Source organism: Uloborus diversus, chromosome 2 (assembly GCF_026930045.1).
Source record: "Uloborus diversus isolate 005 chromosome 2, Udiv.v.3.1, whole genome shotgun sequence".
In the NCBI taxonomy this organism is placed as follows: domain Eukaryota; kingdom Metazoa; phylum Arthropoda; class Arachnida; order Araneae; family Uloboridae; genus Uloborus; species Uloborus diversus.
The window spans coordinates 46,292,404-46,364,492 of record NC_072732.1 but is presented as its reverse complement, the minus strand read 5'-3'; the positions used below and the strand labels follow the sequence as shown (position 1 = coordinate 46,364,492).

Here is a 72,089-nt window from a genome sequence, read left to right as displayed (position 1 = left end):
TAACAGTAAAGAATTTTTGAGCTAGCGCGAATTCTTCGCCCGCAATATGAAAATTTTTGAAAGGGAACCGCGGTGTGTAAGTTTTTTTCGCGAATGGACCTTCATCCCTTTAGCATCGCTGAGAGCTGAAGTACCGACACCGTACTAGTCTTTTATCGCTTATACAAATAACTACTTCTCATTTTCCATTAATTTTTTTCATTCTAAATGCGAAAGTTAACGAAATATAACGACACCTAAGAGCGCTGTTTCACCTAAAGTTGGTGAAGATAGAAAGAAGAAGAGAACGTTTCTGACACTTAAATAAAAGGTAAAGCTTCTCGAAAAGCTGAAGCTGAACCAAAAAATGCTTCGAAGAGCAGCACAGCAATTAGGTATGACTGTATAAGTGAATCTTCCATACGTACAATTAAAAGTCAAGAAAAAGAAATCCATAAAAGTTTACCGAGTAATAGTATCCAAGCAAAATGCAAAAACTGAAAATGGAAGCTGCTCTTAATTGTAAATTAAAGAAACCAGGAAGAGGGGTAATGCCATAGATGGAAACTTTATAAAATAACTAAAGAAGCAACTGTATTTAAAAATATATTAGAATAACGGTTTGATCACGCAGCATAAATCATCATCATTTTCTTTCTTTTTTTTTAAGTTACAAATATCATTACTGAATCAACTGTGCAGTACAACTATAGGGCATTTGTTTTCCTTACTACATGCTATACTTACGGTACTGGTTTATTTTATGTCTTTCTTTCCCATTGATCATTGTTTTTGTGCATCATTGCAGTATTTTATGTTGAATAAAACGGCTTATTTTTAAAAAATACAAATAAAAATTCAGTTTTTTATGTACGAAACAGTAATGTATAGTTAAGAAAAGGTTTTTAACTGTTTAAGGTGGTGTTTACAATGGACAAAAATGATTAGTTGTGTTTATGAAAGTTTTTACACATACCCTTTTCCACAACGCGAAATTTCGACTTACGCGAGGGCTCTTGGAACGCATGCCTCGCGTAAGTCGGGACTCGACTGTAGTTCCAATTCATATTCGAATTTATCATAACTACTATTGTTTTGATAACCACACCATCAGTCTTAATTTAGGGAATTAGTTCCAGCCGTCATTTTCCTCGGCAATCAAATCGCCATTCCTGATGAGGCTAACTTAAATCCTCGACTTGGATTGGATGATTCAGAACTACATTTGAATAACTTACATGTAGCTCAGCATAAGATACATGGGAAGAATCATATTCGACGTATATCTTCGCATACGCAATGCCTATGCTTTAAATGCACATAAAGGCAGAAATTGAGGGATGCGAACCAGGTCACAAATTTATTACACAAAGATGAAGCTGCATAACATTTTAGAAGAAAGACTTGAAGTGGTTGTTTGAAGTTGCCACCTGTATCTATAATATATATATCCTAAGGACAACACAACGATCGAAGAAAACTTTGCAGAAGAGCACCAAATTCCGACGGTGCGTACTCATCGCGACGCATGTATTCAGCTGCATGCCACAAATTTCAACAACCGTTCTAATCCTTTCTTGAAGATTAAATGTTGTGCAAGATCATCTTAGTAGAGTAATTTACCATTATATTGGCTATTTGTTTCTCAACTTTCAGTTTCTGACTTAGTGTGTTTGTAGCGCACCATCATTTTGCCATATCGTCCCCTCAAAGCAACTGTAAGTTCTCTTATGACAGTAACAGTAAGACATTTGCTCATACCCTATTCTGTTGTCATCGTATGCCTGACCAAATGTGAACATTATTGAACAATACACTGAATCACCTTGTATTCGTCCTACACTTTTCTGAACATGCGAAAATTAGATTCTAATAAGAAGTTCAAAATATATCTTTACTAATAATAAAGCTGAAAGTCTCTCTGTCTGGATGTCCGGAGAATGTCTGGATGTCTGTAGGATGTCTGGATCTCTGTGACGCGCATAACGCCTAGACCGTTCGGGCGATTTTCATAAAATTTGGAACAAAGTTAATTTGTAGCATGGGGGTGTGCACCTCGAAGCGATTTTTCGAAAATTCGATGTGGTTCTTTTTCTATTCCAATTTTAAGAACAAAATTATCATAAGATGGACGAGTAAATTACGAAATTATCATAACGTGGAACCGTAACATGGGCACAAGTCAATTGGCGAGATACGAAACTATCATAACGTGGAACTGTAACATGGGTACAAGCCAATTGGCGATAAAATTCACCATACATTATTTGTAAATATACAGGCGAACCAAAAGACCTTTTGATTTTTCTATTACGGGCAAAGCCGTGCGGGTATCACTAGTAAAACATAAAGTAGCACAAAAAATAATCAAAATCTAGTTTATCTTCTTATTTCCAGTTATTGGCGGAAAAAGTATCAAAGCTTTTCTCTGTTAACGTAGAAACACAAACATGACGCTTTATCAGCGTAGGTAGTAAGTATTTCACACAATTTCGTTTTTCATCTCCTGTACAGCTTATGACTTCTCAACATTTCTCTCAATGATGGATGTTTGTGTTTTCCTTTAAGAAACTGAATCATCTTAGTCTAAGCAAACATAACTAAAAAATTAGGTATAAAAGAAAACAACATGCTTGGAAAAAAAAATGTGTAGTGAAGTGTGTGTGAGTTTATTTCAAGGCATTGTTACGGCTTGTGTATGTAGTACTTCTTAAAAGATATTTGTCTTCATGCTGATCGAACTAATGTGTTATCTTTGTATTTCACCGACAGTGAATGCTTTCTGAGGCACCCATTTCAGAGAAGTCTTATGTAAATATTTGAGGTACTGTAGCTGTTCTAAGTTTACTGCTATTTGATTGCGTCACTAGATATTTCAAAGTAAAATTGCAGTTTATTTTGAAAGTTTTAAGTTATTAAAGACGTGTTTATACTTGTTATATTGTTTACAATTTCAAAAAATTAGTGAAAAAAACTTGCATTTATTTTTCAGGCTAAGCATGTTTATTTTAAAAATCCATGGGCAGGAGTTTTGAAAGTAGATCTATGCGGTTCATATTCTATGTATTATTAAATAAATAAATCTGTCGAATCATATCACCTTTCGCTGACCAGACATTCTAACGAGAAGATAACGCACGGTAAGAATAAATACAAAACGTAGTTTTTCTTCAGTCGGTTTAAATTGATACTAGAAAGTACAGACAAAGGGGAATATTCAAGAACAAAGTTCTATCTAATCGAATGCGATAATTTTATATACCAATAGAGCGGTCAGAACCTCTTAAATACCGAAATTGTGTTTAATGATCCATCACATATAATATTAATGAGGAAAAAGCTATGCTAAAAATATTGAAAACAAAAAGGTTTGTGGCAAAAACATTGAATAAAAAGGATAATTAAAAAATCGTCAGTCACTCTCAAAAAATACATAAAAAAATTTAAAAAATACATAAAAATCAAGATGCTTTAGTCACAACATCAACCAATGACGATATACGCGTCACCGTCCGCGAGATAATATCACTTAATTAAAAAATGATGTCGGTTTTTTAATTCTTACACTTTATTATTTAGGTGACTGTTTCCAGGTAGCCTGTCCCGTTTTACATGTAGATTAATTCTGGATGCAGAAGTATTCCGTTTTGTTAAGTTACCGAATGGATCCGAATGAAAAAATAATTAAAAAGTGGGAAAAATCAGATCTTCCGATTACAGGAGAGGCTTCAATGCAAAAATAAGAATTTTATTGGTTCACACTCAAGAAAAAAATGGCAACAGATCTTTCTTCCGCTAATTATCACGGGACACGGGAGCGTCCCGGCCGCCAAGAAAACCAAATGCCTACCACCAAGGAAACCAAACGTCAGCAGCCAACAAAAACAAATCCACCGCCAAGAAAGACGAAAGAAAACTTAGTCGCGTTTATAAACGCGACTAAGTACCGTTTATACGACAGAACCAGTTGGGGTTTTCTGGGATTTTCACCCCTCTGTATCTCAGCCCCATGAAGACCCTCGGAGGTAATTTTTGGTATACTCAATCTCTAGTGGCCCCTGAAAACGTAAACCAAAATACAATCCCCTGGACCATCATGGAGAGGAGGATTGTAAGTTAAAAAATCGCTGTTAAAAAAAGTTTTCGCTTTCTTTGACAGGGCCCCAACCTAGACGAAAAGACGAATCAGGCTGAAATTTCGCACACGCATTCCTGGTGCCCTACTGATGTGCCTTTTGTACCATTTGACAACCCTCTCTCACCCCCCTCGTTTTTACCCCCCAAATTGTACCTTCCCGGGGTTCTGTCACAGCCCTCCGGGGGCTATGGTAATGGTTTTTTGTATACATATTTTTGGGGGGCCATTGAGTACATATACAAAAATTCAACCTCCAGGGACATCATGGGCAGAAGTACTTAAATTTTGAAAATCACTAATTCCCCCCAAATTCTTATGTACTTACCCTCAGCTCATAGGGTTTGTTAATCTCTGACTGCAATTGCAAGGTTAAAACAGATCTAACAGTTATTCAAAAGTTGTCTTAAGAAATTAAATTCAATCAAGACTAAAACAGATCCAACAGTTGCAACTAGACGTTAAATCGCGGATATTTCAAATTTGCCACAGCGAATGCGGGTGCGCGCGACTTTGCTCATTGGGCTTTCTGTTTTAAGATTCAATATTGTTTGTTTATATTTAAGCAGAGAAACAAATTAATGAATAAGATTAGATTGCTACCCCCCCCCCCCCTTTATGTTTTGCCGATACGAAATTTCCTTTCCCCTGTTTTTCAGTTTTGATATATTTAAGAGGGGAAGAAATTTTAAATGTCGGTGCGAAACTGGGGTTAAACCATTAGAGTATTTTGCGTGACATGTTTTATGAAACTATACGCATATGAGTATGATACATCTAACTTTATAAATGAAAGCGAAATATAGTACTTTTTTATTGGTTTATTTATTTTCTAAATTAATGCATTTTTCACAAACATGAAACATTATGAATTGAAAATATATGAAATACGTGTGTGGATATCCGTATTTTGCAGTAATTTGTTAAAAGACAAAATTTTTACTATTAATTTAAGCAAGACTTTTAATAAGCTAAGTCCGCGCTCATCATGCGCAGTCGTTGTGGCAAACTTGGTATATCCACGATTTGACCTCGAGTACAGTTGTATAGATAGATCTTCTGACACATTCAAATTTAAAATATTTAATGTTTTTTTTTTCTTTTGCTTGGTGATAACATGCGTTATTTCTTCTTTTTAATGAACTTTTAAACAAAACTAGGTATTAAACAAGATAAAGACTTCCATCGAAAGAAATATAAATCACCAAACAATTAAAATTATCCCATAAAATATAAAATAATATACGATTTAAGAAAAAAAGTACTTAATAAAACAGTAAAAAGCTATATTAAAAAAGCCCGCAAGCTGTAAAACATTTTTTTAAAAAACTTCATGAAAATGTTGAATAATCCGACAAATAAAGAAACTAACAGAATTTATTGGGAAGTTGTAAAATACTCGAAAACAATGTAATTTAAAATATAGTATTTTATTATCCAAGAAGTTTTCTTTGCAACAGAGAGGATAAAAGGATTGCAATAAAATGTAAACGACCCAATTCATGCAAAACGAACACAGAATCTTATTCTTAATGGTCAGAAAATAACTTGACGTAAAATTTGGCTTGCCATTATTGTTCCTTGAAAGCATAAAACAGTGTTGTTTCACTTGAAAACTTTCTGACTTGAAGTTCTCAATTCTAAAAATACAGACAAAGTAATAACACCAATGCAAAAGGATGTGATATCTCATCAAAAACAACCCTGTTGTAAAAATCCCCCCCCCCTTCAAGAAAACCTTCAACTTTTTCGCACAAGAAAGAAGACCTTCACACATCCTAAACTCAAAAACCCTTAGCCTTAAAAAGTTATGATATCTAGTTTGCCCGCCAAGTATCTGCCAAACTATCATCCTCCCTCTTCTCCTCTTTCATCACACCTACTTCCATTAGAACCTCCTAACACCTTCAACTCCTCAAAAATATGGATAGATCCTTTAAATTGTTTATCTTGTTTGGCGGGAAGCATTTTGCTCATCAAACAACCACTTCACTCTGAAAAGCTTCCTGCCGAACAGGATAGGCAATTTAAAGGATTTATAAATATTTCTGAGGTTTTTGGGTTTATATATAGGATATGTGAAGGTCTTCTTTTTTGTGCGGAAAAGTTAAAGGTTTTCTTGGCGGGGAAATTTTTACATTAGGGTTGTTTTTGATGAAATTTCATTCGGGCGAATTATTTCAAAATGGCAACAGATCGTTCTTTTTGCGAATCATTTCATTCCCGCACGTGGCAGGCTATAAATTAATAATAGTTCTCAAAATTATAATTTAAGAACTACACAAATATATTTTTTAGGCAGAAATGTATTTAGCTCAATGAGATACGAAAGGTTATTTTGCAGTTTAAGCAATTACTAAAACAGTTACACACTGTGCGCTGCAATGGAGACACTACATAAAAAATCGTGTCAAAAGGGAATTTTAAATTCGTCTAACTGAGTAATGAATAAAACATGTTCTGTAAAGTCTGGAGTTTTTGGCGGGGGAAATGGGTATTTGAATAAACATTTGCTATCAGTTAAACTTGGTTCTCCCTCGGAACTCACTATAAAATATATACGCTTAAAATTTGAACGTTATTTGCGCTTCTCATAGAAAAGATTTTCAAACTAGTTTAAAAAGCTCCAAGCAGGGGACTGAAGTGTAAAACCAGTGCGTATTGAAAAACCGGAAAAACTATGTGTTTACAAAAAAAAAGACTGCTTAATTTCATTTGTTGTCATTCTAATAATTGGAAGCAATTTCTTTGTATTTCTTCTCCTTGCCCTTTCTAAAACCAAGAAAAAAATCACTCAGCAGTTTTTATAGGAGATTGTTGTCTCATCCGTTTTGAAACTTTTTGAAGTGACTTGAAAACATTACTGTAATTTTACATGGCGTATTTTATATATATATATATATATATATATATTTTTTTTTCATTTTAAAACCAGTTTTTAAAATCAAGTAAATTGTGCAACACAATTTAAGAATAAGAAAAAAAAAATAATAATAATAATAGTATTTGTGTCACTCGCAGTCTCGCTTTTTGCTTCATTTTTTAAGGCAGTCTTAAAAGTAAACTAACACTTAAGCTCAATCTCATTTTCAGAAATTCATTAATTATGTCATTGAAAACTTGTTTTGGTACACAACATTTTGGATTATTAAAAACTTTTTTTTTTTTTTTGTAATTGCGAGGTTTTTGTAGCTAAACCAGTTTCGTAATTTTTGAAGTCAAAAACGTATTCAACCTTTGGCTGAAGAAAAAAAACTGGCAAGCTTGGACCATTGAAAATTTGATCATCCTTCAAGTAGTTTCTTTGGGACTCCCCGCACTTTTCCAGGCGGTGCTGCTATTGTTGGAAACATTCCCAGAAAGCCTGTTTTAGAATGGAGTATAGCTGGGCTCTAGTTCGAATCATAATGACCTTTTTCGAGTCATAGCCTACCTTTTAGTCTTTTCTGCAGCTTGGAGAACAGCCAGAAGTCGCAATCGGCATATCAGGGAGAGTAATTAGCCTTTTGGACCACAGATGTCTGGTTTTTCACCAAACACGTCGAAAGCAAATGTTGAAAATTCGTCACCAAAAGTCGTCTTCATCTTTCAATTTTAATGTTTCACATGATTATTGCCTCATTTCTGGCAAAATGTAAAACAACTGCGCCGCTCAAACCGCTTCCGTTATTTTTCTTGAAATTGAAAAAGCCAAGGAGAGCCCTATACACTAACTCAGTCAAACCCTGTTTGCTAGCAGACGGGAAACCATTCATGCTTGCGCACAATAGTTCAAGTTCAGTTCATGCACGCTTAATTCATATCCTTCTGTTTTTCACAAAACAGGAGAGACTGATAATTTTCTAACAGCTCTAATTTTAACAAGACCGGAGAGAACATTTATGATTTTGCATTAGGTTTTCTGTGTATATGAGAAAAGGCCCACTACACCAGGAAAGGCACCATTCACCCAGATTACTAGAACAACATATTTATTCTGGTGTTCTCCTTTTGTACGGAAGAAAGTCACTTTTGATAACGAATGAAAGTAAAAACTTTTGAAAACTTAACTTTTAAAATAAATTATGAACTTTAGCAGTAAGTTACAGACCCTAAGCCAGGGATAACTCACTTTAATCAAATGACATCTTTCTTCAGTTCTGTTATTTATTAATCCAAACGGATGAGTTCTAAGAAGAACGATACTGCAATCCCTGGATGTGATGACCGGGTTATCTGGTATATTGCATGTAATTCTGGGGGCCTTAGCCCTGGTTTAAGGGTGGTAACGTACTGCTAAATGCCTAAGCTTGCCATCCAATCACGAGTCGAACCAGACCTTGCTGTGGACACTTGCTGGTGAGAAAAATTTACTTTATCTACCAGTTTGTTGACAATCTTAACTTCAATGAGATGACATCCTTCTCCAGTTCGGCTATTCTGACTCCAGACTGATGAGTTCTAATCAGAACGAAACTGCAGTCTCTAGCTGCGTAGTACTATATTGCTTGTAAATTATGAACAACTCATCCACTATTTTTCTACACCATTTGAAAAAGGTAAGTAATTAACAAAGTCTGGTGAATTTTTAAATCCAAACTAAAACAATATTCATTGTTAAAATTCCTCTAAGGATACCCACCCGTTCAAATTTCGACAAGTAGCAAAAATAATTGCAAATACTTGCTTCGGAACTGCATGAAAAATATTTGTCAATGCAAACTAATATAATAACAGTAATATTAATGAGCTTATGGGTGAAAATGTGTCCTATCTATTTCTAAAGTAGTTAAGGCAAGTAAAGTTTTAAGTATTGTAAAATGTGTATATGCATAGAAGTCTTTATTACTGCTAGAAATCGTTGTGGAATGCAGAACGTGTGAAAATACAAAATTCAAATGTTTTGCCATAATTCACTAGAAAAAGTCATTGTAAAAGATGGAAGAATTATAAGGACTTTTTTGCTTACTAAACCAGAAAAAAAAAGAAAAAACCTTCATGCACAAAAACATTTCAAAATTCAAAATGTAAATATTTTTTCTTAATTAACGAGAAAATGTAAAAACTGAACAAAATTATAAAGGCTTAATACATCAGGAAAAATATCCTGCATGCACAAGTTATATTACTTTCCTATTGTTTTAATTTTGTTCGGAAGTATGTTATGTTCTCCTTCGAGAGCTTTCTAATTAAATGACAGACAAAAGTTCCGATAGTAGCCCTATTGGAAATTTATACCCAGAATATAATATTAAGTAGATGCATTCCAACAGAATGAATAAAATAATATATGTTTCTCAGACGATACGTTTCTCTAATTTCTATGCTTAATATACGTGCATTTCAAACTGCTTTTCTTTAAGTTAGTTTTTCCAGAGACTGTTTACAGAGAAGAACTTTCTCGCAAGAATGCCATTTATAGGATATTTTTTAGAGTTAACTAATTTCTTAACATGAAATTTGAAATTAGTGAATCATGCATATTTTAAATGTTCTCTTACTAATCAGTATTGAAATATCATTGGTAGAGAAACGTTAAAGAATTATTCTAAAAAGAAAGGTGATTTAGGATTTAAAAAATAAATGAAAAAAACCTGAAGATGTAGAAGGAAGAGTTATTTCAGAGACAGTAATTAAAAAGCGATACTTGGGTGAAGGACAAGTTTTACTATTAATTACTTATTTTGTTCTTTAGTAACCCATTGTTAACTTTAGAAATCTAGCATTCAAAGTATGGGGCAAAACTTTCTACAGTGTTAAGCCATCTTTTAGCCAGTTCTTCGATACCACAGAGTTAATAACATTTTTTTTTATAATAATTTTAATAATCATAGTCAACATAACAATTAGCATTAATGTTAATAATAAGCATCGTTTTTCACCTCAGTTGCAGCTCATGAGTGTTCCTCAGCTGCATTATGCACTTACTTGAACACAAAAAATTCTCTAATCAAGCTAGTTTAGCTATCACTTTTAATATGTCCTCTTCAAATCCCTCGTATCGGAATTTAGTGATATTGCTTGATAAGCAGGCCTGAATTCCGACTTTCTATCGGTTACCTTCTATAGTTTAGGCATATTTATACACGTTAACAGCACGCGTTGGGAATATTCTACGTTTATAAGTCACTGTAATAATTTTACACATGTTTGTGAAAATCTATAAGGTGAGGGTGCCAAATAAGGTCATGTAGACCAACACGACCCCCTCCTCTCCCCCACACGCACTTTTTGATGTAGTTTAGCTAGATCACTTCTTCATCGTCACCAGGAAGTGTACTAAAGATGAAATGTTATCAACAAGCAGTTATTAATCACCACGCAACAGATCACGTACAGACGAGTGTACATACAGCACGTACAGTATACATGCCCTAATTTTACAGTAAATTTTGTTTCTACATGATTCACTGCGCACTAGTGCAGAAAAGTTGTTGATTCTTCCTGAAGCCCTTTTTATTTATTTATTTATTTATTTATTTATTTTTTATGTAGTTGACGAATTCAGAAAAAAAAATCATTGTGTAGCGACATTTTTTCCTGTTATTTAATAACCTAGGAAAGTAGATAAGGCCACGGTTGGAATTACTAGGACTCCAGTGTCCTTATTAAGACGCTGGAGTCCGGGTGGAGCACATGATCCCTTGCTGCAGACACTGCACAAATGTTTCGAACTGTGAGCAGGAGTAACCAAAAAAAAAAAACCCAGAAAATAACAACTTGTCAATGTCCCCTAATGTTACGATTGAACTTCCTCTTTTTCAATGAAGTAAATGTCGAATTTTCGATAACGTTTTTGAGTGAATCAAATGCGGTTTAATGCACTTTTCTATTGACAATAAAGAATTGTTCTTTTTCTTTTTTTTTTTTCAGTTTGATAGCATTTCTTGGTGTTTGTTTTAGAGTTAGCCTTTTTGCGGACCCATATTCCTGTAAGGCCAAATCTCTCTTCTCTGTTAAAACTGTTAGGAATCAAAATTGAAACAAAAATTTTCAGTTGGATTTTTTTTTCTAATTTTTATGAGTAATTTGATGAATGTGCCTACTGAACGAGCGAGATATTAAGCCATGAACCTTAAACTCGAAAATTTATTCTTTCCTTTATTGTTGTTCAAAAATTTAAATTTCTCCTACAGTGGAATAAACACAAAAGAAATAGAAGGCTTTTCATTCCTAAATAAGGAACGTACTTAAAAATGTCTTCGACAGCTTTTTTTTTCTTCGTGAGTCGGAAAAGGTTTAAGCTTTAAATTTGAGAACTGGTCTTAAAAGATTTGTGTGTGAGAATTGAACGTTGCATAAAGTTGAAATGCTCCTTATCTTTCCTCTTCCTTTTTTTATCTTCCTGCAACAGCTTGATTAACTTACCAGAAAAGAGTGAAAATAAAATGAGAACTAGCGAAAAGTCTCTAAACGCTCGAAGACAAAGAACAAGCAATTCCTGTGTATTTTTATTTCTTTGAAAATGATTTCGAAAACCAAATTTTTTTTTCTGCGAAACGATTTACACGCCTTTTGCTTAAAACTAATGGAAAGGAAATACCTTACTTTGCACTTTAAACTATTTTATTAAGTTTCAGATGTATTTATTTTTTCGCAATTCTGTTTATTATCTTTACTTATAGAGGCCGAACAAATTTTATACTTTATTTTTAAGCTAATCTGTGTAGTTGCACTTAAAATCGCGCAGCGTAAATTAAATGTTAAAAATGTTCTAATTCTTAAAAGCTACGATTTTATAGCTTAAAATAAACTAAATTTTAGACTTTTTTTCCGAACATTTTAGAGCACTAATCAACCAAAGTAGCCCGAAAGGAAAAGATAAGATATAAGAATTTTTAAGAAAAAGGTATAATCTGAATTTTTGAGACTGCCTTTTAAAGGTTAGTGACTCGAACATAATTTATTTTTTTTAATATTTTATAAATTTTCTTTTCAAATGGGAAACAACGTCTTTTCCAGAGTTAACACTAAGTAATGTTTTTTCCAGGGTTAACTAAACTAATTTTGGGGTAAATGAGTCGGAGTTGGAGTCGTTCGAAAACATGCCGACTCCGAATTCGGGTTTCTTTTTTTTTCTTTAATTTTCACTGAATCTCCTTGCATTTTTTAAAAACCTGACTGCCAATGTATTTGATTACATGTATAAAAGCCACTAATGCGAAAATAACTGTCATTGTGGCATCTAACTGGCTTGATTGTGTATCGAACTTTCTGTAACAGCTACCTACGCCATCTCCTATTTGCTCTATTTGCTATTTTTTTAACTTTATTTATCTGACAGCAACTATGAGCAAACAGTTGTTGCCAAACAATTTCTAAGCAATCCTTTGAAATAAAAATAATAATATATGTTTTACTTCAATCTCAGTTATAAAATAGTAAAAGGAATGTATATATCGCTTGAGCAAATCAAGAAACTTCTGAGGGTGCTTATTAAATTCAAATAAGTGTTGGCACGAAAGCGCAAATCCAAATGATCCAATAAAATATTTTTTTTTTATTTTTAATCTAAAGACTTTATCTAAGAAAGCTTGATTATCACTAAAAAGTATATAATGAAATCAGTGCATGATTTACTGGTTACAACACTCAATAATTGTAGTTAACCCTAAAATCTTCATATTAAAGTTAATTCTAAAGCTGCCAATAAAATTAAAATTAACGAGCTGATGTGTGCCTGACATGACCTCCTTGTACTCCAATTTAATGTCATTTTCCCATTATTGGTAATTTTAATGTTATTTAACAGTTTACTCTCTAAATATCACCAACAGTGGACAAATTAAAACCAGATTAAAAAATTTAAAAAAAGTCGCCAAATTTATCGCCAAGTTGGCGACAAGGCGACCAAAAAACTGGCGATATATCGCCAAGTGTCCGCCAAATTGTAACATCACTTGAGTTTACATCGAAATTAACAATGATTTCCCCACAAAAAGGTGCAAAAGACCCCCTTAAAAACACCCGAATGCAACCAAAAGGGAAGGTGCACAACTAGACCCCACTAGAAATTTACGTACCAAATTTCAACTTTCTAGTCCATACCGTTGTTGAGTTATGCGACATACATACGCACATACGTACATACAGACATCACGAGAAAACTCGTTGTAATTAACTCGGAAATCGTTAAAATGGATATCTCGCGTGTCTACACGTTCTTAGGCACTATACGTGTGTCGAATCGAGAAAAAAAAAAACTCAACATTCATTCGGGGGTGAGTAAAATGAAAATTAAGGTTGAATTTTGAGTGAAAATTTTTTCGCGAATACAATACTTCCTTTTTTGTAAAAGGAAGTAAAAAGTTACTAAAAAGCAGAGGTAATGCTTCCGCTGTGGCTCATTTAAGGAAAAAATAATGTTACGAGAGACAAAATCTCACTAACAGAAGAGCTTTATAGTAAAACATGTGCCAGGCTGGTCATTTACAGCTGCATAAAGTTCGAAATTTAGGAATTTTTTTTACGAGAATCATCATTTTTTAAGAAAAATATTTCATTTTTCTACATCTCTTTAAACAATAATTATATATTTTCTTGCGTTTTATAGTAGTTTTTAGCTTTGTAATTGCTTATATAAAATGGTAAAAGACAAAAATATTGTATATGTGCTGAATAAATGTCATTAAATTGAGATTTTAAAGATTTTGGATTTTTCAAAAATCGGTGGGAGATGCAATATTATTATCGTCATATTCTTTTTCAGCACCCCCTAAAATATAAAAGTCACAACTTACTTAATGAGGAACAGAATCCTTGTTTACCAGTGTTATAACGGTGAACTTTAAAAAATGCGCAGATAGCAATGAATATGGTAGTTTACGAATCCGAAGCAAGTATTTCTTAGAAAAATGTTTCTAAATCATAACCCAAGTATTATAATGAATATTTTCGATGAATAAAAAGCCACACAATGACCAAGACCAGTGGTCCACTGCCTTTTACAAGTAAACCACATACGGCCCGGGAATATGATCAGTGTGGCCCGTTGTTTTGTTTAATGCTATAAATCGAAAACCACGATAAGTCCCAAAGGCGCAGATTTGAAGCTAAATCTGCGGAAATTGATTTCTGGCATTAATAAAATAAGTATAACGTAATGACAACAATTCAAGCAGTGAGAAGCAAAGGGATGTAAGTTGACATTTTCAAGTGTTAAGTAAAACGCCTTCAAGAATAAGGTCCTAGGTAAGCTTTCATTGATTTTTTTTTCGAAATCATTATGTTAAGCAGCACCTACCAAGACGAGTAGTACAATCTCTTGCCGCAAAACAGAGGAGAGGTTTACCTACTACTTAAACTGGTTATTTTCATTTTTTGAAATTGTGGCACTTACTTGTGGCTTGTTGACACAAAAATAACAAGCGTACATTTGCAAAACCATTACATTTCATAAGTTATCTAACTCAAAGAAAAATCAGACTTTAATTTGTAAAAAAAATCATATCAAAAAAGTTAGCTCAATTTACATTTTAGGAAATCATAAAAACAAAAGGAATCAAATTACCCTGAGTGCACAGGGGCGTACACAGAAATTTTGGGGTCCGTCACAAACGACTTTTACTAGCCACCATCCATATCGTATACCCCTGCATCCCTATATATATCACGTCCCCCCCCCCTTCCCCGCTGTGTACGTGGCTGGTGGATTGCTCTGTGTTAGAAGCTTCGTTTTCTAAGCTAGAGGTCGTGGGTTCGATTCCCGACGGTGCTTTGAGTTTATTTCCTTCTCTTGTGTTGTAAATCTTTCCCGTGTGTGTGTCCGGAAGCGAGATGCTTTGTACGCATTCCTCTATGTTATGTGAAACTGTTTAGCTTCTGTACAAAAAAATCCTTCGTAATTTTGGCAAAGAATTTTTGCCATTCAAAAATTGAAGGAAAATATAATTTAGTGCAAAATTTAAAGCCGCCAAAAAACCGATGACAACCTGTAAACGTGACATAATTTCTGCTACTCATGACGTTTTTTTTTTCATTTAATAAGAAAATTTTGAATAAAACACAATTGATAAGGAATTCTTCTTAATTTATTGCAATCTTTGAATTGTAGGGTAGACCGGTACACGTTTACGCATGGAGGCGCAAATTTGGCGATTTTTTTTTTATTTTTTTAAATCTGGTTTCAATTTGGCCACTGTTGGTGATATTTAGAGAGTAAACTATTGAACCACATTAAAAAGGCCAATAATGGGGAAATGACATTAAATTGGAGTAAAAAGAAGTCATGTGAGGCCCACATCAGCTCATTTATATCAATGCAAAGGGATAAAAATGCCTAAGTTATAATTGAGGGCGTGAAAAGGGGAACCAGCTGCTCTATAACTTGTGTTAAATAATGCTGCATGCAAAACAGAATTCAAATAAAAATTAAATATTTCGTATTAAATGTTATACAGATGTTTTTTCTTTCTCTTCTTTTCGTATTTTCTAATCTTCTATAAACTGTGTACTGCGCGTGTCTTTGAAGCGTTTTGAACACTTCATTTTATTACTTTTTTTCTACTCTGATTAGTATTCACTTCATGTGTTTACTATTATTTGTTCTAACTTAAGAAATCTTCAAATTCCGTGTCGTGCGTGTATTCATACTCCCACTTAATATTTTTGCATCAGAAAAGGTTTAATTCTCCCTTTGACGCTTAAAATTGCATTAAGTTCTCACTAGCAATTGAATTCTTTTGATCTGTAACTAATTTGTAAGTCGCAAGAGTTGCTTTGATTCTCGGCAATTTTTTCCTCACATTCTATCGCACTGTATCTTATTCAAATTGAATGTATTCATTTTATAACAGTGTCGTATTTTTTCTTTGTACACATTGCTTCTGCGCATTTTCAATAGGTTGTTGTTGAAAATCTCCAGTAAGTCAGCAGAGCTTCGTTAAATTCGTGATAATCTGCTTATTTGTTGGGGGTTGCTTATACGTATTTATAAAATTACATCTTAAAACATAGAAGAGACAGCAGAAAAACATTTATTTGAAATGGATTATCTAGGAAAAAGTGAGAGAATTATGATCGCGATCAATGTTTTGGTTAGCATAAAATATGAATTTTTTTCTGTGGGAACAGCATTTGCCTTTTTAATTTCTTTCTACAAAGTATTGTGTTAACTTTATTTAAGGATTTTTTTTCTTAAGAATTTTTTTTATTTTATTTAAAATAAATCATGTTGACGTTTCGAAAAAAAAGCAAATAGTATAACATTTTTCTTTCCTTATTTCCGTATTTAATATGTTATATTTTATTCAATTTGATTTAAAGCCATTTAAAAAATGCTGAAAACAATTCTGTTTCAGCTTTAGAAACTATGTTTCTAATAAAACGAGCGAATGAGTGAAACAAATTAAGTTAAGCAAATTTTCACTCAATTTTAACCAAAACGGGCAGAAAGATACCCCCGCCCCTCAAAATAAATAAATAAATAAATAAAATCTTGTCTCGTTTAAACGTTAAAAAACATTTCTAACAAGTTCAAGAAAATCCATTAACAAAATTTTCGAAATTAAGATATTTTAATATAGAAACTGCGGTTTTACTGCTTTATTTAAAAAAATGTTTCATAATTGAAGAAGAATTGTAGGGATAAGTTTACTCATTTATGTCATTAAAATTATACTATACTCGAGGCTTCCAATTACAACCATTTAAATTAATCTTCATCATTTAAATTACTTTTCTGCTTTGAAATGTCGAAAATAATCAATTAAGGACTTTTTCTATATAGCAAAAAAAAAAATGAATGTTTTAAAGCTCTTAAAGCATCATAAACAAATTAATTTAGAAATTTCCTTTACCGTCATTTCAAATAACTTAGTAAAAGGATACTTTCATTTTGAAAAGATTTAACGATAAAACAAAAGGAAAGTAACATTGATTTTTTTTTTTTAATTCCAATCAGAAGACGCATTTTTACTATTAAAATTTGAACTCTCAGATTATTAGAAAAAAGTATTTGATAATTCAATCAATGAAAAATTTTCCGTTTAATTTTTAACGTTTTAGATATTAGGAATAGGTTTATATAGTCAAGTCACAGAACAGGTTTAAAAATATTTCTATTATCTAGAAATTAGATTAATGTACTTCACATGTTCGCTGCCAAAAATAATACATAATAATAATACCGATAATAATAACAGTAATTAAATAAAAATCAAACAAAAATTCAACACAAACTTTCCTTAATTACATATGTGTTTTTTTTTTCCCTTTAGCTAACTTCTATTTATGCTTTACAGTTGGGGCAAACCTAACCTGATAGTATCGTTAAGGCTATGCAGAACCTAATTGCAGCATTAAAACGCTGCTAGGTTAGGTTTGCTCCAACTATAGTTAACTACACAGTCGTACTTTATACTATAATACTTTTAGACTAATGTAAACATAAGTCAGAAAATTTCTCAGTATTGGGTGTGCGGATAAGTGCGTAGAATTTTTACAATTTATTTGTTTTACAACGTGTTTTTTTTTTTTTTTTTTTTTTTTTTTTTTTTTTTTTGCTGTTTGAAAAAGTGTATAGTATTCATTCAAAGAGCTCTTTCTGCTCTACAAAACTGCAAATCGTCGTTTTGAGTAATTTAATTTTTAATAACTTTTTAGGCTTAGAAATGGAATATGCAGGAGGTAACAATCAATATTTAAGCCACAAAGCTGGTGAAACAGCCTGGTCCGGAGCTACACACCATTTCAGGATTTTTTTTTTTTTTTTTGCCTTGTTCCCCCCCCCCCCCCCCCCCCCCCCATCAAATTCATAGACAACGTTTGACTTTGACCAATTTTACTTCAAAATACTTTATTTCTCGTATTTCAGATCAAAAATATAACACAAAAGTGTCAAATACTTCTTGATAAATCATTTTCAACGCTTAATAAATGGTCTAAATGTACATTTCAACAAATCCTTCATCATCTGCGCATTCGAAACTCTTGGTGTATTTTACGGTTTCTTTTCGCAATATTTTTTTCTTGCTCTTTTGATAGAAGTCCGACAGTGAAAACTTCTCGATAACCTGAAATAAGATGCAAAATAATTAAAATCCAAATTTAATGCACTGACACGTATAATATCGCAAAGATGATACGTTATTTTTTCTTACAAAAAGATATGCAATGGCACACGATGTCAGCGCAACGTAGAAGGCGAAGAATGTGGTCAGAGTTCGAGAGCGTGTCTGCAATGCAAAGAAAGCACACAGCCAGGATAAAACTATAAAATTGAAAAAGATAATTTAAAGGTAAAGTGAGGAACAACAACATTAAAAAGCACAAATTACAGATTACATGCAGACACCTGTTTCGGCGTTACAAGGAACGCCTTTTTCAATGCGTGCATTGAGAAAGTAATAAGCTTATGGAGGAAAAGACATAAGCTTATGGAGGATCCGACAAAAGCCAAGAGCCAGATAAGCAAACAGCTTAAAAGATAAAAATAGCGGATTAACCAAACACCAATGAAAAAATTGTAAACCAATAAAGAACCAATAGGAATGCAAATAAAAGGGCGAGAACTCTTAACCAAACTCCTCTGAAAGAGCTCTTGCCCTTTTATTTGCATTTCTATTGGTTCTTTATTGGTTTATAATTTTCTCATTGGTGTTTGGTTAATCTGCTATTTTTATCTTTTATAATCTTTGTCCAATTGAATTCTTTCATTCGGCTTTACTGTGCCTGTGAGAGAGCTCTTTCCCTTTGTTTGCATTCCTATGGGCTCTTTACTGGTTTATAATTTTCTCGTTGGCGTTTGGTTAATTCGATATTCTTATCTTAAGCTGCTTGCTTATCTAGTTTTATCTTCTTTTAAGCTGCTTTCTTATCTAGCTCTTGGTTTTTGTCGGATTTCTTTTCATCCATAAGCTCATTACTTTTTGCATTAAAAGGGCGTTCCACGTGTCTGCAGTAATCTGCAATTTGTGTTTTCTGACGTTGTTATTTCTTTCTTTACTTTCAGCGCAAAGTTATTTATTTATCTTATAATTTAAAGGTGTTTTTTTTCTTATTGATAAAAAGTTTTTTTTTAAGCAATTTTTTTCAGATTAATTATTTGTCCTTAAGACTTATAATGTAGAAGCAATCACAAAGTTTTTTTTATAAACCGTGATTTTATTCCATTAGCACCTAAAGCAGAATCTGTAACCATGCTTCGACTTTTAACTGACCATGACTGTTTGTCAAAGCATTTTCACCGTCTGAGGATTGTCGCGAGTTCCAACTGTCCTCTTCCTATCTCAAATTAAGAACTGTACATTCGCCATCTGCACACTTGCACTCAACTTTCCGGACGGAGCCTGTGCGACTGTTATTGGGAGGCAAGAGCGTTTTGGCAGCTAATATTTCACTGTATTGTTCCTTGTTCCGTGTATTGTATTTGCTTTTTTTTTTTTTTTTTTACTTTTTCTTGCTGCCAGCCATTGGAAATTTAAAATGATTCTGAATATTTTTGGACGATTGTTTAACTTTAAAACGGAGATGATAAATCATGATTCTTCATACTAAGCCTCGCATAAAAGTTTTTGCACAAAAAATATATCTGCTTTAAATTTTTAGAATTTGCTCAACAATTTCAGTTTGTCTGCTACAAAATGAATAATTTTATTGCTATTATATTTCTTTTTAATATTTTTTTAATGCATTTAAAAATACAATTGAAGCACTTATGCATAAGAGACGAGTACGAAGATACGATTATCTTCTTTAATTTCTTTTGAAACAAATTATACAAGTTACTTGTAGCGTCACAATGGTAGCAAGAAGCACAGCGCTGCTACAAAATATAAGTATATCGTTAGGATTTATAGTCACTATCTTTTTTGAAGTTTTGAACCTTCAGCTCTGTTATGACAATTTGAGAATGACATGCCGGACACAAAGGCGCGACAAACGACGAAGATGCTCTTACACAAAACTTTAAAAACACGCGATCACTGAGTTCAAAAAAAAAATATCTCGTAAAGATACCTGATTTTTACTGGCAACTGATGAAAGCTCCTAAATCGCGGAAAGTATGTGTTGCTGGGAAAAAACATAAAACGACACATAGTAATAGTTAAAAAAGCAATAGAACTCGATACTTACATTAAAGTACATTGATAATGAAAATTATTCTAAATTTTTTAGCCAATCCTTCAAGGCGCAACAGTTTTTGCCTCTATTCATTTTTTCTTTTTTTTTTCTTTTTTTTTTTTTTTTTGCATTAAAAATAAATGTTTGTCTGAGATGGTGTTTTTTAATGCAAACAATGTCTAATTCTCGTACGCACCAAACGATTAGACCCTCGGTCAAGCAGCCAATCCACTTTGGAAGCATTCTTCAACCAATAAGAAAGCTTAAATTTGAGATTCAGGTATTTGACCGAGAGTCGATTAGTCTGGTATATCAGCATTTGCCACATAAGCATTGGTCAAAGACGGTGTGAGGACAAAACTTACAGCTCACTAACGTCATCAAAGGAAACATAAGAATGCAATGTGTATTGAAAAACAGAAAGGTAATTTAACAATCAGCTGAATTCGATACTTACAATAGAGTACATTGACAGCGAAAATTATTCTAAATTTCCTAGCTAACTCTTCAGTTTCCGCATCCATGAAGACCTTTGCTTTTTTATACCATGAATGTGCAGCCGATGCATACATACAAAGTGAAAAGAACATATCAAAGGATAAGGCAATCATTGATGTTTGAGAGACAGCTGTTAACAGCGACAAGCAACTGCAATGGAAAGGTTTTTCCGTTTATACCTAAGATGAAAATACAACATCTGACAATGAACTTCAGTGAATGAAGCCAGAACGACCTATCTGGCAACAATGGTGAAGTAAAACACTGGACCTGTGTGGCTGTGGGTGCTGACTATCTACCCCCACCGTTGTTCAGATGAGCGTCTTAGGTGTTCCGTGTAAGACTTGCTTGACAAAGTGAAATGGTTCTTAAGTAAGAACAGGAAAATGAATGAAGAAAAGTATTGCGTTAAGCTTGGCAATATACCGAAAGAAACATCCACCATACTCGACAGATCTCAATACTCCAGACTTCTTCCTATTCCCAAGACTCAAATTCGCTTTGAAGGAAAGAATATTGGACGATATTCCTCACATCCAACGAAACGTGACGCGGCTTTTAAACTCCACCCAAAAAGAAGACTTTGTGCAAAGCCTCCAGGACATGTTTAGCAGATTTCAGTGGAGCATATTTATAAAAGGTGACTATTTCTAAGGACAATAAGTTTAATTTCGTTAATACTTTTCTTCGTTAATGTTATTGGACTACCCACCAAACCGTGTCAGATGTTGTATACAAAGGAAATACTTCATAACTCTTTACGAAGTATTTTAACAGTTTACAGTTTGGCGAAACGTTAGGCGTACGAGTTAAGTCTGACATTTTTTAGCAAAAATTTTCAGTTTCTTATTTTTTCTTCATGGACGGAAGAGGCGCAGAATGGCCCAATTGGATGATAAAATTCTGCGTAAACAAAGTTTTCAGTTTTTATTTTCTGAGTATATTTCAACTCAGAAAACAAAAACTGAATATATTTAAACGAAATAAATCACATGCTATGCCTAGCAAATTTGTAGGGTTAAGCTTCAAATGTTAAAGATTCAGACTATTCATGGTTATATTTAAGGTATTACAGCTGTGTGAACTAAAGTGCGAAGAGTTTGATCAACTTCATTTAATTACATAATTATCGCATGTTCTTTACAAAGAAAAATGTTTCGTTCACTTGAATTTCTTTTTATAAATAAGAGATAACTTTTTTTAATCATTTAACTTTCTTCCTTTTTTTTTCCTTCTGATGGCGAAAAGTTTTCAGTTTAAAAAACAAGACTCTTAAAGTTCAAATACGTCCCAAGGAGTTACAAACATCTTTAATGGTTTACGCAAAAAAAAAAAAAAAAAAAAAAAAAAAAAAAAAACATCGACTACTCCATCGACTTGTAAATATTAAAAGAAAACCCCCTCAGGTACTGGAGTAGTTAGGTATTGCTTCAGAAGTTTCCTAAGATGATACATACAAAGCCAGCACATTTTTACCAGTTCATTCAGCCTTTCAATACCTTCTTTTTTCTTCTTGTATCAATACTTTTTCCTTCTCTCTTTTGAAGTTTTTGCTTGTTAATGAGGAAAAAGATTAAAGTTCTCATGCGTTATATTTTTGCGTAAGTTTCAAACAGAAATTGATTTTAAAAAACAGTCCTTGCAGTTTAAACGTTCCAGCTTAAAATTAGCTACAACTAGAAACTTCATTTATTTTTTAAGTATATTTTCCAGTTTTATTTTCTTGAAAATGTTTTTTGAAATACATTCCATAAAATTCCCAAATAAATAATTATTCGATACATCATTTATATTTTAACAGAACTTGCAAGAATTTTACAACAAATGGAATAAGAAACAATAGAACCACTAGTTAGCATACCGTCCAACTGCTTGGAACTTTATTACTTGTTTAGTGAATATATTACATAGAATATCTAAATTTTATTGCTGTTTTAATGGTGATACTTTGTCACCTCGTCTTGGGTTCAGTCATAACCTTAAGGCTTTCACATTTTGTTTTTAGTACTATACAGGGTGCGGAGAAAGTTCCCACAATTTTATTAGATATTTCATAGGCTGTAACTAACACTTAATTCAACAAATCAATACGTTAAAGCAATAAAAACTCTTTATTGAGACAATAATAATTACATTAAACAAAAAAATTATAGCAATTGTTCAAAATTGGCTCATTGGGCTTCAATATATTTACGGAGCCGCAGTCTGAAATTGCCGACGATGCTCGCGCACGCATCCACCGTAATCTCATTCCAGGCACGACTCAGAGCCGTTTTAAGCAAGTCGACCGTGGCGTATCGTTTTCCTGAGATTTTTTCCTTCAAGACTGACCACACCGAGTAATCCATAGGATTGAGGTCCGGTGAGTTAGGGTGCCAAACATCCCTGCCCCCAAAACCTGGGAACAGATCTTTGCATATGGCAATCGTCGATCGAGCCAAATGCGCAGGAGTCCAGTCTTGTTGGAGTGTGAATGTATCTTGACCAAAGTGTTCTGTTGCCCATGGCCTCAATACATCGCATAGAACCCGCTGCTGATAAATCGCAGCTTTAATTTTGACGTTTCTGTCAATGAAAACAAGCGGCGTCTTCGCAGTGGCAAATGCCAGCCCAGACCATTATAAAGGCTGGAAAGTGACTGTGTATGATGATTTTTGCAGCAGCGGTCTCCTTCTGACCCTTCTTAAGCAGTTGGCGATGATTTTGACTATTATGTGTGGGCTCGATGGTGAAGATCTTCTCATCGGTTAACAGAACCTTCGAAAGGCGAGCACCAGCGGTTAACGAAGCATCCGTTCAGCTTTTATCAATCTTTTCTGCTTCATTGTGTCAATGAGGAAGTGGAGGCAATTGATCTTGTAAGAACGAAGTCCCAACTTGTTTTTCACGATGGTTTGGACGCTTTTTCGCTGATCTCCAGTTCTTTGGCTATCTTTCGCATTGAGCGCTCTGGATTGCGACGGATGCAACAGCGGATCTTCTGCACATTCCCTCTGGAGTCGTTGCAGTGGTTGGACGACCACTCCGGGGACGGTCGGCAGTCCCTCCAGTCTCCTTGTAGCGTTTCACAGCGTCATAGACTGTTTTACTCTTGAATCCAGTCATTCGAATAATATCGGCTGTTTTCATTCCCTTCTTGTGCAATGCAACGATAGCAGCACGCACATTTTCACGATTCATAGCTTACTAACTCAATGAACTAACAAAGAACAAATGATTAAACCTCAAATACGTTTAATGCCAATAAACAATATGTGCCAAATAAATCGCCAACATACGATTTTAACGCCAAAAAAACGTTTTAAACAAAATTGTGGGAACTTTCTCCGCACCCTGTAAATTCGGAATCTGCTTAAAAACAGCTTTTTTCTTTGAAAAAGCTACACTCCATAACTCCATTTCACGACTTTGTTGTTTTAAGTTCAGTTTTGCTTTTAAAACTTATTTTTATTTTATTTTTATTTTTTTCACGAAATCAAGGTAAAAGAAAGAAGTGTATAGAAAACATACACAAACACATAAGGACATTTTTAGAATAATTTCTAATTCATAACTAACAAGTTCATTTTTATGCAGTAATACTTTTCTAACAATAAATGCTTTTTTAGCATAATGTTTAGACGCAAATCTAACACAATATGGTAAATGTGATAAAGAATGGGGTTGTTTCCTTCATTCAAAAGCAGTACTTTTTGTCACTGAAATTGATAGAATAAGAAAAAAAAGTAACATGGACTCAGAAAATACTTTCATTTTCCCAACAGTTATTTTTTAATCAATTTTTTAAAATGTCCGATTCTTTAAACAAGGCGTGGTATTTATGACGTCACAAATGATGCACTATGGGGTTATTCCATGTCAAGTGATCCAAAATTTGGGAAATTTTTTCCCTCACCCTTTTGTATTTCTTTGAAATTTGGCTCATCGATTGTACCCTTCGAGGTAATCAAAAGTCCAAATTTTTAGATTTTTATATCTATTATTTTTTTATTTATGACACTTTGATTTTTCGAAAAACCCTCTTTTTTTCATGGATGTTTGAACATAAAATGGACGATAACTCAGCACCAAATATAGATAGAAAGATTTGGTAAAAAGCGTTTTAAAGTACATTAGTTGCTGTTTAATTGGATATGCAACATGACTAATTTCAGAAAATTTTGAATTTTTGAAAAATGAAATTTAAATTTTAAATTTAAATTTCTCAGAAAAGGTATAATGAATTTTTTTTAAAAATTCTCAAAAAATTGTGTGTATTTTATCTTTATTTGTGCAAAGTTTCAAGTTGGGATCTTGACACACAAAATAAAATACACACAATTTTTTGAGAATTTTTAAAAAAAATTCATTATACCTTTTCTGAGAAATTTAAATTTAAAATTTAAATTTCATTTTTTTAAAATTAAAAATTTTCTGAAAGTAGTCATGTTGCATATCCAATTAAACAGCAACTAATGTACTTTAAAATGCTTTTTACCAAATCATTCTATCTATATTTGGTGCTGAGTTATCCTCCATTTTATGTTCAAACATCCATGAAAAAAAGAGGGTTTTTCGAAAAATCAAAGTGTCATAAATAAAAAAATAATAGAGATAAAAATCTAAAAATTTGGACTTTTGATTACCTCGAAGGGTACAATCGATGAGCCAAATTTCAAAGAAATACAAAAAGGTGAGGGAAAGAACTGTGGATCACTTGATATGGAATGACCCTATGGCGCATCTTTCTACCGCATTTCCACGTTATGATAATCAAGAAGTGAATTACAATTGCGCTCTACGCTTGCTATCAACCATATCGTTGCCAATACACGTGAGTAAAGATGCGAATTAAATATTTTGGACCGTGAATGGCAACACTGAATGGCATTTCATCATTTGTGATGTCATCGGCAGAAGCGTTAAACGATGAAATAGCACCGATTTAAGTAATTTTTTAAAAATATTAAAACTAAAGAAATTACTTAAAAAAAGATCAGATTCTATGTTTTTAAGCATGCTCTTTCGGAAAAAAATACTTTTAAAATTTTGGAAACGATCCCATTTCTGAGGAAGTGCATAAAATTTGTTTTAGTTCTCTCCGTGTGAATTTTTATTTATTCATTTATTTATTTATTTATTTTGGACCAATCACAAATTGATGATTGTCTTCATATCACGTGCGTCTCAATCAATGACTTCTCATTTCCGGGTAACTTTTGAGGTCCACTGGCCGTAGCACGCAAGTGTTTCTCCTAGGTGGTGGCATCCATGTCCCCCTGAGTCGACTTTTTTATACCTCATCGTCTCAACTTTACACAATACTAATTTGGCAGAGCAAACCCCTCGCATTAGCTTGAATTTTTACCCCTTCAATTTAAATTATGTTTTTTAACAATTTTTAATGCGATAAGATGTAGAAACAAGAATCTCTATGTGTAGGGTCCTATCGCAATTCGTGAAAACGAAAAACATAATTTGAATTCAAGACGTCAAAACTCAAAATAAAGCCAGTGAATGGATGCTAGATGGTATGTGCTAGATGATATTTTTTTTAAATGACCGAGATTAAATTTGGTGCGAAACGTGTTCGGAAATTTAAATATATCAAAATATTTCAAATCATGTATTCCGTTTTCATTAAATATATTACAATTTTTTGGTTAAAGAGCATTTGAGAAACGATACAGAACATGAAAAATTTCACAGCTAAATAATTGAAAATTTAGTCAAACTTTCGATATCAGTAACATACCTTCCTTTGAATGGGTCATAATACTTCGTTGGCCAAATTAGGTAGACGATAAAAATTGGTAACACTATAAAAACAATAGTATTTAAAATTAATACACAAACTAGCACATTTTGATTTTTTTCTATTTATTGGAAACTCATTTAAATTTTAAAATTGAATAAAATCTGACAGCTCCAAACAAACAAATCCACTTTTGCATTTAAAGGGTGTTTTTTTAGAGGTTTAGAACTTTAGGTTCAAATAAAACACCATTAAATGATATAAATCGCCATGAATTTGGCTATATTCAAAAGATGATTCTTTGCCATTGTTATTTAAATGTGATTTCTGGTATATGGCCACTTCGGCTGGCTTGGAGAACGTCTAATCGGGAAGTCCAATTTTCTATCACTTTTTGCAGCGATGGGGGCCGTATGTGAGTGATATGTGGCAAATGTTCTTGTCCAAGGCGTCAATCGTCTGTGGCTTATCGGTGTAGACCTGAGACTTCACACAGCCCCACAAAAAATAGTCCAGAGTAGTTAAATCGCATGATCTCGTAGGGCAATTCACGGGTCCATTAAGCGAAATTATTCGTTCACCGAAAGTTCCTTTCAGTAAATCAATTGTGACACGCGCTGTGTGGCGTGTTGCAGCGTCCTGTTGTCTATTCATAATGAAATGGCAACCCAAACTAAACACAAAACAAGTGACAACTATCAAAACGACCCACAGTTCAAACAGTGTTCCCAACTTAAAATTCTATACCTCCATAAAAAAAACCTTTATAATATTAGTAAGGCTTAAAAACAAAGAGATGAGCAAAAATATTGCTTTAAATACATTTCGTAGTAATCGACACACCGTTTTCCTTATCGAGACACCGTTACTGGAATCTATAAATTTATTACCTGTTGTGCTTTATGTTTATCACTCACCAATTCGCAGTTCTGGAACTTGAATACGCCACCTTGCGGTGATTTAAGAAGCAATACAAGGAGACATAATATTCCAACTTTATAAGGACAAAACATGTCTCATTCGACAGGATACTGTGTAAGTGGGCCGGTATTGATCTTATTGCTTTCGGTAGCCATTAATCACCTCCTATAGTTCATTTGAATTGCGAATTTATCACCGTTTACAATGTTTTTTCTTAAACATTTGATTTGATTAAAATACTAAATGAGTCTTTTTTTTTTTTTTGGAATGGTAACGCTAAAAAGATTAGATTGATAAGTTGGAATGTTTCGATGCAGCGTAATTTTGTTTTTCTCCTCCATTGCTGGCAGGGAATATTTTTTATACTTTTTTGGAAATCACTAGCTAAACGAATGTTTTATGAGCATTGAAGAATTTAATTTAATTTACTAAAGAGAAAAAAAATAACTATTTCAAAATTATTTTTGCAAATGTACGTTTATATAAAACAAAAAACAAAATCCTTTATGACATACCCAAAGGAATTATGCTCCATTTGATCAAATTCTTCCATGAGGGCATTTCACTAACACATCGCTTCTTGGTAAACTTCATTTTGAAAAGAATTGCGTAACTTATTAACCACTGCATTGTAACGAAAATCGTGTAAAGGAGCAGCAATGAGAGTACTCTGCACAGGGAGTGCAAGAGGTCGCTGAATGTAATAAGACCAACGGAGATAAGAAAGCTGAGGGCCACATTGAGTAGAACGAAATGGTCGTGTGTCTCACGAAACATCCTGTGAAGAAAAAATAAAAAAACAAGTGATGAAGAAAGGAGTTATAGTGTGACTCTGATAAATTGAGGCATGACCTTGACGATGCTTGCTTGATTTGGTGTAGTAAAGAGCGGTTACACGCAGAGTTTTAACAGACGTTTTTCGAGAGAATTTCGATTCAAATCTGCGCCAATAACACGTTTTTTCTCACTGAACTCCTCAAAAAGAAGTAAACATTTTTAATGTGGTCCTTCAACTTATTAGAGCCACGCTGTATAATTTTTTAAATTTTATAACTTTTCTAGGGTTTTTATGGTTTTTTTTTTTCAAATTTTTCAACTACATACAAGAGACTATACTTTTTAACTCTTACGATTTTTTTTTACTTTCTATGGCATTGTACATATATCTAAGTATTGTTTATTATTATTATTATTATTATTAAAAGGTTATCTATTTACGGGGGGGGGGGGGTTCATAACAAATGAAGTCTGCATTACAAAAGCACAAAATGACCACATATACTTGCTTCAGAGTTAGAAAGAGTTAAAAATAAAAGAGCTTTCGACGCTAAGCAATAGTCAGCAAAAAGCTTAAAACTGAGCTTTAAAAATTTTAGAACATCTAAAACTTTTCGGCTTAAAAAGAACCTTCTTCTGACCCAAAAACAAATGCATGAAATTATTTTGATTTTTGTTTCTTTAATTTTAACTTTAGTAACATTTTCCAATGGTTGTTTGTCGATTTGAATGCAAGGTTTACAGTAGAATATTCTTATTTTGAAACCTTACGTTAATATATGTAATAATTAGTTTCCTCACTATCTGTCACACTAATGCCCTTCTAACTGGGGTAAATAATAAACAGAATACGTTTTTAATTTCGTTCTTTATTTTTTCTTACACCCAACATATTCTGCAACACAACACTGAAGAATTACGATATTTTCCTCTTTTTATTTGCTTCATAAAACTCTTTGAGAATGTTTTTTTTTTCCGTAGTTTTGCGTTAAACATTTTTACTACTGTTGAACTTTCTTATAACGACCGTGAAAGTATCTCGATGTTTGCTCTTTATAGTCGAGTGCTCATAAAAAACAAATTCGAGGGGAAAATATCATAAAATTCATACATACTTTGTTTTTTTTTTTCTTCTACATTACAAAATACCCGAAAACCAGTTTCATTTATGCCCCTGGCTTTGAAAAAGTTTTTGCGTATCAAAAGACTAGAAATATATTTAGGGTGGTTCAGTTTGAAATTCATCACATTTGTCGTTATCGTCGTTGCTTTCAATACTTTTTCCATCTGCTTGAGCATCAATTCGAGCTACAGTATGTTCGGAGCATTTCTGTCCTCAAATATTAAGCTTCCAAATGCCTTTCAACTCCAAAAAGCATTTGAAAGCCTAATATTTGACTACGCAGTAAATAACAGGCTAAATCAACTTTAATATTCTTAATTTAATTAATTTTCAAAATAATAATGGCGACTTCGTTTTACTTACTTTGATATTGTGAAAAGAACAACAGCAAAACTTAAGATGAGAAATGAGATTGCACCACCCACATAAACTATTATGCTAAATGTAGGTTTCGTGTTAGAAGTAACTACTGGATAATGCGCCTAGAAAAAAAACAAAGAACAAAAATATGGAATTAATGGAAAGCATTTTGTATTTTCTATCATCAAGTAAAAGAAAAACATCTGTTGAGCTGCATCAATACACCTATGCTTAAAAAAAGAATTTAGTTTCAGTTTTATGCTTCAGTTGCTTTGCTTCAGTTCAGTTTGATCGCACTAACTGTTTTAGAAGAGAATATAAACAGATAGATCATAATAATTTTAAATTTTGTTTTAATTATAATTATTTATTTCGCTTTTTGTTCTTTTTTTCAACTAAAACATGTCTCTATGTTTGTCACTTACAACTTGATTTGATCCGACAGTTAGAAATAAGAAAAAACAGATAGATCATAATAATTTTAAATTTTGTTTTAATTATAATTATTTATTTCGCTTTTTGTTCTTTTTTTCAACTAAAACATGTCTCTATGTTTGTCACTTACAACTTGATTTGATCCGACAGTTAGAAATAAGAAAAAAAAAGCCCTTTTACTATAAATTTTACAGTTACTATTCATCATCTTTGTTTTTGACAATGATTAAAAGAAAAGGTGAAAATCTTTTTAAATGATTTTTTCCTTCCTTTTCTTAACGGTAAAAAATAGAACTTCAGGAATAAAAAAATTAGTTTCAAAATAATCTGATTAAAATTCAATTTATTTGCAAATAAAGTATACAAATTGTTTTTCCTTTCCTTTAATACTTTTTTCACTTTCTCATATTAAGATTTTTATCTTGGAGACACTGTTTGCTGTAATTCGTTTGCATAACTTATTTCTTATATTGAAAAAGTGCTAGATTATTCAGAAAAATTTAGCAGTTTTGTCGCATAAAATAAATTTATTTTGACTTAAAATAAAATGGCAGATAAGTAAGTAGTATCTTAAATACACATTTAACGTAAAAATGGCACAAAAAGCCTCAACTAAAACTTCAACTAATCTTTAAAAATGTTGCACATACGAACTTAACAGCGTGTTGCCAAAACTGACAGTCTGATAAAAGAACTTAAACACACTATTATTATGCATTTGATGGACTAATATAATTTAATTTAAAAATTAAACATAAATAATCTGAAAACTTGAAAGAGGGTGCTCAACCCCCTCCCCCAAACTTCAATAGTATGCGGAGAGGGGTTGAAAAATAGGGGGAAAGGAAAAAAAATGCTACATATTATAATATACACTAGAAGTATGCATATACATTGCAATAAAATAATTATTTATTTTTAAAAAAAGACAGGGCAATTAAATATTTCTCAATTAGTGGCATTTTCTATGATACGGCTAATGTTAAATTAAGGGGTCATTGAGCACCGCCCTAAAATTTGAGTAAGAAACTAAAAATTTTACAGCATGATACTATTAGTAAGTGAGTAAGTGTAAAAAAAAAATAGGGAGTGTCCTGGACTCTAGCTGAAAAAAAGTTTTTTTGAACCACCCTTATATGGTATTTTCAGTACGTTACCGCCCTATAGCCAGGGCTAAGGCAGAAATACATGAAATACACCGCCAGCTGAGTTATTCTAGCCGAGGACTGCAGTTTCGTGGTTATTAGCACTCTTCAACTCGGCATAGGAAGTGACTGAACTGGATGTGGAAAACCTCTTAAGGAAGCCAAGAGTGGCAAACAAAACATGTCTTGCCTTCAATCTTCGAGTTGAACCGAACCATTGCTTCGGTCATTCGTCTGGTCTGTGCTAATTCTTATATTAGCTGCCAGTTTGTTAGTTGCAGGCCTGTAGGATATAGGCATATACATTGTATTGAGTCAAAGATTAATATGGCCAAAAATTAATGCTGGTCTACGTTTTATCTTTCTTAATTAGCGCTGTTTTTCAATGTGTCTCTAAAAAAGAATTCACAAGTGTTAAAAATTTAACTATATTATTTTCATTTCGTTTGAAGTTTTATTGAAGACATGATGGTGTTATTTTTTGTGTTCAGAGCGTTATAAATGAATAATTATTTCCTTCTTAACTTAAAGTATCCAATTTAATGTCATTTCTTACACAATTTGTACATATTACAACGTATTTGTACGCATTCTTTGGGTGTCACAATGTGCCTCAAGCATGTCACTATTAGCCCCGCTACGGGGCAAGTTGAGACAAACTTAGAGGCTAAGCAAATTCCATTTTATGTCATGAAAAACGATTAAAATGTTCATAATTGTTTTATAAATATATTGCTCAAGGTTTACTTTAATGATATGATGCATTAAATGTTTCACAACAGTTCAAATATTACGGTAATATCAAAAATGACAAAAGTGTCACTTCTAGTCCCGGTCTCCCCTACATATTTTTTTAAATGTCTCATATCCTTAACAATGAAATTGACGCTGCTCAAAAGAACTATGTTTTATTATACCTCCATCTAACATTTCTTAACAGTAGATAATATAGTTAGCAGATATGCGCTGATTAATCGGCAATACTAATTAATGCACCAATTTGGCCACTTTTCCAATTATTTTGATCGGTCAAATAAGCCCCTTTTCAAATTATTATAATTGGCCAAATCGGTTGAAAAAATAGTTTTCAAAATATTTTTTTTTATTATACCTTCAACAAGAAACCATGATGAATAAGTTATTGACAGTAAATAAGTCTAATTTTCGTCAAACATTACTGTAACATGCAGTATGAAAGTGCATAGGATAAAAACAAAACAATAGTTTAGAAAGCGCATATGAAATATGAAATCATAACCCTTACAACTGATATTTATTCAATTGCCACTACAATGAATAATTAAGCTGAGGACTTAAATTGGAATGCGAAAAATATGAGTAAGAAAATTCTCTCCCCTATTCAACAATATTAGACCTTAATAAATAGACCTTTTAAACTACGAATTTATTATTGCTAAATAGGTAGCAATAATAAATCTGTATCAAGTCTATATTTCTTTCACTCTTTTAACATCACCTGCCTTGCAACTACTTTTGGTCTTATGTTATTAATGCTACTTCTATTTATCTTTTGAAACGCAGAAATGTATCAAACATAAACAAATGTTTCTATGATCCCACTGCTATATCCCCTTAACTCTCTCTAACGAAAAAAAAACTTCCTAAAACTTTTATCTTATTTCTTAAAGAAAATTAGGATCATTTCCTAATTTTGTGTTATGATACTCTCACCCCAGCTTTTGATGACGCAACATTTTTTTTTTTTGTTATTTTGTTCCTTGTTACTATACATATGATTGTATGATATATTGAAAAATATACTGTTTACATTAATTTTTGATTCATCAACAGAAAATTATTGCTATGAAATATCATTTGATTTTTTAAAAATAAATGTACATACTTTATTATTATTGTTATTATTATTTTCAAAACTGATGGATGAAGAAATGTTATTTTTTAAATTTAATTTTTCTATTTTGAATAAATATACACATGAAAATAATGTTACAACATTTTTCATGATTCGACACATTCCCCCTTAGAAGAGTGCCTTTATACTTTTTCATAAAGAATAAAAATCTTAGGTTAAATGGCTACTAAAAATTAAAAAATAAACTTAAACTAAAACTGCTCCTAATTTAGCCTGCTGACCACAGGTTGCCTCCTAATATTTAAAAAAAAATCTAATTTACATTATGTAATTTTTTAACAATAATATGCAAATAGGCTCAAAAAAATTGGATAACGTTTTGAAATTATTTTTAGAAAGTTAGGAGGGAGGAGAAAAAAAAATCTCCTCTCAGAACTAAAGCACAATTTCTAAACTAAAAATTATAAAAGAAAAAACCGTGACGGGGAAATTTTGTATTGAAAGTTATAATTATGATCATTTATCAGTTTTGCCGATTAATCAGTAATAACTAATCAACAAAGGCACTGATCGGTGCATCATTAGTAGTAAGTTAAATTATCGGAATCCTACTCTATGTATGTATATTTTTTTTTCCAAATTATAAATCGCTTTTTTCATTAAACTTTGATGCCTCTTACGATTTGAATACTTCTCCAAAATTATTAAACGTATTTTAGTTGAAAGTTCAAAATCGAGGTTTTAGATTATTCATCATTGGTTTTAAGTACTGTCCATTCAACGAATTCGCTAAAATTAAAAATATTTGACTAATTATTTCCACCTTCAGTGACCTATGTTTCTTTACGACATAAATTGATATGTTAGACAAATGAGATTCATTTTTTTTTCTCAATATGATAGGCCAAAGTGCATTTTCACCAATTAAAAACAACTATAGCAGGAATGGTACTAAAATAAAAGTTAACACCTAACCAGATATATGGAAAAAACGGATAAATGGTGACACCGGCAGCTATAAAATCCATCCGTCAAACCAGCAAATTCACAGCCTTCGGCACTCCAACCGCCATTAATGTCTTCCAGATATGGATCATAATATACACAAACAGGCATATCTGTTGTGGCTCTGACCTAGTTTAAAAGACAACGATGTATTATTATAAATAATAAAGTATCACGAAATTTCTAACCATTAAACCACATGATAGTGTAATAATGATTTTTTTTAAAGTAAGTATCAATCGAAATCGTATTATTAAACATATTTCTGGACGCATAAATTATTTGCCCTCGTATCCAAGCTATCAAAATATAATGTCCTACAGTCTAGAAAACTTTCAAGAAAGTTCGCCCAATTTCACGTGTTTCAGTGAGAAATGAAAGACATCTTTTGGACGATTTGCAGATGGATTCAGACGGTGAAATTACGGGATAAAGGTCTCACCAAGTCTTTAAATTTGTCACTTTTAGACCTCATATATCCGTAACGGACGGACGAGTGCGAATAATTTTTGTGTCAAAAAAAGGTCTCAAGATGCTCTTTCGGATACTACCTATTTAAACCTTTTTCAGTATTGCACAATTTATGTGGCTCCCAATTAAGATCTAAATTCTAGATTGATTGAAATGGTAACATAGACTATCATAATAAATCTGTACCTATTATTTTGAAAATTTTAAACCTAGAAAAAAAATATTTTTGTCAAATGAGAAGTTCCTAAATTAAGGCATTCGCTTTCAATGCCACGAAAGGCATTGAAAGCCAATTACAAACAGTCGCCTATTAGAGATAGATCATCGTTATATCTAGCATAGATGTGCTATAATTATACTGAGATGATGCCAAAACAAAATTTCCAATAAATATAATGCAAAGAATTATTCTTCGTTCTTTATCTAGTCGTTTGAATGAAACAGCCAACATGTCTAAAAAAATAGAAGTTTGTGAAATTGATCTTTCCGCTGACATTGGTAGATGTCTTTAAAAATGAGTAATACATTTTTTTTTTTTTTTTTGAAGAGGTTAGTGGTTTGGACATCATACTTGGTTTAAAAGGATCCCTGCTTTGATGCTCGAGATTATAAAGACCAAATATATACGAGATTAAATCTCGAGGACCAAAAGTCCTTTGATTAGTTTTGAGTAGTTACTACAGGTACATAAGGCTGGAGAACATTTCTATCGTGTTCAGCCACGTCTCAAAGTTATAGAGGTGGAGGTGACTGTTGGTGTCATTTTTCGATGGTTAAGCTAGTCCTCGTCGTTTTTGTGTTAAGGTTAATGATGGATTTTGTGATAAGGCTACTGAGTGTTTTCTTACAAAGGGTCATTACTTTCGCCGTTGCAGTGGCGTATATAGATTTAGGTGAGCTCACCTTCAAGACTTATAAGTGGGCCCTATGATAGATTCGCCATAAAGAAAAAAAATAAAGATATAACGTGAAACAAACTCCATGACGAAAAGGCATCGGGTACCTATAATCATCAGTTTGATTCATTATTATTATATACAACTACCTAAATTTTTTCACACGTGGAATCATTTTTTTTTAAATAATTGCTAAATCTAATATCTCACACATAAATTACCAACTGGATAAAGATTTTAAAAAAAACTATCGCATCCTTTAGCATTTATATCATGATATAGGGGAGGCTGGCCCAAAGCGGGTAAGTTTTCGAAGAACGCTCGAAAATTGTAGTTTTTGGGTTTTTATCGACACAATTTCGGTTTCATTTCCTAGCAAGGTTCTTGAACTTCAAAATAAAGTGATTTTCGTATTATTTCAAACCTAATATTTATTTATTATCGTTTTTTTACAAACATTTCAAAAACCGGCTTTGCCTTACCAGAGAGCCCAAAGCGGGTAAGCTTAACAAACATTTGGGTTGATTTGATCGGCAAATGTTTGGTACATTCACCGATCAAATATGAAGTTATAAATGATTAAAATAGTTGACCAGCTACCTGCCATTATATAAAAAAATGTAAAACAGTTGTATTTATCCAATTTCCAGTCAGCACATTTGTTTATAGAACATAAAAAAATAACTAACTAAAGTAACAGTCTAATTAATTGCCATCCTGAGAAATAACATTTTAAAATTATATTTATCCTATTGAAATGGAAAATCTAAGTTAGCACGGAGTCAAGAAATCTTTACTAATATTATAAAGAGAGAGGGCGGATTTTTGTGTGTTTATATGTTCGAGGTAATCTCCGGAACCACTGCACGTATTTGAAAAATTCTTTCACTATATGAAAGGTGCTTTCTTACTGAGTAACATAGGCTATAATAATTCGAAAAAATCCGATAAATATTTTTTTTAATTCAAATTTAGGCCCAAATTTCACGTAAATTGCCTATTATTGGCTATTAAATGGGTTAAAAATTACTTGCACATATTAATATTATGTATGGTTAAAAAGGGTAGAATTTTCTGCGTTCTAAACAATTTATTTCAATGCTCTAACTTAATTACGGCGGGAGTAATTAGCGTTTTTAGCACGAACTTTTTTAGGCTTAGCTGAAATTTAGGCACTACTTTCTTCATTAAATCTATCAATAAAAAGTGAACGAAATGTCCCACAGTTTTTTTTTTTTTTTTTTTTTGACAGCATTGGAAAAACCGAGATTTTTTAGTCCAGATCTCTCACGACCTATGGTCGAAAAAATTAGCTTCTATCTTCAAAGGAAAAAAAGTTACAAGCGTTTTAAAATCAATTTCGAAATATGTCATTTTGATTCAGGTTGTCAACCATTTTATTTTCGCGTTTCCATGGTTACGCTTTTTGAATATTTCCTTATTTTGCATCTGATTTCTTAAACTTATTTTATTTCATGTTTCTATGGTTACGCTTTTAAAATCCATCTTTCGCATTTTAATTTCTTAAAAGTATTTTAATATCTGTCGTCATTGTTTGGAAGGGTAATTTTGCATGTTTTTTTTTCTTTTATTTGAGTTTTTCTTTAAGTTATTAAGTTATTCTTTTACTTAAATGTTGAATATATGCCACTTGACACAATTTTTGTTCTCAAGGTAGACCGGGCAAAGCCGGGCAACGCAGCTCTTAATACATAAAGATTTGAAAGCTACTGTTAATGTGATTTTATACCTTTTTGTTTGTTTGGCGAAACATATATTATTGCCAAAGAAAAAACATCCGCTTCACTCGCAAAAGAAAGGGCGGGGTTCCGGTAGCGTGGTCGCTTGGCACGTTAGGCGCTGAGCAGGCTTCAGTCTAGGATTATTGTTTTAAGGCAACCGTTAATGTAATTCATTGTTTTGAAAGAAAAGAAACTTTTGATTTGTTTTTTATCCGAGTGAAATGTGCGACATTTTTTTCTTTTTTTTCTGACGATAATTTTTGAATGTTCCACGGGATGTTTTTTTTTTTTTTTTCGTTAGACGGATGGATTATGATAGCGTGGTTGCTGGGCAAGTTTGGCGATAAAAAATAGAGCTGCGGAATTATTTTTACATTTGAAAGAAATTATTTTATGTCTTTTTTGTTTATTTAGCCAAATATTTTAAATTGCAGTAAAAACCGCTTCACTCGCTAGAGTTTTAAAGCTACTGTAAATTTAATTTAATGATTTGATGAAAAGTTCTAAATTCAAAAGAAACTTAAATAGTTTTTTTTTTTTTTTTGAAAAGGTGTGTGCGCATTTTATACAAAGAATATCGATCATTTCACATCAGAGGGAGAGTGGGCGTCATTTTTCTTTATTTAACGGACTTCCATTAAATTTTTAGCACGGGCATCGCTGTGCGGGTACTGCTAGTGATAAATAAATACTTGGTTATATCCTATACTCGCTTTGCCCGACCCGCTTTGCCCAAAGGCACGTTTTTTATTTCAATAATTATAACCTTAAATTTAAAAAAGAAACAAACGAAATGACTATCGTAGTTTGTAGGTGGGTAGTGTCAGAATAACGTAATATTATTGACAATCCAAAAAAAAGCTCGTCTTCGACTAATATCAAGTTACAAAACTCCTTTTTTTTTTTTTTTTTAGGAATGTATCATTTTTTTTATTTTAAGCCTGGTCGCGCCATGCCGCTTCACTGCTGCTTCGCTGCGACTGATAAAAACTCGGCGATGTTCATGCAAACACTACATACGTATGCATCGCTGCTTACACATCATAGGTTGGGGGGGATACGAAAGCCTAATCGCTTTAGGCGACGTACTCGCTCTGGGCCACCCTCCCCAACATTTTTTTTTTTTTTTTTTTTTTTTTGCATAAGATTAAATGTATTCCAAGTTTTACAGTAACGTTATCCAGAACAGAAGTTAGCGTTTCTAATTTAACGAAAATCCTAATTAAACTCTGTAAGAGCGTTACATTACATTGCACTATGGAAATTTCAAGAACTTATTTTTCTACATTAGTCCACATTGCGAAAATCTGAAGTCATCTTTTTGCATTTTTTTTAACAATTATTTGAGCATTATTTTAAATTAAGAAAAGCTGTGACTATCTTTTACAGGAATATTTGTCCAGATTTTGGGACAATGGTTGTTCAAATAGCGTTGCGTACTTCCTTTAAGGGTGAACGGGATTTTAATTTTGTTTCAATCGCAATGCGTCTTAAATGATTTTTAACACCGGGGTAGGCTTTTTACCGTGATGTGTACTTTAATTAAACTATTTTTAATCCAACAGAGGCGATGAGATTCTTGTTTTGTTTCATTCAAATAAACATTTAGTGTTTTTTTTTTTTTTTTTTTTTTTTTTTTTTTTTTTTTTTGCAGTCGGTAACTTTGAGTTACAATTGTCATTATTGTTTCTAACAGGGAAATTAATTTTTATTATTACATGAAATACGCTTGAAACTTATGTGAAGCGTGCGAAGGCATTTTATTAAAAAATATATTTTTATTCTACTTTCAGGGGGGGGGGGCAGGGTTCGTTAACTCAAGGGTTTTCTTTTAAATTGTCAGATTCGATTGTTCTCAGTTTCGATGTTATCAGGTACTTTTCCAAGCAGGAATATAAACTAGTGTCATTAATACATGTTCATACTTAACTCTTAACAATTTTTTTTTTCAAAGGTCATTTATTTTCAACTTACAAATTCTAGAGCTTTGTCCGACCCCCTTAAGACTCGTGCGCCTTCCGCGCCGGTTGCGGGGGTGCACTGATGGTGAGATAGAATGATGTCTATGGCTGTTGCATTGAAAAACCAATCACACCTTTTATGATTAAGAACGGAAACTGTGCATGTAGGTGTCAATAAGAAGGTTTGTCCGGTTATCATCGTTCTCTTTCAGGGTTAATGACGGCCACCTACTGGCAGCTTCTTTGCAAGTGGCGAACATCTTTCGGAGTAGAATTAAACATAGTGCGTGTGACTGTTTCATTGAAAAGAAATGAATTTTTTTATTGATATATTGCAGAAAATGTTTTTGATCATCTTAGAACATAAAACGATGAACTTAATTCTGTACCTCAGAGCCGGACTAACGTATGTCAAAGAATTGCGAATTGCCGCGTATTAGTGCATTGTATTCCATATCGGGTCATATGAACGTAATTCTTTAAAAAAACTCTTTGTAATAATAATTTACCAGCGTTAAAATAGCGCGACTCCAATCCTTTGCATGCATCAAGCAACCGCTTTTTCGCTCTTTTGTTAAGCATCAATTGTATGATTTAAGTCAGTCTGACTCTGAGGTACAGAATTGATCCTTCAAGAAAAGCAATGGTCAAAGAGACAATAACTCTAAACAAATGTAGGCAAATATAATTACCATATCTTTAAAATATAATTGAACTGGATGACCGAGATTCCCAGCTGGACCTTCTGACATTGAAGCGAACACAACAGGAGTGGACAGTACTTCATAATTCCTCATGTCCAAACTTTTCTCTGGATTGGGATTGGAGAACAGAAGCCAGTCTCTAAAGTATCCAAATGTTATTTTGTCACCGAATATCTTTTGCCGTTCTCTGTCTTTCACAAAATCAATTGGAAGCACAAAATAGGCAATGCATTCGCTTTTTGATGGAGTCGTATTGGCTGAAAGGAATTCCACCGAAATTTCATCGTTTGTTGTTCGGGACACAGCAGCGCCGACTATGGGATTCTCGTCTTCACTTGGGGTCAACTCTTTGGTTTCAATCATGAAGTTTTTACTCGAAAATTGAACCTCTGCGTTGTTTTCAGTAGCGGATTTGATTACATTTTTTATAATTTCCAAAACTCTAGAAAATAATTAAAATAATAATAATAATAATAATAGTTTAAAACTAAATTCAGACAGCTAGTGAATTTAAAAATGGCGCCATTGTCGGTGACACCATAGAGGTTATATAAACACTAGAGTAAGTGCTTCTTTATTTACAAGACAGAAACTTGCTGTCAACATGAGCAGAAAGTGATGGTAAAAGAAAAGAGGAAGGAGTAATACAATATGCATATTTCTCACCGAATCCAAGTGAATTAAAAAAATATGTTTAGTTAAATTTCAACACTTGGCTGAAAGTTATACCATTGCGCACAATTTCGCTTTCATTGACCGTTAGGGGGTCAATTTTGCTATCATCCTTACAGCCGAAAAACAATCCTATCGCGTTCTCCAGTTCTTCCCTTACTGTACGGGTAGTGCAGCAGTTCACTGAAAGCTCTAGTATGGGAATATGGGGCAAAGTGAAATAGCGGATCAAAGTGAAAAGCTGAAGTACTCTGCGTTTAGCGCCACCTATCTGGAAAAAATATTTTAACTATATAGTTACACATGTAGTCTATTCTAGTCAGGAAAAGAATATCGCTGAATATTAAAGCATATGATAAACATGAAATTTTCAAAAATTGATAATCTTATTGTAATAATTGTTGAAAGTCAATTTTTTTTTTTTTTTTTTTTGTATTATCAAAAAATAAAGTTCTTGTTATTAACATTTTAAGTATTAGTTGAGGACTTCTAATATACAGTGCAATATCTATTTAGTTAATATCAAGATTATTTGTGTTTTAAACATTTTGCTCAAGTAGTCGAGTACCTGTGGGGCAAAGTGGATTGGGTAAAGTTAAATAGCTTATTTCGTTTACTCACTCAGTCATTTACACAGACATTTACGTATTCATGTATTAATTAATTCATTTACATTCTATCCTTTAGTAATTCACTTATTTATTAAGTCTTTCGCTTATTTTTTTATTTATTCACTCTTTTACTTACTCATTTATTTTTTCTTAATACATTAATTATTTAATTTATATAATTATTTGTTTATTGTTCCATTTATTTTTCATTTATTCATTCAAAGTTTTATTTACTGATTCATTTGATCAAAAATACTTTTTACAATCAGATAAAAAAATATTCATTTGAAAAATATTTCATTTTTTTTCATTTTGCCCCATGAAAAAAAAAGTTCAAAATGTCCACTATTTTTTGAAGGCTCAAAATTACTACCAAAAACAAAAGTAATGTTTCGTCGAAAGTTTTAAAACAAAATAAAATGTTCTTTCTTTTTATACTGTAATTTTCAAAACAAGTTTCCAATTTGTTCATTTTGAGAAAGGTCAGCTACATGCCCTAAAATGGCGTAATTCTTCAAGCAATTCTGACATTCTGGATTTAAAATAAAACATTCAGTTACTGTTTTATGATATTTGCTACGCAGCACAAGAATGAAATACATACCTTTTGGCCACTTGAATTCTATTCATAGATTCCAGTAGTTTATCTTTATCACTTTCAACTAAGTTAGAGATGACGGAAAATATTGTATAAATTTCCTTCAAGAAACAAAAACAGTTGTAATGAGATCTTTTACAGTCATAGAGTAAAGTACAGTGCTTTTACATTTTTTGTTACTTTTAAAATCAAAAAAGTTGATTTAAATGCAAAAACATATTTTAATACCGTAATGGGTAAAGTTCGGTTGCTTGAGGTGTATTATAGTGAAAATTATTAGGAGATGAAGCATACTTTAAAATATTCTTGTTTTCATGTATGCTTCATCTCCTAAATTACCTCTTGAGTAAAGTTTCACAACTTTATTAGCAACAAAAGAACTCCGAAAAGCTTCTTTAAAATTAGTTGTTATTTTAAAGTTAGTTTCATGTCTCTACTTAAACTGCATTTTAAAATCTTAAGCAATGAGTAGGACTCATTGCTTCAGTCTTGTTCATTTCCCATAAATTAATTTAAAACTCCTCTGTTCAATTTAACATTAGGAAATAGACATTAACAGTACTAATAGGGTTCAAATTAAAAAAGTTTATCAAAAACTGCATTAATTCGAAAAACTAGCTCCGTCGCTCGGCTTTGCGCGATCTACCTCAAAAATAAAAGTTATGTCAAGTAACGCGTGTTCAACAATCAAGTTATGAAAAAAAGAAATCTCAAAATTTCCCGACAGATCGCTGAAAAATAACCAAAAGGGGAAAAACATTTTAATCTCTTGGACATAGTAAAACCCTCAAAGCAAAAGCAAGAATTTTATTTGTTCGCACTTGAGACAAAAATGGCAACATATTTTTCTCTTAAATGATTTTATTTACGCTTAATTAAAATTGGGCTGACGGCAAACGATAACTTTCCGATTTAAAATTGATTTTCCTTCACTTAAAAATGCTTATAACTTTTCTGTTGGTGATTTTAGGAACTTGGTGGTTTCAATGCCAGAGGAGAAAATATTTTCCAAAGGGGTGTTTTTGTGGGCTTTCGAATGACACTTACATCGAACTTATCGGATATTTTTTTCGAGTAGAAAGAGAACATTAATGCCATTTTCGGGTCCTAAAATTTAAACTCGATCGGTTCGGTACTTTTTGGCGTTTAAAAAACACCCTACGTTCCTTCTCGGGTGCCCAAGTACCTCTCTGCCAAATTTGGTCGAGCTCCAACGCAAACTGTGCATTTGTATAGAGAACATGCATAGTACAAACATACACATATGTTCTCAGTTTTATTTATATACATAACCATATTTGTTTTCGTTTTGTTTGTCCGTTGAAATAGGGGAATGTGGGCCAAAGTGAAATAGCAGGGCAAAGTGAAATGGTGAAATATTTACTCTGATTTTAGCACAACCTATCTGGTAATATTTTAACCATGTAGTTTCTTATGTGGTCTATAATAGTCAAGAAAATGTTATTCCTGAAGTTCAAAGCATATGATAATACAGGCAATTTTCAAAATATTGTTACCCATTTTGTAATATTTTGAAGTAAGTCAAAAATTCTTTTTGTTACTATAAATTGATAAAGCTCTTGTTATTAGCCTTTTAGATACAGGTTGATACAAAAGTTAGGATCAGTTTTAAAAATGAATAATTCGAAAACGAATGAAGATAAGAAGATGCGATTTCCCCTTAACGAATCGAAAAGAAGCCAGGTTTTGTGTGGCAACAAAACAGAAATAGTTCTGGTTTAGATGAACAGATAGCGCTGTAGCTTTTCATTTCTTAATTCTCATAAAACAGTTTAACTAACGGACATTCTCAACCATGGACAGCATTTCGATGCATATTAGAGGACATACATTTTGAGTTCGTGTACTTGGTCATACCGGACCCGTATATGATCTCACGTCCAATATGACAAATTGCGCAATACAGGCACATAGTATAGGACAAAATTAACAGCACAAAGAGAGAAGTTACAACTGGGGCAAAGGGCGTGCATCGAACCCATCACCTCGGGATTATTAGTGACGCGCTTCTCAACTGCGCTCCTTAGGCTCCCCTTTTTTAGTATTGTGGGGCCGTTGATAAGAAATCGGTGGCAGAGTTACCAAATTTCAAAACAGAAAAAACTTAAACTTCCTCTAAAAAGTGATAAAAAATACTACTTTCATCAAATACTGCAAATATACCGCGCCATCTAGCAGAACCAAATAGAATTAAAAGTATCAATATTCTGGTAAGTTATTACGATTTGTTTTCGTATTTATATTTTATGTAACTGTAAATGTAAAATCATCAAATATTTACATGAAATCTTTCTAATAATAAATATATTTAATTATTAATTTCATTTTTTATTTTCGAGAGAATAGTATCCACGAACCGAGAGATTAACCCATTATTAACCCTATTTTGAGGAATTTCTCAGTGAGAGGGGAGAGAAAATTTTACTTTCGGCGAAACAGGGGATAAACCGAAATTTTGAAAGAATTATTCTTACAGTTTTGTTTACTCGAATTCAAGAAATACTCATTTCATCATGCGTTGTTTGTATTATTAATATAATTACATTAATTTAATTACATTATATTGATATAATTATATTAATATAATTACATTATATTAATATAATATATTAGTATTAATATAATTACAATATTTTTACAAAAAAAATCAGCTTTCTAGTTTTAAAATAAAATATGTCTGATTTCTTTCCTCACCTCCTCTTCAAGATCAGTCAGAAGAGATAACTTTTCCATTATCTTAATGACGATATGAATATCAATCACTTCCAGATTCTTGGGGGAAACTAGGCGTTCCAGTCTTTCCACATACCGATGAATTTTCACTTTTCCAAATGCCTATTGATTAAACATACATTTTAAAAATGAGTCACAAGAAATTAATTTTCCGTTTTAAATTTTTTTTAATGTTGCAGATTATTAGTACAGCTGTAATAAATTTAGACTGTTGTTGGGAAAGTGAGCACGTTTCGAACAGAGTTTACTGAAAATGATTTGTTATGAGAAATTATTTGCACAGTAAAACTTAAATGTAAAACGTTTCATTGCAAACATTCAATTTATATTTTGTTGTTGTTACTAATCCCAAGTGGTATAAATTAGCTACATCATCTCCATAAAATCAAAAAATTCCAATAAGTTCAGAACAAAAGTATTTTGGACTATCTCTCTATATTTTGTGCTCTCTATACTTTGTACCATTTTAAACTTTCCTAAAATCTGTACCTCAAAACCCGAAGAACGTAAGTCTAAAAATTGCAATTTTCTGTTTATAAGTGCATTGTATGTAGAAGCGTGTTCCGCATCGATCCAAATAAACGTCATTTTTTTTTTTTTTTTAAAAATCCTTTTCAATCTTTTACCATGTTTAAAAGAGCGCGCGTCTCATATTTTGCATGCTTTAAAAGGGTCATTCCATAGTGACGAACGTAACATTCAGATACTGTTTTGTTGCATATTATGAGTTTAAAACGTCTAATAATCATTTACTTGTGGTTTTGTGGAGTTTTGTGAAAGAATAAACTTATGTGTAATATTCATGCAATAAAACATGGTATTAATCACATAAATTGGTTTTTGAAACTAAATTACTATAGTATGACGAACGTAACATTTTTGCAACCTTGAATTTGCAACATAAAATTCAGCTCTCAATTTCTCCACAGTTTAGGTAGATATTATTGTAAAAACAGTGCAATGCGTTATTTTCATTCCTTAACATTATTTTCCATGTAGAATAATACGCATTTTTCTTAAAATGTAACAGAAATGAATATTTCTTTAAAATATGACGTGTGACGAACGTAACATTGAAGACGGTAACTCTGAAGTTACGTTCGTCACGGTGATGACTGGTGTAGTTTTTTAGACCGTTACGTGTCTAAATACTAATTAGTAGGTAAGCATTGGTACTTTGCAAGTAACACTTATATCGACAATTTTTCAACATATTAAACGTATTAAATAAATGCTTTTTTATTGGCTTTGTGCAAAAATTTATTTTTTTCTCCTCTGTTTTGAATTGAAACTTTTTATGCGAGAATTTTGACTTTCTGATCCCCAACATTTTTGTGTGACGGAAGTGACGTAGTTGTTTTTTAACTGTTTCCAGAAAAATGAAGAATGATAGCGTCTAATTTAATTTTGTTAATAAAATTAACAATTTAATTTCATGGCTTAAGTAAGCATATATTTGTGGATTTTAGTAACTTTTAACGTTTCAAATAATGCAGGTTTTCTAGGATTTCCTTGATTCAAGTTCAAAAGCGTAAAAAGTTTAGCCTTGAATTTAGTTTGTTAACTTTTATTATCAAAATTAACTTTATTATTACTATTATTTTTTATTGTTTTTGGCAACAGCTAAAAGGCGGATTTCGAGTAATTTTTAGGTTTCTCAGTGTTTACAATCTATTTTCTGCATTAAAATATACAATCATGTTGTGAATATGCCTAAGTCAGACGCAGAAAGAACAAGAGTTTGGCGTGAGAGAAAACGTAAGGGTGAAATGGCAGTTTAGAATGTAATAAAGAAGAAAAGATAAAAGTTTTTCTTCTGTCTTGGGTCTTTACAACACACTTTTTTTTTAATCACACACAAGCAGAACTTTTTTTTTTTCAGAAAGCCCTTAAGAAATGTAATCTTCTTTACCATTGTAAGGATTGTTTTTCAAGAAGGCTTCTTCCGGGAACCTTTTGACTTCCATTTCTGCCACACTGATTTCAATATTATTATTATTATTTAGCAAGATAACATATAAAAGTCTATTTTTTCCTGGGACTACATGGATAAGTGTTTTTTTTTTTTTTTTTTTTCAAATCTTTCTGCATGTTGAGAAAAGCGTAGTTGCATTGGTTTACAACTGTATACAAAGCTAGCTTACTAGCTTCTCTTGATTCTCATCTCCTGACTTCTCATTTTTGATTCCTCAGTCTTCTTGATTGTTTATTTTTTTTTTTAATCGTTGTGTGTGTTTATGTGTTTGTTTTATTTTATTTACTTATTTATTTTTTTCTGTAATATTCGCGTACGCTCTGCTGCTTTTTTCTTGTCATTTTCTTTTTGTTTATCTGCCATTCTTGCTCCACTTTAACTCTCTCTCTCTCTCTCTCTTTTTTTTTTTTTTTTTTTTTTTTTTTTTTTTGAGCTGCCGATTTTTCCCTAAAATGCAACCTAAGAAAATTCCACAAATATGTGTTCAAAATCGAGTTAATTGTTGCAAAAATTACAGAATATTATACAGTAACATTGAAAAATAACTATTTCAAAATATACATTTCATACATTTTTTTATTGAACTAAACAGTGTTTGTTTCAAGCGATTACGTCCGTCACAATCAATATGTTACGTTTGTCACGCTGATAGCTAATTGTGTAAATTATTTAATAAAAATTTAACACTTTAAATGCATTCTAAGAAGTTCTTAGGAAGAGAATAAATAAACATTTTCTTTTTATAGTCCTATAAAAAGTTTGAGAGGGAAAGTACTACGTTTCGTGAGGAACGTAACAGGCCGTTCAACACAGAATTTAAATTAGGCTCAACGAGAATTAAATCTCAATGAAAGAAATCAAAGAAAATGAAATCTCAAAATGTAAGCAATAACTGAAAAAAGAAATTTTTACATCGAATAGATACTTAAAAAATTACAGGTCGCGTTTCTTGAATGCTTCATAGTTGAAATTTACATGTTGTTGAAGATCTTCAAGCAGTATTTATTCTACGCACGGCATCCATCTTGAAAAACCTTTTACGAGATTCGAAAATTAAGAATGTTATCTCTAAAATTATGTATAACACATTAATAATGATTGAGTTTGAAATTTTGACCTGTGCAGGTTGACATTTTCGTGGATTGACCCAGATACAGCGTTTCCCAACCGATGGTTCGCGAACTCCTGGGGGTGTCTATGTGACGAAGGATTTTCATCATAAACGTACTGAGATAAATACCGAAACAAATTGAATGTTGAACCTAAGGTAAGATTGAAACTGTCAGGTATTTGAGCCAAACTTTGAACTTCTTTGTTCCACAAATATCCCGTTTTAAAAACTTTTTCAAAGTTGACTGAAGCGCAAAAAAAAAAATAAATAATAATAATAATCACTGGGTATATTTATTAGTGAATTTGTTTTGCGTATAATATTTTTTGCTATCATTTTAGTTCGTCGCAATATTTTTAATTCTATATTTTGCAATTATGTTTTCGTTCTTGTAATAAACTATTCAACATCATCAAAAGAAAAAAAATCTCCCAAACCTTATTGTTTTTGTGTGTGTGTATGTGTGCGGCTTTTTTTCTTTTTTTTTTTTTTTTTTTTTGCTTGTAATTTATTACTTAGTGCTTAGTGGGTTCACCAACTTCTTTCGGATTTGGAAGGGGTTCACAAGGGGGAAAAGGCTGGGAACCGCTGCTCAAGAAAATACGTTTTTCTTCTCTGCTGTAAAATGTTAGCACATTACGTCACATTAAAATGATGCATTATAATGTGACGTAAATCACATTATAATGCATCGTTATAATGTGACTTACGTTCCTCATGCTCTGAGTTACAGAAATAACCCTCAAAATGGTTCAATATAAAAATTTTCTCTTTGAATAAAATCAGTTTTATCAACACCGTTTCCGGAATCGAATCGTAGTTTGAAATGAAAACTTTGATTTATAGACGTGAAATAAATTCTTAACTAGAATAAATGCAAAACTATTAAAAATCTTTTAACCATGTACTGACTATGGAGATATATATATTTTGAAAAATAAAACATTTATTTCAAAAATTACCGAACACAAATAATTTATACGTTATATATAGGATAATTCGGCAGTGGTTGACTACCAGCCAGTAGTTGACCTCTCAAACATTAAAATGAACAAAATAAGAATAAATAAGTAGATTTTTTTTTGTCTGACCGCTAGAACTAATTTTTAGCATCCCATAAAATATTCGGTTATAAATTATAGCTGTTACGCAAGTTTTTAATGGTGTTTAGGATGGTACACTTACAATGACATCTAGACACCCGGGGGTTTGACTTGCGTTAATGTTAAGTTTTTTTTAAACTGTTCAAAATTGAACGAAAAATTTTTCAAATCAAAAAATGAAATATGGGAATTTCTGGCGAACTTTCGAACATAAAAAAAGGAAAAAAATAACAATGTCAAAAAGCACAAATTGCAGATTACTGCAGACACGTGTTTCGGCGTTACAAGGAACGTCTTTTTCAATGCAAAATAAATGAGCTTATAGATGAAAAGTCATCCGACAAATTCATCCATAAGCTCATTTATTTTGCATTCAAAAAGGCGTTCCTTGTAACGCCGAAACACATGTCTGCAGTGATCTGCAATATGTGCTTTTTGACGTTGTTGTTTCTTACACTGCGTTTCAGCACAAAGGTACTTAATTTATCAAAAAAAAAAAAAATGTTTCGAACTAGACCATTCACTCAAACGTTGTTAAGGAGAGGGCCAGACAGACAGACATACCGACAGACATTTCCTCTCATCTCAATACCCTACTTTCCAATTTTTAATTTTTCGATATTTATATAATCATTTTATTCGTTTTTGACTTTTTTTTCACAATACTTTTAAGATACATTAAGCCTTATTTCATGCTTTTTTCTTCTTTGTCTGACTTTTACTAAGAAAGTAGGCTAAAAAATGAAAAAAGAAAAATAAAAAATATATATATAATTATAGATAATTTATATTGAAGACTATCATCACTGTAAGAAAAACTAATTCTTGTTAAAAAGATACAAAGATTTCTTATAGCTATAGTTTTTTCTTTTTCCCCCTTTTTTACGCTGTTGTACAAAATTCTTGAACCTATGAAGTAATATAGCGCAAACCGCATATTCATCCGACAATTTGTTGCTATTTTATGAATTTTGAAAATGTGTCAAAGACTTTTTGGATACGCTGATCATCCGAGATATCTCCAAATCATTATTTCGCTTTACATTAGTATTATCTCGTCATATTTCTCTTTTACCAAACGTTGCATTTGTACGAGAGACTTTCAAATCTTAATTAAGGTGGTATGTACAAATTTGTTCTTCCTTTTTTTCCTTTTTTCACTTCAAAAACTTGTTTTTTCTTACAAATGGTTACGGTTGTAAAGTACGCTTAAAACCAATTCCGTGTGAAAAAAATTACAATCTAACTAAAACTACGCTACTTAAGATTTAATAAGCAAACGAATTTCTCAAAATGTGATGTAAAATACTTGGTATGAAAGTATTCTTAACTAGAAAGTCTCCCGTCAAGGTATGACGAGTGAAAATTGCTTCTCTTCTTCTACATTTTAACGAAACAATTGCCTGTATGGTGATATTTTATAGTTGAAATTTTAAACCTAACTCCGGTGCATTAACCCTAAACTCCAGTAGATAGAGTTCATAGCTGACCGCTTTCTTGTTTTTTTCATTTCCCTGAAATGACACAGATTTACCAGTAAAACAGTTAAGTTGCCGGATAGAATTCAGCCTTGTCACAATAAAGCATTTCCCTTCATGTTAAACATTACCAAAGCACATTACCATAGCCGTGGCGCGAGGTTCATTGTTGAAACACGCGCGTTATTCGATCATCGGCTATTATATATGTATATGTGTGTATAAATATATATATATATATATATATATACATATGAAGATACTTAGAACTTTAAGAGATGCTTGAAGAGATATTATTTTTAAAGATGGATGAAATTTTAAGATTTCCCCCAAAGTTTTGCCGTCTAAAAATTTCTTCTGAAAAATTTTCTTTTCGTCAATAGCTTGGATTGAGACAGAGTACATTTGCAGCACCTTAGAGTTCATAAAGTAAAGTACATTATTGGAATAAATTTACACTAACAGTTGAATTTTCGAAAAAAAAATTTAAATGTTAAAAAATATCCGTGTAACCATTTCATATTCACTTTAACCATTTTGAAATCACCCGTGCTCTTACTCAGAGGTGTAAAAAAACTTTCTTACATTTAATAAGCTTTTAAGACGTGATGTCAAGCTGTTATCTCGCTTATCATATTCACCGTAAGGGGTTCCCCACTCTGCACCACTCCTGAAGTCTCCCGTGCAAGTCCTAATCATGGACAAACCTTCTGAAACACACAGAAAATAAAAACAGTTAATTTGCCTCTTTTCGAAAACATATTCTTCAGAAATGAGCATTCGATGAATAATTTTTAATACTTCGTGAATTACATGTTGTTGCTGTAACGCTATGGTCGACATTCTGAGAACGTGAGGACGCTTGTAGCACTTCCGTTTGACGACAGATCAACCTATGTTATTAAGACCAAATGCAGTGTTTTCTTCAAATCTAAACGATTTGTTAAGTGTAATATCAGTGTACTTTTGAGCAATCAGAAACCGATAATATTCGCTAAGTATGAGGAACGAAAATGGAAAAACCCGAGGTGATTTCAAAGTTATTCGAAAATATTGAATCAACAAGCTGAATACCATACAGATTTTGTATGAATTAAATAGACGCCCAAATTGAAAGCAGATTCACCAGAATATTAAATAAGGGACAAGAAGAGATGGAATGTTTACTTAATAGCCCATTGCTTCCTTTTCGTTTCACTGAATAATTTTCATGAGTGTATTTGGAATGCTCTGTGCAGCATTTATGACGGGCGGAAATCAATAGTTTGTATGAAACAGTGATTGAATGTCAATTTAAATACTGAGATTTATGTTGTTGTTAATTAATTCCCTTGATTTAAGAACCTAGATCAAGTCCAACAGATCATGTTGCAAACTGATCCTTGGCAACAGGTAAAAAGGAACTTCAATTAGATGAAGAACCATAGGAGTTGAAGTCCAGCTTTTCCTTGACAAAGTAGGAGTGCTTTTGGCTTTACGGTCATGCGCCAACCCCCAACTTGGAGAACAAGTCCTCTGGTATAAAACCAAGGGGCTGGTCGTACTATAAACGACTGGTAGTCGTTTATAGTACGAATCGGGTCATACGTCCATGCACTGAGTAGCTGTTTTAGTCGCCCTTTTCGACACGCATGAGCTAATTTAAGACTATTCTACTCTCGTCTAAACGCGGCGACTGAGCATTATTAAATAAATGTTTAAAACATAAGTGCTTACTTTTGTAAAAATCTGAAGTGAAAGAAATCAAATGGAAGCCATTCCAGAAATTAACGTAATGATCCGAAAACTTTTTTTAAAAAATCGTGTGACAAAAGTTTTTAAATGCATACTAGTATAATTGCAGCATTTCTGTATCTTGTTGTTCATTTGCTGGAACTTCATTTTTATTACATGCAATAGGATTAAAATTAAATTGACTGTCATTGTAGTGATTCTCTGAAAAATATTGAAATAAACTCACTTTTAGAGGAATCAATGGACTCTGGAAGAGCAATCTCTCCAATTTTTGCGTAAGGCCATTTGAGAATAACAGTTGATTTTTCCGTAACTACATTTTCTTCGTAGCAAGCAACTGTAAACAAAAAAACGTGTAAGCTATGAATAAATGGTTAAGCCCACATAATATTTTTCTTTTCTGTTCAAAACATTTTGTCATGTGTTATCATAAATGTTCCGTTAAAAATTCGATAACGGAAGAAAGTAAACATTGCTAATTAGTTTCAATTATAAGAAATTAAACAAAAGAAGTACGCTAAGTTAATCAAAAGCGCTAATGAATGTTACAAAGTAGCTTCATTTTACTTACTCTCTTTATTAATTTTCTCAGTAATTGCAATTTCCAAATAACGTTAAGGCAAAGCATAACCCTAACTCGCCAACTCGTATTTGTAGTGTGGTGCTTAACATTAAGGTGGAGTTTTCATGTAAGTTAGAAGCGGTGCAGTTTTGTACTCCGACTATGTAAATAAATACTATCTTAAGTTGTCAATTCATTATAAAAACATCGAAAATAATGAGTATTTTTTATATTTTAAATCATCTAACTTACTTTTTTTAAACCTCATGATCAAATATTCAATAAAATAATCAATTAGGAGTAATATTGAATTAGGAGTTAAATATTTTTAATTGCAATAGTGTACACAAATTTCCACATTAGATATGGAAATTTGTGTGCACCATTGCAAAATTTTAAGCAACAAAGAATTCATTTGTGAGAACGTTTTCCGCCTTTGCGAAGATTTCATACTTTAGTAAATGCCGTAGCCGGGTTTCTATGTTAAATGTGCCCTTGCAGCATTTTCGGCTCGCACTTGGGGAATCATTTCGGTGTCAAATAAAAATAATTCAGCCAAATTTTTAGCTCTTTATCTCAATCAACCTTCGAGTTTCTCAAAAAAAAACCTGTTTTTTCAATTTTAATTTTTTTTCATAGTGAAATTCAAAATTAATGAATGGTAATTTTTCCCTCATTCATAGGAAATGAATAAGCTATACTTCATAAGCTATAATTTCTTATGTATTACCGTCAAATACGTGTTTCTTCAGTATTTATTCAATTTCAAATATTACTTCTGCATGTTTTTAAGAATGAAAATCAGGGTGGAGTAGGTATCGAGCAAAATACGCAAAATGGGGGGGAGCAAATTCCTTTTTTCTACGGAAAAAAATAGAATAGAGAAGTAAAAGCGAAGATGGTTTGAAACGAAATAAATTTTCTGATACACAACAAAAGTACTACATGAGAGGAAAATCAAGTTTTGCACTGCCTGAGCCTCCAATTGACCTAACTTGGACATATCTCGCTCATATCTTTAACTTCCAATGCAGGAGCACGTAGCGATGTTTACTATCTCGAAGACCTTCTGCCTTAGACCCGGCTATCGCATTCTCACACTTTCTCCTTCTCTCTTGTTCTAACGAATCCAGTTGACCTCTGACACTTCTAGTCAACCATTCAAGGTCACACAATTTGCAAGATCTCACGATGAAACATTGTTTCTAAATTCCACTTATTTAAACTAAGTATGAATATTTCAAACGATATGCAATTTACACTTTAAAAATATTTAAAATAAATTTTAAAAATTATGATACTGTGTTTGCTGGTTGCATTTGGTACCCCATATTTTTCGTGCATTGTACACAAGTTGAACATTTTTCTTCATTTTTCTTCTAAATTGGGGAATTTTAATGATGTGCCACTATTGGTTACATCTATTGATTGCAATACCGGTACAGCAATTTGGAGCTATTTTTCAATTTCGTAGTACAGGTATTTGCTACGGTAAAATACCGGTATTTTCGGTATTAGCTGAAAAAATATCGTTCAATTAAAGAGTTTTCAATTTAACTTATTAGATACATATTGTTATTTTAAAGGTACGTACTTTTTCCCATGAGACAGTGTCAAAATAAATCTATTAGTAAAATTACGGCCTGAAAAGCAAGAATTAAAAGAAAATCAACTGATGAAAGTTTTTCGTACATTTATGGGCGCCATGTGTTTATATTTTAAATATCCTTGATTGCTCATTTGCCCTTTTGTTAAAGTTAATTTCAAGTACGAATGTATTTGTGCTCCGAATAATATATTACAACCATCAGTTGCAATAATATTTTTTGACATATTTTCTTTTAATATTTGACTCAACTGAACAGAATTTTGAGAAAACCTTTTCTTGGCAGCATAACAAAGGGAAATTTGCTGTCACCGGGATTAGTGAGCTCTCCTGTCTCGCTACTTAACGAAAAAACACTTAGCAATTACAGGGGGTCCTGAAACAGATTGACTGTTTTTAAATTTATAATTGGTGAACGGTAAATGAAAAAAAAATTTTTTTTTGCAGAAAACTCATGTGGTGGGCCGTAAATCCCCCCCCCCCTCTGAGTTCCAAATTTTAGAATTTTTCCAATAGCAGCAAATAGTAAGTCCGTAAATAAAATTAAAAAAAATTGAAAATTACATTATAGTTTTTCGAAAATAAAGAACAAAAGAACAAAACAATATTTTCAAACAATCGTCGGCTGTAATCCTATGTCGCAATCAGAAGAAAAATCGGTGAATTTCAATTCTTCGTTTTTGACTTATCGGCTTACTATGTGCAGCGCCATCTATTGAAATATTTTTGAACTAAAATTTGGAACTCTGAGAGAAAAAATTTAACGCCCACATGAATTTTCGCACAGAATTGATGCGCACAGATGTTAGCACAAGAATTTTCCGCAAGAATTTGTTTTTTATCATTAACCGATCACCGGTTATAAATTTTTGAAAACAGTCAGTCTTTTCCAGGACACCCTGTATATAGTACCTTAAAAATTTACATAGAGAAAAGGCATAATCAACTGGAACATATTTTCAGATATTTACATAACTGCAAAAAATTTTGAAAAGAAAAAGAAAGCAAAAAAGAGAAACTAATAAAAAAATATCAAGTTTAGTTAAGTTCATCACAAATTTTAAAACAAAAGGTTAATAAAACACAAACACAAGCCTATCCTGATCAAGAGAAAATTGATGAAGATGAGGTTAATATTTGAAAAGAACTGTCTCTTGAAGAGAAATTACAGCTGGGTGCATTAATAGTAATTAAAAAAAACTGCACACACTAGAAAAGGAACACGCGCATTATTAACCGTACCACCGACCAGCATGAATTCAGAAAGAGCATTTTCAACTGTAGAAAATCGGTACACCAAAACGAGTTCCAGGTTTAGTTACAATTCAATATATGAAAAATGTTTCTGATAGCGTTTGTTCCTTCATTTTATATTTGTCTGTAATAAATTTTCTTAAATTATGCACTTTTTGCACAAAAGTATGAAACACGGCAAAGAAACAATATTCTTTGATGATTTATTGAGAAATTTCAAATACCGGTATTAATACCGGTACTCCGATATGACGCTTTAAAAATACCGAATACCGGTATTGCATGTTTGATCCGGTATTGCAATCCCTAGTTACATCGTCTGTAAATCTATAAGTAAATCTATAAGTATTATTTTTTATCAATAAGGTAAGTTATACCACATCATTTATAATCAATAAGAGTTGATTTAAATCTGGTTAGAGTTCCTGAAATAGTCCCTAAGATAGATCATCCGCAAAATAAGAATTAACTTCCTTTTCTATCTCAAAGCGGCGGTACTGCATTGTGAAATGTGTATCTCCCACTGCAAATGGCTGATATTAAAGAGATTAGCTCGATCGACTGCCATTGTATGCAGTTGCTTTACTTTTGAAAAGAAGTAGCCATAATTTTCATGTAAAAATGGAGTGTAATTTGTATGTCTTTAAAATCTTGGAACTTGGACTTGAGAAAGGTTTTCTAAAAGATTTTTTTCTCTTCATCCTTTTTCACTTTTGTACATGCCTACACATACACACACGTCTACACACTCACAAGCCTACACACATACATACACACACACACTTGCACACCCAGGGCCGCAGAGAGCCAAGGCGAGCCCTTTGTCAGTTATGTCGCCGGTCCTTCCCCCCTCCCAAAAACACAAACAAAATAAGAAAAGAAAAGGGGGAAAAGAAGAAAAAAATGGGGAAAGAAAAAAAAGATGAAAAGAAGGGAAAAAAATCAAAACTGCTTCCTAGAAAACAATTAACTCTATTTTAAGTGCCATAGAGTAAATTTTTCTTAATCTTTATGTTTTTTCTTGTTCGGAGTCCCCCCCCCTTTTCCCCCCTCTTCTTCCATTTTTTTTTTTTTTTTTTTTTGAGCAATTACGATTGCTAATTGTTTTTTTTTTGACCGTCCTTGAATTCCAGTTCCTTTTTCAGTCCAACGCCTCCCTCTGCTGCACCACCGTCGACCGGCCCCTCCCGATGCTGCTTCTTTAGCGAAAAGCGTCTCCAGGTTGCGTTCATATCCTACACACACGCACGCATACACACACACATGCATACACACACACGCATACACACACACGCATACACACACACACACGCATACACACACACACACGCATAACACACACACCCACACATACACACACATATACACACATAACCACACACTCATGCCTGCACACACAGACACAAACACAAACGCTTACATATACGCACACTCGTGATTGCGAAAAACGTAATTTAAATTACAGATGTCAAAATTCAAATTAATTTTTATTTTTATTTTATTGTATTTTATTTATTTTTTTATTTATTTATTTATTTATTTATTTATTTATTTTTTGATTCCTCCCCCGTCTAAGGCTTGGGCCCCTAGTTTCCGACTAGGATGACATGGCCTCTCGTCGGGCCTGCGCACACCCACACACACGTCAGTACAGACTCGTGATTGTGAAAAACATTGTTTGAATTCAAGATGTCAAAACTTCAATTATTCAGTACGTCTTTATACACTTTTTTTACCCCTGTTCAGTATGGATTAATTTTATTAATGCTCTTCCCTTCGTTTGGATCAATAAATACGATAAGCTGACTTAGTTAAAAGATAAATGAAATACAACATCTCACATGTGCTTCTTATTTGAAGGTCGTTCATCCGGATGCCTTTCAATTCAACCCAATTAAGCATAATATTAAAGGAATTGTTGTCCACAAAGGATCCGTTGAGCAGACAAAGAGCAATATATTCCAACTCATGATGATCTTCAATCTCGCTTTCCAATGGTTGAGCACGTATGTACGTTGGCCTGGTATACAAATAAAACTGGACGCTTAATCCATGCCTGGAAAGAAACAAATATTAAACTGTAGAAAGGAAATCATACAAAAACTAAATGCAAAGTTTAAAATATGTAAACGAATGAATTTTTAAAATATAGCACCCTTTTCCAAAATTTTCAATCTTCATTCTTCTCCTATTTTTTATTAATTGACCTTTAAGAATTGTTTTTTTATCAAACAGATTAGAGTAGCTGCGTATTTGTTCTGGTTAGAAACCTTATGAATTTCGGGGCTCGCGACAAATATTCTGAGTGCCCCTAGGAAGAAAAGGGACCTAAATTCTAAAAAAGGAACCTTAAAGCGACATTAATCTTAACTTTTAAAGGATAGAATTAGAGACGCACGGATAGATCGGCTGTAAATGGTTATCGGCCAATTTAACGATTATTTATGATCAGCCTGTTTTGACCAAATAATAAGCTGAAAAATGTCTCGATAATAAAAATTATTTTTGTGTTGGACAATAAAATAAGCTGAAATATCTTTTTGCGCCCACCAATAGTTTTGAGCTCTAGCTATCGTGCGACCATTCGATTCAAAAATTTCTATTGATCTTGATTGTGATAGGTGTGAATAATTCATTCTTTTTTTTTTTTTTTTTTTTTTTTGAAAAAAAAAAATACAAACCGATAACCCGGGGGGAGTTAAATGACTAAAGGAATAAAATTAAGAGAGATTATCGGGTACATTTAAAATAAAACAGAAATTTTAAACGAAAAAGGGAAAAAAATAGGACCAGTTTTTTAGAAGATGGCTTTTAAGGCTCTTGAAACTAAAAAAGGAACTCGTAGGGAGAAAAGGGACCAGTTGAAACCCTGTTAAATAAAAATATACACTTCTTTTTGCAGCATTTTGGACAGAGTATTTCAAAACAAATAGCACAAATGTAAAACTATGAGCACTTTTACTAAGGAAATGCCATGAGGTGGCTTAAATTAGCGGGTAAAAAACTCAGATAAGAACCTTTTTACAATACCAGACAAAGTTGAGCAATGCAACTCTAGATATTATTGAACTAACTCGCTTTCCACATGATAAGGAGTAGGTTGAAAATTTTACCCGCATCTTTTTCCTCGACATGGGGAATTTCCTGACTGATTTTAAAAGTTTGCAAAGAGTCAACTTTTTGTTCAATGTAAACAGAGTTTACTGACAGGCTCGGATTGATGGCTTCCGGATGTCCCATACCCTACTCTCCCAGCATTGCTCTTAGAGAGACATTTCACATAAGTCTTTTTATCACTCATCATGAAGTTCGTTTTGAGCTTAAAAAAAGAAATTCTTCGTATTTCTTTTTTTATGGAACCGTGATTTCCAAAACGGTTGAACAAAGTGGTTGACGGTTGACGAAGAATTCCAACAATTTTACCCTCTAATTATGTATTTAATCATTGCTTCACCGGACTTTTTGTTTGAAAAAAAATTGAAAATCAGTAAAATGCAAGAGCTACTCTAGTTCTTTTAAAATTATAAGAAATATTCACCCTATATATGCAAAAATTGATACCTCGGCTGCTGTAAAATGTGCGACAGGAAAAGTTCTATAAATGGAAGTCTCTTACATATGTTTTCACTCATTATTAAATTTACTATTTATTATAGCTATTTATTAATTAAAATGAAGTTCAAAACAATTTGATAGACTTTATTTTACTCACAAAATATTTTGAATGTAATTATTATTGGGACACGCTATCGTATTGATTTAACATAGCAATTATTATGCTTCCGAATATTTCATTTGTTAATTATTACGGTCCTGAAAAAAACTCGTTCAATTTATATGAGTTACTGAAAAATACAAAACTTTTAAAATTTAAACTGTTAGAATGAGAATAATTATTGTAGTATAACCTATAATTAAAGAGGCGCAGTAGAAATTTTTCCAAGACACCCTTTAATTATCATCATTAAATTCGGCTTAAACAAACTCGCCTGATTCTTTGGGGTAGGTCATAAATCATACAGATTAAACCAATGTGCTAATAGGAAGTACATCGTATTTTTCTGGGGGTTACTGATATTCATAGAAAAGAATTAGTAAAGAGCAAGAATTATTAATGTACACTTGTTAAGAATAATTAAAATAATTAAATCGAGTGGTATTTTATTTTGATGGACTTTATTTAAACTGAAAAATGTTTTGAAGATAGCTTTCATTCGAATACAATTTTAAACTGGGTCATCATACCAATTACTTACATCTATGCCGGGGGTGCACACCTGGACTGGTCATGGCACAGACTGCGCCATTGAAATTTTTACGGGGGTGGGGGTGTTCTCAGTGTTATTTCTATTTTTTGAGGGGGGCTCTTGCTTTTGGAGGGGGGTCATCGTGATATTTAAGGCTGTACATCCTTGCCCTAAGGGGGGATGGGCACCCCTGTCTATGCTTTCTTATATTCCATACATTGACTATTTTCCTATTTCATTGCAGATTAAATACGTTTAACACCATGGACTTGCAACGCTTAAATGGAAAATACTGTCTACAAGCCTATGGATCAATTGCGATTTAACATTTCAAAGTTGTCTCCTTTTTCAGAGCGAGAAATATCACCGAAATCAATGAAATCGAACTGAAGTGGTCATAAAGGGAAAGAAGCATGGGATTTATTTGTCAGAAAACAGAACAACTAAAACCATTTTGAAAAATTTAAGAAGACACATATTTAGTGCGAACCATTTGAAAGATGTATTTAAATCAAGCAAAAAAGTAGGAGAACACATAGTTAACGTATGTTTTCATTGGTAAGAAACGAAGACTTCTTTTCATTTTTTTCTTCTTTGTCCTATTCTTATTATTGTAACATTGTTTTTCTATAATTATTACTTCAACTTTTATTGGTTTATTTGTTTTATGAACGTGAAACTAATCTTACGAAGTATCTTGAAGTTGTGTCACATATGTGTTTGGTTCGGGCAAAAAGCTGAACAACTTTTCTGTCATTTCTTTTTCGAGGGTTTTTTTCTTTCGAAAAATTTCACCGTACACGCTCAGAACCTCATCAGCAGCAATAGAATCATGGGTCGCTAGAAGTTTTCCAACGTAAGTGTGAACTTCTGTAAAAAAAAGAAATAATAATAATAACAATAATAAGAAGGGATTTATCAAATATAATAATTGAAGACGTTGATTGCAAAAACTAAATGTTGCCATGAAACATTATAATTCTATTAAATACATTGATAAAATTTGCCTTAACTCTGCGGCTTTCAATCTTTTAGTACTTGTGACAAAGCAGCAATAGAATTATGGGTCGTTAGAAGTTTTCCTAAGTAAGTGTGAACTTCTGCAAAAAAGGAAAAGATCTATCTTCAACAAAAATTTAAGGAGAACGATTACCAAAACTGGATGTTGGTGTGAAGTATTATGATCCCTTTAAATACACTGAAAAAATCTGCCTTAGCATACCGGTTCTCAATCTTTTAGGGCTCGTGGCCCAGTTTCCAGTAATAATAATCATTGATACCCCTTTTTGCCCTCCTCGCAAAATAACAACACAAATAATTACGTATTGTGAGTATTTTGACTCTGGAGCTACACTCCGAATTTAACTAAAACTAGAAAGCTTTATTTACGAAGGAGTAGTACGAATTGGAAAAGAAAATGCCGTTGTGTAAAGTCATTTTTTCCTGTGATTTGGTAACCCTATAAAAGTAGATTGTAACCTAATAAGGCCATGATTGTCTTTATTGGAACTTCCGTCCCTTATTAAGACCCCGAGGGATGGGGTGGAGGACATGATACTGTGCTGCATATATCATCCCCGCAAAGAAACAGTAGGAATATCTTACTGTTTTATCGGATTCGATAGGGGAGATCTGGGTTCCTCGCATAAGGGGTTAGTTTGGCATGAGTTTAAAAAACTCCACGCTTGATTCAGAGCGTCACTAAGCCTATCGCGTGATCATCTTGGATACGTCTATCTTGCATGAGAACACCAGCTGGATCCAGCCACTGCTTTGAGTGGAAAGATTGAAAACGTGATTTCCGTTTCCGTAAGTAAAATTTTGATCATTCAGTATTTGTCGTTTTGTATAGTAGCGTATTCACACAGAGGTAACATTCACAAGTTTTTAGTATTGTTGGGCATTTAGCTAAGTGGTTATAAGTCCATTTCTGCTGTAATTGATAAACATTTGTTTTAGTCGCTATGTTTATTTTACTTGCCGTGTTGGGGTTAGTTGGCATACGTATTCGGGGGCTAGTTGACATAAGCCGACTGGGTATGCTAACTAACTCCACAGCAACGGATAAGTTAAGGTATGCCAACATTTTAAGGCAAAAAAAAATGAAATGTGTATTTAGCTCCACTGATGAAGAGGAGGATTTAGTGATTAAATGTGTAGAGAGTAAGAATAGTTTAGGTGGGCTTGGATTGAGTTCGGGTAGCGATAGTGATGAAGAAGATGGAATTTTGCCTTTGAAAAGTGAGTTTGGTGTGAAACACTCAAACCAGAAAAAGGTCGTAGCGACTCAGAGTCACGAGATTAATGTTATAGGGGTTTCGTTGTGGGGACTATGTAGCTGTGAAATACTTTTACAGTGTACACCCTGGAAAAAATACGGAAATTGGGAATGGCGAATTTAAAGTATCTACCATGAAGAAATATGAGGGAAACTTGTGTTGGCCTGATTGCATGGCCATAACCTGGTACAAATCTGATAAAATCATCAAAAAAATTGAACCATCCATTATAATAAGCAGTGGCGCCGCACTTTATTCAGTTGACATGTGAATTAACTGGATGATTTTATTTTGACTTCTTATGATTTGTACATTTTTGTGAATATACTTTTTGTGTACTTAAAAATGTGTGTGTGTTTTTTTTTCTTTTTTTTTGCATATATAGTGTTTAATTTCAGGCACATTAGCATTATTTCTAACTGCACCTTACATAAAGAAGAGCAGAAACGCTTGCCTCACATCATTTGCCAACTTACCCCACTACCTATGCCAACAAGCCCCGACTCAGGGTTAGTTGGCACTGTTCAGGCGTCTTCAGAAAATATTTTTTCCCAGTTTCCCAGTGAATTTTAGATGATGCTTCCAACGTTTTTTTTTTTTTTTTTTTTTTTTTTTTTTTTTTTTTTGTAGCCAAGATGTTACTCTATCAGAGGCATAAATTACTTTTATCGTAAATACTACAGAAAAGAAATAGAAAAATCAAAAAGTGAAAACTGTGCCAACTAGCCCCGGTCTCTCCTACTTAAATGTTGCTCTGAGGTGACGATATGTGCACGAACAGTGCACAATGAGCGAGTACGAGTAACCAAAAATCAGAAAATAACGAGTTATCAGTGCCTCAAATGAGACAATTATTGATTTTTTTTTCTTTCCATAAAAGTTTTTTTTTTTTTTTTTTAATAATGTTCTTAAGTTTTTCAAGTATGATTCAATATGTTTCTGCATTGACAGTAAAAAGAAAATCAATTTTGTTTAGTTTGATAAATTTTTTGGCGGTTTTTTTTTTTTTTTTTCAGAGTTACCTTTTTTGAAAACTCGTGTTCTGACTAAGAACTTTCGTTGTTAAATCTGATGTAAACAAAATTTGAATTGAAATTTTTGCCTGAAACTATTTTTTCTTATTTTTTATAAATAGTTTGATAAATGTGCAAAATTTGGAGCCAATTGAATTATAAATGAGTGAAATTAGTAAGGCCATGAGCTTTAGGATGGCTTTATTCTGTCAGAGCATATTTTATTATGCCTTCCTTTCAGTAATTTTTCCCATTTTTCTGCAACATTTTTTTTTTCATCATACTCGAGTCCTACCTCTAAAGAAATAGCTTTCCCCCTCCCCCGCCCTGAGGGACGCCCCACAGGTACAAAATACTGCCTTAGTATCATATTAAAAAAGGCAAATGAATGCTTGCCATTAAATATGTTTAAAATTCATGTATTAATAATAAAATAATAACTTCTTTTGCTGAATGATGAATATGATGTATAGAAGTATAACCAGGGGAGAAAAAAAGATTACATAGACTAAACTTACTAATTTGCATTAAAATGAATATTAATTACTTAATTACGAGAACCATCATACCGATAAATGAATGTTAACAAGTTCAATGTTAACTCAGGGGGCGAAAAACTACCTGTAAAGTAAAATATTTCTTTACAAATCGAATGTACACATGTGATGTGGGATTGTAATAAACTGATTCAGTTACTTAAATTATTACTTAATTTTTTAAACATTATTCATTTGAATCAATGATTAGAATAAAAGCATCGCTAAACCAAGCACTTAAATTAACATTTATAATACCTATGCTTCTAAAAAATAAAATAATTCCATTCTAGTTGATCAATGGAAAAGCATACATAGAAAATAATTTAAGAGTAAAAAATATGACTGTTGTTTATGCTAATGTGTATAAAGTTTACAAAAAAAAAAAAAAAAAATACACATTTATTATTATTTTCTAAACCATTAAATCTCTTTTTCTGTTTTAATCGAGAACTGCAGTTAAAAATCATTTTATAAGCTGCACTTTTGCTCTGAACTGGGTAGTTATTATTTCCGGAGTGTAACTCGAGACACAGAATGAAAGCTTACGTACAAACAACATTAAACGCAACGGTGGTAAACTTTAACCTAATATATCATAAAATACTAAGTTCTTTCCAAGTGTTTTGAATATACTTAAGTTGCGCTTATTCTATCTTTCTAAAGCTCAAATTAAGCTTTCCCAAAGTTTTAGAATAAATTCATTCAACACACGTCAGCAGATTTGCTTAAAAATATGAACTAAGTACGTAAGGCTCTTTTAATAATTATACTTCTCTTTTAAATCTGATTTCACTTGTAATAAAATCTTTAACCTCTTCAAACCCGAGGGGAAAAACCACACTTCAAAATTATTATTTATTTGCTGTATATTGTCCTCTTGTGGAATAACATAAAAATAATTGGAAATATAAGTACTTGATTGTTTTGAATTAAATGTGATGTTCCGTTATTTGAACTTGAAAACAGAATACGCAAAAAAATTACACTAACTTGTACATGAACTTTTTGCTCAATTTCAAGTTTGAGATATTCTTAATTAAGCAAAATACTCTAATGTTAAAAATTCAAATGGAGGAAACGAAAAATTATGCGTTTTATTTCACAAGAAGGGCCAGTTCTCAGTAAATTATATGCTCTTATTGTCTCGGAATAACCTTCTAAAAATTAAATCTATACTAAAATGTTCATCAAAGTAATGAAATGAGAATGTTTCTAATAAAGTATAGTAGTTTAAATGATTTTTGAGAAAGAAAAATATTTATTTTAAGTCTATGAACAAAGTTTGTTACATCTGGAAGGAGAAGGTTATGGTACCGAGTGGCTATGAGGAAGCTATTGCTCAGAAATTAAAAATTTTTGGGTAGAACATAATAAAGGGGTAGGAATCTGTTTAAGTGAATGAAAAAAAAAATATATAAAAAAACTTCCTGCTTAAAGCAGTTTTTAATTAAATATTTATTTACAATTAGTGCATTATTTAGATTTTACCATCTTTTACGTCACCTTCACCAGACGGAGCCCCTCAAATTGCTAGTCTTCATGTTAAGGACGTTTTCCAAAATCATTTCCAAAAAGAACGTGTCATCAGCCATCACTCTTGTGATCTGTGACCTTCCCGATCCCTAGACCTCAACCTATGTGACTTTTAGCTGTGGAAATATTTGAAACCTCTTGCGAATAGTGACTGCTCTAGAACTTTACTACATTTTAAAGGCAGCATTTCAAGACATATTCCTAGTATTTTTCATTCCACACCGCAGAACTGTAGAACATGCTGCCTCACTATTCCAGAATGTATTCGAAAATGGCTGCGGTCATGTTGAAGATGTTTTCTTAAAGAATTTTTTAAGCTATCGAAAATGAATAGTAATTGTTTAATTCATTTAAAAACGCAATCTGGTGGCAAAATTTTGAACTAGTTTTTTATTCACTTACACAAATTCCCATTCCTTCATTATGTTCAGCACAAAATGTCGTTAATTTCTCAGCAATAGTATCGTCTCTAGACAACCTTAATGTAGGGTCGTTTAATAATGGTCACCCTGTACTACTCATAATTTTCCGTATGCATTTATCCTCCTCATGTCATTTAACAAATTATTAAAAATTGTAACTTTTAATAATATTTATCGTTTAAGTTAATCGTTCAAATTACCTTTATTTATACTATTTCTTCAAACATAATTTAATAACCTTTTAAACATTTGAAGTAAGTGCCAAGACACATTTTTTAAGCGTTTTTCAATTAACCACTTACGTTGAATCCTAAAAAGGTGTTTGTGCCACGTGGTGTATCCTAAAGAATCTGTCTCACACCAATAGTAGCCTTGCAACTTTAGTGGATGTTGAAACTCAAAAGAGGTTCTGTCCAACAGAGTTTTCACGTTTAGTACGTGGTCGGCAGGGGAAGAACCTCCTCGTTTTACCAAGAAGTCATCTTTGTACCACAGAACCTCGTCGTAATGTAGGTCTTTTGCATGACATCTGAAGACTGGAAGGTAGATGGTGAAATTCAAGGAATTATCCGAATAATAGGATATCTCTGTAATTTCAGTTGCAAGAGCTGAAAAATCAAAAGATTATGTATGTAGATTTATGTGGCACATCATGTCAGTCTTCTAATGCCTGTTCAGCTTCGATTAAATTAGGATTGAAAATTGTTAATAATTGAAGCAATGAGAAGCAAAGGAATGTGAATGGACTTGAACAAAACGCGTACAAAGTTGGAACGAGGGCGGATCCAAAAACTGGTAAAGTAGGTGCGATTTGATTTTTTTCTTTTTTTTTACTCTCCCTTTACTACGTATCCTGATTTACAAATGTTAATCACAAATGATTTGGACTTCAATTTTGAAATATTTCCGGGATAGGGTCTCAACCCTTACAAAAGACCAAAATTATCAAAGATCGTCTAAAATTGCGATTTTTCAACTTCACTATTAAAAAAACTACTGGTGAAAATTCCCTCATCTTGCATCCGCGCCTGGATCAAACCTAGGTAGGTTTTCATTCTTTTTACGCCAAGCTGTATAGCAGTAAATGCCAATGCTACCAGTACCATCACTTCCCTCAAAATGAAATAGAATGTATCTCACTATTTGTTTTAGTAATCCAAAAATTGAGCAATCACGATTGCTTATTGTTCTCACTTGACAGTAGTTGATGCCCTATTTTATTTTTCTAAGCTTATAATAGAAACACCTCTGGTACATGGGCTTCCACGAGCATGTCCTTCCTCCTCGGTGTGGGTGTCCATGTCCTCTGGTTCACGGGTCTTCGCTAGCATGTTCTTTACCCTGAGAAATCAAGATCTCAAAATTTAAACTAATTTCCTATTTTGTCACTTCGTTTTGCTACAACAAACTGCTTTACTACAATTAGTTTACAAGCAAAGTTTGAAATTTCTGTAAACACTAACAAAACAAGCATATTGCTTACAGAAAATATTAGACGGAAAACATCGAATCCACTATAATAGGATTTCTTACTATAGGATTCATGATAAAATGTGAACAAAAGCATAAATCGAGCTCTGAGCATTCTGAGAAGCTAGAAGGGGGGGAATACTTGGTTAAATGAATAGGTCGGGTGTTGCAACGTCTGTCCCTGGGGGGGGGGGCAGAACCGCTGGGCATAGCGGGATACTTTCCCGTTCTGCCCTGTTTTGGATTATAGGTTTTTAAAGAAGAGTTTGATTCTCAGATGGTTCAGAATTACATCAGACAGAAAGAAGTTTTATTTTTCCAAAGTTCTTTTTACACAAGCAGAATGAAAAGTTCACCATTTATAACTGAAAATTTCAATTGTATTATTGAAAGGAAAATTTTCATTAATTGTGTTTTACTTCTCGGATATCAGATTTGAATAATTTGAAGTTCATTTGAAAAAAGCCTGTTTTTTATACCTATTCAACGACAACTAATTCAATCCTGCTTATTTCTAGAACTCTTAAAATCTACAACCTTTGTTTTCGGTTCGCTGTTAACCATAACTCAACGCTTTCGGCTCGAATCAAAATAAGATTTTCATTTTAAACATTATTTACAACTATTTACATTAGTTGTTCAAATATTCAGTGCAAAGGTCTTTGCAACTCTTTGTAGAATTAGCATACTTTCAATCACGTTAGATTTTTTCTGTTTAGCACGTAAACAACAGGAACTGATATCTTACCTCTTTTGAGAATGCATATCCAGAAAGAGTAATATAGTGTGTCGCGAAACGCCATAAAGATTTTCTGTTTTAAAAGGGGCAGGCTGAACAACTCCTAGGTTTATACATTAATAACATTTCAGAATCCTGAAATAAAGAGAGAGAAATAATTCAGAGAGAGTGAAATAATGATAATATAGCATTTGAACATAGGCTATGTAAAAAGTAATTAATAGTAAATAGTAAAATTTGTATCTTCAAAAAACCTCTTTTAGCCAGGGCTGCAGAGTCGGAGCAAAAATGACCAGCTCCGGGAATTTTAGAGCCTCCGACTACAACTCCTTCAACAGAAAATCAGTCCGACTTCTATTCCGCAAATATAGTTCATTCACGAATTGTATAGAATTGGCAAACGTCCTGTTAAGATGAGTCTATCTGCATGAGGGGGAAAAAGTAAAAATTTGATGCACCTTTTCCGTTTATTTTAATGGGACTCGGCTTAATTTAAAGTCTAACTTTCATCTGCAAAAGTTGACATCCCTAAAAACTAATAGATGCGTCCATTTCCGCCTGTTAACCAGATTTTAGCCTTTCCATACAATCCGTAGTCAAACAGTACAGGCAGAGTTGCGGGCCTAGAGGAAAAATGACCGACTCTGACTCCGACTTCTTTGCCTCAACATAAGCCCGACTGCAATCCCGCAGCACTGGTTTTAACAAAATAAATTTTTGATGCTTATATAAAAGCTGTCCAATGTAGCAGAACTTGTTGAGGGAAAGAGAAGATCCCACTCCCCTTGTTGGGGGAACTAGTGTGAGTAAAGATGCTGTTTTTTCACTTTTGTTTGCTTATACAGTGAAACTTCAGTAACTCGACTACCTCGGTAACACGACATTTATTTTTCTTATGCTTCAATGCTAATTTCAATGAGCCAAAACCTCTCTAACTTGATACAGATTTTTAGAGACCCCTATGAATCGACATCCAATTTCTACTATGTAGTCCTTTTTTTTTTCATATCTTTTCTAAAATTATGGATTTATTCCTCACGAGGTATTCAACTGATATTGGTGATTTTATTATGTACTTTTCAAAAAAGAAAATATGAAGAAAACTTATTTGTTGGAACTAATCTTCATAATGTTAAGCATTAGTAAGTGAGTGATACAGAAGCGCTTTAGAAATCAAATTAAGGAAACTCAGTAAGGTCGACATGTTTTCATGTTTCCTTGGAGTGTCGAATTAACGCGGTTCCACTGCATTGACACATTTTAACAACTTTAAAAAACTGAATCCTAAATTCTGTCAAGGAAAAAGGGGAACATTTAGAAGCAAGGAGACGTAAGTGAACTTTTTAAAGTTTTGAGTAAAACGGGTGCAAAGCTCAAATCATATAGGTAGGGTTTCATTAAAATGTTTTTCTAGATCATGATGTATGGCAGCCACTAGCGCAGCCAGAAATACCTTCCGGATGGGGTTTTTGGATCAAAACTACACCCTGGGGGGGATTGATCAAACATACTTTCTGGAGAGGATTTTTTGATTTAAAATTAACTTCTAAAGTGGGTTTCTTGATCAAAAAAATCGTTTCATATGCATAAACTACTGTGTTACAATTTGCACTTATATTAAAACCAATGCGTCTGGGAGGTGTTTTCACCCCCCTGCCCCCTCGGCTGCGCCACTGATGGCAGCATCCACCAGGGTTACCATATTTTGGCCCAAAACAGGTAAGAGCATCTCCTACTGCTGGAATTAGTCATCTCAATTTTTTATTTATTTATTTATTTATTAATTTTTTGGAACTACAGTAAAACCTGTGTAAATTGACTACTTGAGGTGCAGTACTTTTGTAGTAAATTTAGATCCAAGATCAACTTATAGAGATTGATATATATGTTATAGGACAACTTCTGTACGTGACAAAAGCAGTCAACTTCGACAGGTAGTCAATTTACATTGATGGTCAACTTTACATGTTTTACTGTAACACCCTTTTGCTGCTAGGGGCTTCAATAATCATTAAACTTTAGCTCACTTTTGATCTAACTCCAGGTTTCCAGAAATGTACGACACATACCCTTCGTCTATGAAATTTTCAACGTCGAGGAAGCTCTATTATACACGGGCCTCAAAAATTTAAAATACAATCTTTTTTTTTTTTTTTTTGCATCTCATTTGCAAATTAATGAATAAATAAACAAAATATTTGGAGGATATATGCATTAAATAGCTTTTTATTGAATGCGTCATAAAAATTTGTATTATTTTATTGCAAAAACGAGTTATAGCAAAAAGGAAAGCAATCTTTGCGGAAAAGTCCATTTTTGAAGAAAACAGAACATCACAGTGTTATGTAATAAAATGTTATAGAAACAATACAGAAATGGGTTCTAATAAGGAATGTGTCCCCCTCTAACTTAAATGCATTGGCGGCATCGATTTTCCATGCTATTTACTAATTTTTCGGACACTGGAATAGAAAGCGAAAACCAGGCACAAAGTACGCCTTGTTCCAGCTCATATAACGACCTTGGAGTAGGATTTTAAGCAGCAACCTGTCTCCCAAGATAGTCCCAAAGATGTTCTGTCCGATTCAGGTCCAGAGTTCGAACTGGTCGTTCCATTCGTTCCAAACCGTGATCCTTAAGATACTCTTCAACAGTCCGAGCTCGGTGAAGTCGTGCATTACCATCCATCAGAATGAAGTCATTACTAATAGCACCAGCATATGGGCGGACATATGGATCAAGGATCTCATTCCGATATCTCAGATCAGTCAGAGTTCCTGTATGGAACACATGCAGGTCAGTGTGATCACCGAGAGGGTTCCCTGTCCAAGCCATGTGTGTGTGTGTGATTGCACCACCTCTATAACTGTGTCTTTCAACAGTGTTGGATTGATGGTATCTAGTGCGCTGTTCCCTTCAGATCAGTAGATATCCTGAATCACTCTTCAATGTCAATCTGGACTCGTATGTGAACAGCGCAGAAGCTCATTACTGCTGGGTCCAGGAAACATATTCTTTTGCCCAGCATAAGCGGATCCTTCGCTGTGGTCCGTTGAGGGGAACACACACCACTGGTCGTCTTGCATAGGGACCTGCATTGTGAAAGCGACTTTGCACCGTAGTAGGGAACGAGCTGCGGCACAGTAGTGGTTCTTCTCCTCCGGGCCGAAAGACTAGAAAACGGTCTTCTGCAGGTGTTGCAGCTTGTGGTCGTTCTGGAACAGGTCTTCTGGACACAGAATCAGGTATTGATCCCTAAGTCGCTGAACAGCACTACGAGACACATTGAGACGTCTAGCAGCATAAGCCAGCGACAATCCCATTTTCAGCCAATCAACTGCCGGCCACCCAAACGACGTCTTTGAGACATTCTCTAAACTCTTTTGGCTATTGTCACCAAAACTGCCAACAACAGTTGAAAATCAACACAACTTACACCCAAAAGTACGAAAGCTTGATATTTGCACATTTTTTTCTCACTCATAAAGATATGTTGCTTTCTATAAAATAAAAGTGGTAGCTATCGTTTTTACTTCCTTTTACAAAAAAGGTATTAAATTCGCGTAAAAAATTTTCCTCAAAAATCGGCCTTAATTTCCATTTTGCTCACCCCTGAATGAATGTTGAGTTTTTTTTCGACCCAACCACATGTGGATATATGCCTAGAAACGTACAGACACCCGAAATATCCATTTTAACGACCCCCCAGTTAATTACAACGAATTTTCTCGTGACGTCCGTATGTACGGATGTATGTGCGTATGTGTGTATGTGCGTATGTATCTCGCATAACTCAAAAACAGTATGTTCTAGAAAGTTGAAATTTGGTACATAGATTCCTAATGGGGTCTAGTTGTGAACCTTTCCTTTTGGTTGCATTCGGATGTTCTTAAGGGGGTCTTTTGCCCCGTTTTGGGGTGGAAATCATTGTTAATTTTGATGTAAACTCTAAGTTGTGTTATTATTTATTGGACACTTGGCGATATATCGCCAGTCTCTTGGTCACCAAGTTTTGTCACCAACGTGGTGACAAATTTGGCGATTTTTTTTGTTTAATTTGGTTTCAATTTGGCCACTATTGGTGATATTTAGAGAGTAAACAATTGAATCACGTTAAAATTGCCAATAATGGGGAAATGACATTAAATTGGAGTAAAAAAAGTCATGTTATGCTCACATCAGCTCGTTTTATGATGAGCTTCAAAAAACATGTTGTATCTTAACTTTTTGAGGTCAGTGTACTTAAGAGGTCGATGAAGTTCAAAGAGTCAATAAAGCAACAAAAAAGATCCACGGATTGGGGGGTCAATGAATATGTAGAAGTCAAAATTTAAAAATTACAAATTTTAAAATTGAACTTTTCATTTTTCTGAAAAAAGAAGACCATAGTCCAAATGTAATTGAAATATTTTACCGGTCAAAGGGTTGGAAAGTTTTATCACAAAATAAGAGCCTTACAAGCATTTATAGCTTTAACCTTGTGCAACTATGATACTCAAATGAATATTTCTTATGCTTATATTGATATCCATGTAAGTAGTTTTCTATCCTCTGGGGCTTTTTTTTTTCTCTGTTCCAGATAGTCTTGACCTTTAAAGTAGATTTTTTTTCGTATTTATGCTGTACAA

The 72,089-nt window shown here is 32.8% G+C and overlaps 2 protein-coding genes across 4 annotated transcripts; both read right to left on the bottom strand.

The window, feature by feature from the left end:
• Positions 1–17,877: 17,877 nt before the first annotated feature.
• LOC129217011 (adhesion G-protein coupled receptor G6-like) lies at positions 17,878–44,460 on the bottom strand. 3 transcript variants are annotated; one of them, XM_054851238.1, is made up of 10 exons: positions 44,358–44,460; positions 41,649–41,743; positions 39,750–40,203; positions 33,958–34,116; positions 29,572–29,690; positions 27,824–28,086; positions 26,388–26,451; positions 20,613–20,803; positions 18,193–18,302; positions 17,878–18,105 (listed from the first exon to the last, which is right to left on the bottom strand). In XM_054851238.1, exons 1-10 carry the CDS (start codon positions 44,394–44,396, stop codon positions 17,974–17,976), a joined length of 1,626 nt encoding a protein of 541 aa, XP_054707213.1. In that variant the 5' UTR covers positions 44,397–44,460; the 3' UTR covers positions 17,878–17,973. The 3 variants fall into 3 exon arrangements, with proteins under 3 accessions (XP_054707213.1, XP_054707216.1, XP_054707217.1); XM_054851241.1 differs by lacking the exon at positions 18,193–18,302; XM_054851242.1 differs by lacking the exon at positions 20,613–20,803.
• A 6,158-nt stretch (positions 44,461–50,618) lies between these two features.
• On the bottom strand, positions 50,619–61,552 carry LOC129216296 (uncharacterized). The gene is made up of 5 exons (XM_054850506.1): positions 61,444–61,552; positions 60,156–60,336; positions 57,061–57,275; positions 52,024–52,134; positions 50,619–50,773 (listed from the first exon to the last, which is right to left on the bottom strand). Exons 1-5 carry the CDS (start codon positions 61,550–61,552, stop codon positions 50,619–50,621), a joined length of 771 nt encoding a protein of 256 aa, XP_054706481.1.
• Positions 61,553–72,089: the final 10,537 nt, after the last annotated feature.

What these genes read in the sequence shown, in the direction of transcription:
- LOC129217011 (XM_054851238.1), bottom strand. Translation starts at nt 44,396, where the DNA reads ATGGAAAAGTTATCTCTTCTGACTGATCTTGAAGAGGAG. An exon ending in AATTATATTTTAAAGATATG is followed by an intron (nt 34,117 to 39,749) that starts GTAATTATATTT and finishes CTTTTAAACTAG; the next exon opens with GTCAGAGCCACAACAGATAT. An exon ending in TATGACCCATTCAAAGGAAG is followed by an intron (nt 20,804 to 26,387) that starts GTATGTTACTGA and finishes TTTCCATTGCAG; the next exon opens with TTGCTTGTCGCTGTTAACAG.
- LOC129216296 (XM_054850506.1), bottom strand. Translation starts at nt 61,552, where the DNA reads ATGTTGGCATACCTTAACTTATCCGTTGCTGTGGAGTTAGTTAGCATA. An exon ending in CCTTCAAATAAGAAGCACAT is followed by an intron (nt 52,135 to 57,060) that starts GTGAGATGTTGT and finishes TTTTGTTTACAG; the next exon opens with TTGCTTGCTACGAAGAAAAT. An exon ending in GTCCATTGATTCCTCTAAAA is followed by an intron (nt 50,774 to 52,023) that starts GTGAGTTTATTT and finishes TGTGTGTTTCAG; the next exon opens with AAGGTTTGTCCATGATTAGG.